This window comes from Salvia miltiorrhiza, chromosome 3 (assembly GCF_028751815.1).
Source record: "Salvia miltiorrhiza cultivar Shanhuang (shh) chromosome 3, IMPLAD_Smil_shh, whole genome shotgun sequence".
NCBI lineage: Eukaryota > Viridiplantae > Streptophyta > Magnoliopsida > Lamiales > Lamiaceae > Salvia > Salvia miltiorrhiza.
The window spans coordinates 46,980,643-47,052,731 of NC_080389.1; the positions used below are offsets into that span (position 1 = coordinate 46,980,643).

The 72,089-nt window shown below is 36.4% G+C and overlaps 4 protein-coding genes and 1 pseudogene across 15 annotated transcripts; 3 read left to right on the forward strand and 2 right to left on the reverse strand.

The window, feature by feature from the left end:
* The first annotated feature begins 32,303 nt into the window (after positions 1-32,303).
* Positions 32,304-37,995, forward strand: LOC131016161 (uncharacterized). Of its 12 annotated transcripts, none has more exons than XM_057944788.1 (7): positions 32,362-32,579; positions 32,738-33,389; positions 34,791-35,906; positions 35,994-36,355; positions 36,427-36,615; positions 36,745-36,922; positions 37,014-37,995. In XM_057944788.1, exons 2-7 carry the CDS (start codon positions 32,786-32,788, stop codon positions 37,787-37,789), a joined length of 3,225 nt encoding a protein of 1,074 aa, XP_057800771.1. In that variant the 5' UTR covers positions 32,362-32,579; positions 32,738-32,785; the 3' UTR covers positions 37,790-37,995. The 12 variants fall into 12 exon arrangements, with proteins under 12 accessions (XP_057800760.1, XP_057800765.1, XP_057800759.1 ...); XM_057944787.1 differs by having other exon boundaries at positions 32,766-33,389; XM_057944785.1 differs by having other exon boundaries at positions 32,364-32,579; positions 32,766-33,389; positions 36,996-37,995.
* Positions 37,996-40,572: 2,577 nt separating this feature from the next.
* On the forward strand, positions 40,573-42,298 carry LOC131016163 (peroxidase 5-like). Its single transcript, XM_057944789.1, has 4 exons — positions 40,573-41,047; positions 41,157-41,348; positions 41,444-41,609; positions 41,763-42,298. The coding sequence occupies exons 1-4, from the start codon at positions 40,835-40,837 to the stop codon at positions 42,167-42,169; spliced, it is 978 nt and encodes a 325-aa protein (XP_057800772.1). The 5' UTR covers positions 40,573-40,834; the 3' UTR covers positions 42,170-42,298.
* A 20-nt stretch (positions 42,299-42,318) lies between these two features.
* On the reverse strand, positions 42,319-44,194 carry LOC131016164 (nascent polypeptide-associated complex subunit alpha-like protein 2). Its single transcript, XM_057944790.1, has 4 exons — positions 43,995-44,194; positions 43,797-43,896; positions 42,898-43,016; positions 42,319-42,818 (listed from the first exon to the last, which is right to left on the reverse strand). The coding sequence occupies exons 1-4, from the start codon at positions 44,040-44,042 to the stop codon at positions 42,468-42,470; spliced, it is 618 nt and encodes a 205-aa protein (XP_057800773.1). The 5' UTR covers positions 44,043-44,194; the 3' UTR covers positions 42,319-42,467.
* Positions 44,195-48,489: 4,295 nt separating this feature from the next.
* LOC131016165 (RPM1 interacting protein 13-like) lies at positions 48,490-50,269 on the reverse strand. Its single transcript, XM_057944791.1, has 3 exons — positions 49,809-50,269; positions 48,953-49,039; positions 48,490-48,859 (listed from the first exon to the last, which is right to left on the reverse strand). The coding sequence occupies exons 1-3, from the start codon at positions 50,088-50,090 to the stop codon at positions 48,725-48,727; spliced, it is 504 nt and encodes a 167-aa protein (XP_057800774.1). The 5' UTR covers positions 50,091-50,269; the 3' UTR covers positions 48,490-48,724.
* A 2,538-nt stretch (positions 50,270-52,807) lies between these two features.
* On the forward strand, positions 52,808-54,820 carry LOC131018892 (geranylgeranyl pyrophosphate synthase, chloroplastic-like; annotated as a pseudogene).
* The last annotated feature ends 17,269 nt before the right edge of the window (positions 54,821-72,089 follow it).

Genomic DNA, 72,089 nt, shown 5'->3' on the forward strand with positions numbered 1-72,089 from the left:
GTTTACAGTTATTTGTTCTATTAGTTTGTTAAGTTTGTGTTATTTTTGTCTTATTTTCATTTCTAATTAATAAATTTTTAATATTGAATTTGAGTCAATCCTCGAGTTAAAGTAAATTATGAACTATTAATAATGAAATTAGTTTTTTTTTTGAAGATAAAACAATTTTTCAAAAAGCGTATTAGAAGTAGGTCTTTATATGCTTTTAATGTACTTGTCATTCAATTAAAATTGCGAACAACAATTTACTACTCCCTCCGTTCCAACGAAAGCGGTGCGTATTCCTTTTTGAGCCGTCCCAACGAAAGTGGTGCATTTCCTTTTTTGATAATAATTTTACACTGCAAACAATGTGGCCCCACACACCTTTATACAGTTTTACACTATAATTTTATTCTCTTTAAATCCCGTGTCAAAAAGAAGTGCACCGTTTTCGTTGGGACGGAGGGAGTATATTAAGTGACTGATTCTAATTCTAAACCCATTAATATTCTAGTTGGATATAAAAATTAATTGACGGAATGCTTAAAAAAAATTTAGCTCGGGAGCTCCCGCCCCCGAACCCCCGTATAGATATTTTCAAACGTCGTATTTCAATAAAATTCGTCCCCCCTAATAACAAATCCTGGATCCGCCACTGATCTCAGGTAAAATTTCTTCCCTTCAGATAAATATCACTATATCAGTCATATGACACATTAAATCAACACTTACAAATCAATTTAAAATTTCATCACATATAGGGATCTCATTTAAACGGTACCCTCTATATATATATATATATATATATTCTATTCCTATAACATAATCAAACCAAATTAGTCAAATTTTAAATCGGTTAAAATTTAATCATCCAATTTTTAAAACCATGAAATTCACGGGCACATTTATAAATATGTAACCTATACATAATATATGCTATCCATCTTATCTCATATAATAGAGACATGGTGTGGGACATTACAATGATAATAAAATGGTCGAATATATTTATTTAATTTTGTTGAAATTTAGAGTAGGCGAAGCCGACATGGTATCATCAACAAAGTTATTTACGTGGAGGTCAAATCGCCATATCATACGAGTGGTTCTTAATCAAATCTACAAACTAGAAAAGCTCATCTTCATACATTTCAAAGATAATAGTTATCTTTTTAGAATTTCAAAGCTAATAGTTGAGGGTTGAGGCAACATTCATCAATTATTTTTAGCATTATCTTCATTTTATATTAATTTATTAAATTTGTAAATTTTCTCATAATTTAGTTAGGTATAACTTATTTTTGATTCATTCGATTATGATATCGACGTTATTTATATAATAATCTGAATATACAACGTAAGTCAATTTTAGCATGCTTTTCAAAACGATGACTAATTAGGTTTATTGAGAAGAGTTTATGATCTTTTGCATCTTATAATTGCAATATTTATCGAGTTGTTATACAACCATTTCCAAAACTTATGAGATGTTAAGTCATATTTTAAAATTTAAAATTTGAAGTGTTAGGATAACTTAATATTTATCGAGTTGTTATAAACCATTTCCAAAACTTATGAGATGTCAAGTCATATTTCAAAATTGAAAATTTGAAGTGTTTGGATAAATTAAGACGAGCTAATTTTTGAGATAGTCATACTGAGTAATGAAATTTAATATTTGGTCATCCATCTTAAAAATATAATCATTTGTTATAATTTCGAATTGTATTGTCATTAATTTGGGCGGACCAGATCGGGTTGGGCGCACGAGTTCGGTTGTTACTTTTGGCACTAATGTTATAATTTGTGCCAAAAATACCAATAGAAAATAAAATAAAAAAATACTAAGTAATTTGGTACTTTTGGCACTAATGTTATAATTTGTGTCAAAAGTACCAAATTACTTCAGAACAAATGAGAATATTAGTGTCAAAAGTACCAATAAAAAAAATCAAGTAATTTGGTACTTTTGGCACAAATGACAATATTAGTGCCAAAAGTACCAAATTACTTGGTATTTTTTTTTTTATTTTATGTAATTTGGTACTTTTGGCACAAATTATAACATTAGTGCCAAAAGTACCACCCGAACCCGCGCCCAACTTGATCCGGTCCACCCAAATTAAGGGTAATACAACCCAAAATAGTAAAAAAAAATGGCCAAAATTTGTATTTATAAAATAGATAACCAAATATTGAGTTTCAATTCCCAATCTCGCTATATGAGTGCATATTCTCCATTGATTTAAGGTACTAAAAATTGATAAACTTGTAGTTAAAATAATTAAAATTAAAAGTGTTTCTGTACATGAGTTCCATTTTGTAGAGAAGCTTTGGGTTGGCTTACTTTTTTAGAAACAACTTATACACTCCTAATATTTTTACATCTTTTTGTTTTGGGTAATTGATGTATAAATACATAAACGTTACTTATTTTTTACTATTTAACTTGAATTTTAAATCCTAATTATAAATATATGAATTTCATTCACTTTTGGTATTTAATACTCTCTCCTTCCCATTATAAATGTCTCACTTTCCATAATGAGATGTCCCATTACAAATGTCTCATTTTTTTTGGCAGTATATTCTCTCTTTATACCTAATATTTAAATAATTTCCACCAACTCATTTTATTTAATTTTCATACATTTTTTAATCTTTGTGCCCAAAAGTAATGAGATATTTGTAATGGGAGAGGGAGTATGAACTTTAAAACATAGTTATAAATACACGAACTTTAAACTTATTCAATTTTGACTCATTTTTCATTTTTTCCAAATTAAACTTAGAATGCTTGAATTTTGACGTGGATAACTTCTCGCTATAAAAAATAATCTTCACCATTCAATTTTTGGCCCATTTTTTTATGTTATGAATTTCGGAATTTGGCTTTCGCTTTCTGAAATTCCCAAATCTTAAAGACAAATTTGACTTTCTGAATTTGTGAAATTTGTAAACAAATTTTTATCATTCACTTTCATATTTTAATTTTGGGTTATTTTCCTCTAACAAAAAACGACGTCGTCGTTTCAGCATCGAATTGTCCATGTCAAGATTCAGGCGTTACGAGTCAGCTTTAATTTGGAAAAAAGTCAGCTTTAATTTGAAAAAAAATGAAAAATGAATCAAAAATTGAATAAGTTTAAAGTTCATGTATATATAACTATGTTTTAAAATTCATGTAAAATACTCAAAGTGAGCCAAGTTCATGTATTTATAACTAGAATTTAAAGTTCATATTAAATACCAAAAATGAGTAAAGTTCATGTATTTACACAATTATCCTTTTTCTAAATATAAAGTTATCTAACAAAATTTAACAACTCATAAGAGTTAAATGCATGTAAATTCACAAACTTTAGTCAGAATTCATTTTTAACACAAACTTTTAAAGTAAATTTTTATACATAAATTTTGAAACTCTGTTCAATTTTAACTACGAAAACATGCATCTCCGATAATTGAAAGCCACGTCAATATCAAGTGTGTTTTTAATTCGTTGGAGATAAATTCATTGTAAGAATTGAACATGATCTCAAAATTATTGTATAAAATGATTCTTCCGTCCACCAATTCATGTCCTAATTTTTTTTTGTCCATCCACCAATTCATGTCCTACTCATTTTTAGTAACTATTTATACATTTTTTAATTGGTGAGTTTCAATAAATAATATTTTTTTTCTCCACTCAACTAATAAACAATACACTTAGCGAGTTTCTTTCTCCACTCAATTAATGTAATACCCCGTTTCCTCGAGCTAAGTTTAGAATAATTTTGAACTTAGATTTAAGATGATTCACGCCGGATTGAGAAAAAAAAGAATTTATTTAATTCCAACAAAGATGATTTACGAAAGCATTTGTAAATTTTCAAGTTATTTAAATTTTTTTGTGCATTGCATATTCTTTTCCCTCTGGCGAGCGAACCCTCTGGCGAGCGAACCCTCTGCCGAGTGATTCCTCTGGCGAGTGAACCCTCTGCCGAGTGATTCCTCTGGCGAGTGATTCCTCTGTCGAGTGATTCCTCTGGCGAGCGAACCCTCTGCTGAGTGATTCCTCAAAGTGAGCCAAGTTCATGTATTTATATCTACGTTTTAAAATTCATGTAAAATACTCAAAGTGAGCCAAGTTCATGTATTTATAACTAGAATTTAAAGTTCATAGTATTAAATACCAAAAATGAGTAAAGTTCATGTATTTACACAATTACCCTTTTTCTAAATATAAAGTTATCTAACAAAATTTAACAACTTATAAGAGTTAAATGCATGTAAATTCACAAACTTTAGTCAGAATTCATTTTTAACACAAACTTTTAAAGTAAATTTTTATACATAAATTTTGAAACTCTGTTCAATTTTAACTACGAAAACATGCATCTCCGATAATTTTAAACACATGTGACATTGATATGTGTATACATGGAGGTTCATATACGCTGTCGTTTTATTTATTTACGGTAATTGAAAGCCACGTCAATATCAAGTGTGTTTTTAATTCGTTGGAGATAAATTCATTGTAAGAATTGAACATGATCTCAAAATTAGTGTATAAAATACTTCTTCCGTCCACCAATTCATGTCCTAATTTTTTTTTGTCCGTCCACCAATTCATGTCCTACTCATTTTTAGTAACTATTTATACATTTTTTAATTGGTGGGTTTCAATAAATAATATTTTTTTTCTCCACTCAACTAATAAACAATACACTTAGCGAGTTTCTTTCTCCACTCAATTAATGTAATACCCCGTTTCCTCGAGCTAAGTTTAGAATAATTTTGAACTTAGATTTAAGATGATTCACGCCGGATTGAGAAAAAAAAGAATTTATTTAATTCCAACAAAGATGATTTACGAAAGCATTTGTAAATTTTCAAGTTATTTAAATTTTTTTGTGCATTGCATATTCTTTTCCCTCTGGCGAGCGAACCCTCTGCCGAGTGATTCCTCTGGCGAGCGAACCCTCTGCCGAGTGATTCCTCTGGCGAGTGAACCCTCTGCCGAGTGATTCCTCTGGCGAGTGATTCCTCTGCCGAGTGATTCCTCTGGCGAGCGAACCCTCTGCCGAGTGATTCCTCTGCGAGCGAACCCTCTGCCGAGTGATTCCTCTGGCGAGTGAACCCTCTGCACTGGCGAGCATTCCTCTGCACTGGCGAGCATTTCTCTGCTCTGGTGAGGAACTAATTTTTTTTTAGAGAGAGAGAAGTCAAAGCAAGTGGATAAACATAGTTAACGGATAAGATATTTTATGCAAGTGGATAATTAAGCATGTGTTATTTATCCAATACTTGATGGCTAAGTAAATAGGGTTAATAAAATAACACCTTTTTCTTTCATCCCTCATAACAGACGTCTCTTTCCTCTCTCTTCTCTCTCTCCTCTCTCGACTGTCATCACCCAACACCATTGATTAGATTACTCCACCCTTCTCGGCACATTCATTATCCCTTCGGTAAGAAGTTAAACCATCAACTCATCATTCAAGCAACAACTAGAACGAATCTCAACCGAAACCTCTTAAGGCTTTGAACGTCAGGAGGATTAGCACTGCTATTCCGATTCAGAGATAACGTTAAACGACTGGCTTTGCCTATACAGGTGGGCTTATTTTTCCAAATGTATGATTTAGCTATTGAGCTTAAATGTTCGTGAAAAATAAACTGTTTATCCAATAAAATGTTTATGTGCACTCTGCTCCGTTTAAGGCTCGCCACAACGAATCAATTGAGGTTCTCTTATGACCTAACACGTTATTTGAGAATTGTGTACACTGTTAGCTGACTCGGTGGGTTGATCTCCATTCGGGCACTAACTAAGAGGCGTTATAAGGGTGCTTGCTGGATGTGTTCCGAAGCATGTAATGTAAGGGCCTGTCTGGGTAGCATCCCGAGGTCAAAAGTAAACTTGTCTGGGTTACGCCCTCAGTTCAAGTAATGGGAGAAATGGATCCGTCGGTGGCTAAAAGGTCCAGGATCATAGCGAGTAACAGAATTGAGTGTGACATCTGCGCGCAAAACTAAGTATATATATATATGAAATGTTTTAACATGCTTAGAAGTTCTTTCACTTTAAAACCTTCTAAGTCATGTCAAGTACGATTGGATAAACTGTTCTTCAGGTTACGAAATGTTTTAAAGTTGCAGCCCACTAAGTACATTAGTACTTAGCCCAAATATTTTTAAATGTTTTTCAGGTTGATGGCTGGTGTTGACGGGAATAGCTGAGGCTAGGATCCAACTCCGTGTTTTGACTTCCGCTGTAGTACTAGCCTTTATTGTCTTTCGTTTCCTTGACTTAAGACATTTTGTTATGACTCTGAATGATATCATTTGATAAGCTTAGACTCTTGACTCTTAAGCATTTTGATTAATGAATGTTGGTTATCCGAAGCATGAAACTAAACTTGTGATCCTGAAGTTGTAATGTTTGTCGATGGATTAGTATCGTTTGGATATCTATCTTTCTTCATCTAAAGGGGCGAAGCCCGATTTATCATCCCATTATTCATATTTTACAAGGTTTTTCCCTTGTTCATTTCAATGATTTAGTTGCACCTCAGCTATACTTATTCCTTCAGAAATTGAGGTGTGACAGAGTGGTATCAGAGCATAAGTTTTCTTTCATGTCTCTGATAACCAAAAGCTTCTAATAATTAAGTCTAGATTAGTACCTCTAGACTTCTAAGAAAGTTGTTGAACCTCAGCTCGCCGTCACACAGCCGCAAGTAAGGTACGTCTTAAAAGTTTCAAAGTTATTAAATATTTTGAGAATTTTCAAGAAGTGCGCGCTTTCAATGAATGATGCTATGTGAATTGCTTAACGCTTTCCATATGCTATAAGTTATCAATTGCAAATCGCTTTCATATTGTTATTTTGAGTCTTCGACTCATATAACCAATGTTATATCGTGTTAGGGACTACCCGAACCCTTAACGATAGTTTCGTGTTTGGGACTACCCGAGCCCTTAACGAATCAATGATAAACGGTCGAGTTTGATTCCTTGAATCTTTCCGGCAAAAGTAAAGTTTTTAAAGAATGAGACATTTACTGTCCACGTGTTTAAAGGTTTCAAAAGAAACAAACAAATGAATGAACGAATGAGAAAGTTTATGTTATCGTTTTAGGTTCACTGCCTATACGATCAGAATGTTAGGTCCTTTTACGAACTGTTTGAGTACCACCCAAGAATGCCTTGGGAATGTTAGTCGTGATAGCTCCGCTTGATCGATTTAAGTAAGGACTGGTAAGATAGAGACGTTAAACATAGATATGTTATAATGTAGAAGCAATGAGATGAGATTAAGAATTCACTTAAGTACTCCACTAAGTTAAGATCAGTTTCCACATAGAGTTAGCCTTCACAGGGTTACACTATAAAAGAAATATACCTTGGGTATATCTATGTATGTATACATGTATGCATGCATGCGGAATGAGACTCACATTTATGTTGATATCGTCCGTTAATCAGAATGGCAGATGCGCCGAGAGGACGCGGTAGGGGACGAGGACGTGGTCGCGGACGCGGCAGGGGATTCATCCCTGAACAGCCTATCCCTCAAGTAGCACCAGAGCGTACTATTGAGGAAAAGTTTCGTAAGGAAAAACCTCCAACGTTTGATGGTCTAGGCGATCCCGCGGACGCCGAGAAATGGGTTAGAGCAGTAGAGCGAATCTTCGGCTACATCCGTTGCGATGACGAAGACAAAGTGACTTGCGCGACTTACCAACTGGTAGACGAAGCCGACTTCTGGTGGGAGTCGGTGAGGCGCACAATGACTGAAGAACAGTGGGAAAATTTCACATGCTGCTTGTAAGAGATTAGAACTGACTCCACAATTGGCTGAGACAACTTTAGAGGTTAGCACCCCTGGTGGTGGAAGTTTGACTGCTAAAGACGTTATCTCGAACTTAGAGCTGAACATAGGTGCTGAAACGTTTAAGGCAGAATTGTATGTCATCGCTATAATAGATTTTGACATGATCCTAGGGATGGACTGGCTCACTCAAGTCGGTGCCACCATACTGTGTAACGAGAGAAAGATCTCTTTCCAATCCGCTGGAAAGGAGAAAGCAAGTTTTCATGGCATAAGAATGGGAGAAAGAGTACCAGTGATTTCAGCAATGAAGGCCACGAAGATGATAAGGAAGGGAAAATGTCAGTCTTTTCTAGTCAGTTTGACAGGAGAACATGAAGTAGAGAAAACGATCAAAGAAGTTCACGTGGTTCGAGAGTTCAAAGATGTATTTCCTGAAGAATTACCCGGTTTGCCACCAGACCGACAATTAGGATTCACGATAGATCTGGAACCTGGAGAAGCACCAGTGTCCAAGGCACCATACAGAATGGCCCCGCCGGAGTTACAAGAATTGAAAGTGCAACTACAAGAATTGTTGGACCTAGGTTTCATACGACCTAGCGTATCACCGTGGGGAGCACCGATCCTATTCGTCAAAAAGAAAGATGGCTCACTAAGGATGTGTATCGATTATAGGGAATTGAACAAGCTCACGATAAAGAATAGATATCCTCTTCCGAGGATAGACGACCTGTTCGATCAGTTGAGAGGAGCCGGTGTGTTTTCCAAAATTGACCTAAGATCTGGTTACCACCAACTAAAAATAAAAAGAGAAGACATCCCAAAGACAACGTTTCGAACGCGTTATGGACATTACGAGTTCACCGTGATGCCTTTTGGTTTAACGAATGCCCCAGCAGTCTTCATGGACCTGATGAACAGAGTTTTCCATCAGTATCTCGATAGTTTTGTCTTAGTGTTCATTGACGACATCCTCATATACTCTAAGACTGAAGAGCAACACAAGGAACACTTGCGCATCGTACTCGAAACCCTGCGTAATGAGAAACTGTTTGCCAAATTCAGCAAGTGCGAGTTTTGGTTGAAGGAAGTGATGTTTCTCGGTCACATAGTGTCAACTGAAGGAATCAAAGTAGGCCCCGCCAAGGTCGAAGCGGTCAAGGAATGGAAGGCACCATCAAATGTCAATGAGATTAGAAGTTTTCTCGGGTTAGCAGGTTACTACAGAAGATTCATCGAAGGATTCTCAAAATTGGCCAGGCCAATGACTCAGCTTTTGAGAAAAAGGACTAAATACGTTTGGTCTGAAGCGTGCGAACAAAGTTTTAAGGAGCTCAAGACTAGGCTGACTACTGCGCCAGTGTTAGAAATACCAAAAGAGAATGAAGAATTCGTGGTGTACACTGACGCCTCGAAACTAGGATTGGGTTGCGTGTTGATGCAAAATCAGAAAGTGATAGCATACGCGTCTCGTCAATTGAAGCCCCATGAGCTTAACTACCCAACTCATGATTTAGAACTAGCAGCCGTCGTGCACGCGCTGAAGATTTGGAGACACTACCTCTATGGAGTTAAGTGTGAGGTCTTTACAGATCATAAGAGTTTGAAGTACTTCTTCGAGCAAAAGGATTTGAACATGAGACAACGAAGATAGCTCGAATTAGTAAAGGATTACGATTGCACCATCAGTTACCATCCAAGAAAAGCGAATGTAGTAGCTAACGCCCTAAGTTGAAAGACGAAGGCTAAGCTAGGGTATTTCATCACCCAGCAGAAGGAACTGATTCGTGATTTCGCCTCCCTCAGTTTAGAGATTGTTCATCCTCCGAACACAGTATCAGGTTGTGTAGCTGCCTTGATAGCTAAACCTGATTTGAGAAAAAGAATTGTGCAAGCACAAAGAGAAGATTGGTTCTTGGAGAAGATGCGTCTCGCTGCAAGAACAAATGAAACGAAAGGATTCTCTGAAGCACATGATAACGCACTTATGGTTGGTGAAAGATTGTGTGTGCCACATAAGGAAGAATTAAAGAACGAGATTATGAGCGAGGCTCATGATACTCCTTACACTGCACATCCAGGCAGGACAAAGATGTACCAGGATTTAAAGAAAATCTTCTGGTGGAAAGGAATGAAAAGAGATGTAGCGTTGTTTGTAGAGCGATGTCTCGCTTGTCAACAAGTAAAGGCCGTGCATCAGAGGCCGTATGGAATGCTGCAACCACTACCAATCCCCGAGTGGAAGTGGGAGCACATCAACATGGACTTTGTAGTGAGCCTACCGAAGTCGGCACGTGGAAACAATGCTATTTGGGTCATAGTGGACCGATTATCAAAGTCAGCGCACTTTCTGCCAATTCAAATGACTTTTGGATTGGAGAAACTTGCAAAGTTATATGTCAAAGAGATAGTACGCCTTCATGGTGTACCTGTATATATCACGTCAGATCGTGACACCAGATTCACATCACGTTTCTGGAAAGGTTTACAAGAAGCCATGGGCACTCAACTAAATTTCAGCACAGCGTACCACCCTCAGACTGACGGGCAGTCAGAAAGAACGATTCAGATTCTAGAAGATATGTTGCGAACGATTGTCGCAGACAAAGGTGGAAGTTGGGAGGACTTGTTACCTCTTGTGGAATTCGCTTATAACAACAGTTATCAAGCAACAATTGGAATGGCTCCATATGAGGCTTTGTATGGTCGAAAATGTCGATCACCACTTTATTGGGATGAAGTGGGTGAAAGAAAACTGTTAGGTCCTGAACTGGTCCAACAGATGGTTGAGAAAGTCGACCACATCAAGCAAAGAATCAAAGAAGCTCAAGATAGACAAAAGTCTTACGCTGATAAACGCCGATCAGAGTTAGAATTCAATGTTGGGGATCGAGTTTTCCTCAAAGTTTCTCCCTCAAAGGGAGTTATACGTTTCGGAAAGAGGGGCAAGTTACGACCCCGTTATATAGGACCTTTTGAGATCCTAGATAAGATAGGCCCCGTAGCCTATAGGTTGGCTTTGCCGCCCAGTATTGGAGACGTGCACAATGTGTTTCATGTCTCTCAGTTAAGAAAGTATGTGTTTGATCCAAAACATGTGATTAAGCACGATGAAGTAGTCCTAGCCCAAGACTTAAGTTATGAAGAGAAACCAGTCCAGATACTTGATCGCAAGGTTCAAGTTTTACGGAACAAGAACACTGTTCTTGTCAAAGTGAAATGGAACCATCACGGGATGGAATAGGCCACATGGGAACTTGAAGATTCAATGAAAGTCAAGTATCCCGAGCTAGATTACCAAGGTATGTAATTTCGGGGACGAAATTTTCTTTAAGGAGGGAGGGATGTAATACCCCGTTTCCTCGAGCTAAGTTTAGAATAATTTTGAACTTAGATTTAAGATGATTCACGCCGGATTGAGAAAAAAAAGAATTTATTTAATTCCAACAAAAATGATTTACGAAAGCATTTGTAAATTTTCAAGTTATTTAATTTTTTTTTGTGCATTGCATATTCTTTTCCCTCTGGCGAGCGAACCCTCTGCCGAGTGATTCCTCTGGCGAGCGAACCCTCTGCCGAGTGATTCCTCTGGCGAGTGATAACACTCATATTTCCATGGTTTTTAATATTCATATGATGTTAATTTTATAGGAAATTGAGTGTTGGATGATTGTTTTGTGCTTAATTTGCTTTATCTTGTGAAACATGATTCTTACTCGAACTTTGAAGGAATTTTCAGATTTATTGAGTTCGAATTTGGAACAATGTTCTGAAATAGAAGTTGTATATCGTCTCGATACGAGTTCGTGAGCGCAAACGGATCATAAATCGGAGTTCGGACGAGAACGTTATGGCCGAAACAAAAACGTCGCGTGCAGCAGTCAAAATTCGGCGACCTAAACGGCGACCGCCGAAAATTGGCATTTAAAGAAGCAATTCGGCGACCGCCGAGTTGGTCGCCGAAATCCCTGTTCAGATATTGGCCTGGTGGAGAAAAAACGGCGATCGCCGAATTTTAGCTGTTTTCAGGCCAAATTCGGCGACCAGTTCGGCGACCGCCGAGCGGGTCGCCGTTTTTAGGCGTGTTTTCGTTTTTTCCACGTTTTTACGATTTTTCAAGTTATTTTCGGTTTAGAACTTGGTTTTTCACCCTAAGACTATAAATAGGTCCTCTTTTGACCTATCTAGGGTTCCCAGCTTTAGTTTTTCAGTTCCCAACATTCATATTTCAGTTTTATAGCTTTAGAATATTTTAGCTTTCCAGTTTTCAAGGCTTGGATCAAGATTGAAGATTCAAGCCGCTACAATCGTTTTAATTCGATTTTTATACAATTTGTTTTTACAATTGCGTTCAATTTAATTATGTTTATGTTTGATTTTATTATGTCTGGCTAGTTCTTTTATTCTGAACCTAGGGTTTGTATATAGCTGATTGATTATGTGTTTTTGATTTATTGATATCAATTTGCCCTCCAACTTGTGATTCATGATTCCTGGTGCTTAATTTCTTGTGAATTATCTGATCAATGATTTACATGTTTAGCTGTTCAGTTTGAGTCTTGAATGCGATAATTGTTCAGCCGATTCATGAATGCATGATATAGTGTTAGCCTTGAGTCTTGAATGCGATAGGTGAAGCTATAGGAAGCTATTCTTTAGGTGCTATTTGGAGTTAATTTATTCCTTGGAGTCTTGAATGCGAAAAGGGATTAATTAATCTACGTTCATAGGTGGTCGTTAGAGACGCTTGTGAATAATATAGTGATCTTTCATCAGGGTTGGATTAAAATTGGTAATTGAATCAATAGGTTGAATACATGTAGTTGATTAGTGAAAGTACATCCCTAGGGTCAGAGCTTTCCTTATATTTGAGTTAATTATCATAGTTTACATGCTCTTTAGTTTTTATTTAGTTAATCTTAGTTCGTAATTCACCTTCAAATTCGTTTTACCTGCATACTGTGAGAGTCTGTTTAGGAAGTAGATAGAGTAATTTCGTTTTACAGTCTCTGTGGATACGATACTTTGCTTGCTGTTTTCGTACTACAATTACACTGTTTAGTTGCAGTTATTGTTGCTAACAAATTAGTGATCAACTTTTTGGCGCCGTTGCCGAGGACTGTTAAGAAGTTGCTTTAATATTTTCGATAGGATTCTACAGTACTATAGGTTTTATTCTTTAGTTGCAGTTTTTTGTTTTTTTATTTTTGTTTTTATTTGAGACAGATACGATGGCTACTCCTGAGCAAATCCAAATTCGAGCTCTGCAAGAGCAGTTGAAGAAGCTGCTTGATGCACAGGAGATGAGAGAGGCTCAGAAACAACCAGCCATCAATGAAGCGTTCATTCCACAGTATGTGTACCAGGAGCCCCCACGAGTGAACGTCAACAACTTTGAGCTGAAAACGGGTTTGATCACGATGGTCCGACAGAGCCAATATGGTGGACAGGCGATCGAGGACCCTAATGCGCACCTGGCGCATTTCCTGGAGCTGTGTAGCACGGTGAAGATGAATGGTGTCCCTGATGACATTATCCGTCTTCGTCTTTTTCCCTTCTCACTGCGGGATAAGGCGAAGTCGTGGTATCATACGCTGCAGCTGGGAGAGAATATCGTGTGGGAGAATTTGGCTCATGCATTCCTACGCAAGTTTCATCCGCCTGGCCTTACGTTGAAGTTGAAGATGGACATCGTGCAGTTTCAACAGTACGATGGAGAAAAGCTAGCGGAGACTTGGGAGCGGTATCAGGAGAAGCTCAGAAAGTGCCCAAGCCATGGATTTGATGAAGGCACGCTCGTGATAATGTTCTACAATGCCTGCGGGGAGCGTACAAGGATGCACATGGATACAGCTGCAGGTGACTCTCTATTGCAGAAAAGCAGTTCTGAAGCATGGAGCATTATTGATAGCATGGCTTCTACAAGCTGCCAATGGCCATCTGAGCGAGTACAATTGAAGAAGGTTGCAGCTGCGTCAAGTTCTGATCCTATGGCAGCAATGGTTACTCAACAGGCAGCGATGGCTACACAGCTGGCAGAGCTGACTACAAAAATTGGTGAGTTGAATGTTGGACGTCATGAGCAAGCTGTGATAGACCCATCAGGCATGGAAAATGTCAATTATGTGACTGGCAGAAATTATGGGAATTTCCAGCAAGGACAGCCAGGAATGTATGGCAGAGGTCAACAATTTCAGCAGGGTCAGCAGCAGTTCCAGCCAGGAGCACGCCCGCATCCTAACCTTTCTTACGGAAATCCGAACAATGCTTTGCAGCCTCCACCTGGATTTTTTGTGTCTAGCGGATGAGTTATAAATGAGCCGAAGAAAGTATCACTGGAAGATATGATGCAGCAGATGTTAACAGAGATGTCTAGCATGAAGACAACTGTTAATTCAAGGATGACTAATTTGGAGTCTCAGGTGGGAAATATTGGGAATAATTTTTCAGCACTGTCCAAGCAAGTGCAGATTTTGGAGACTCAAGTTGGTCAGATGGCCAACCAAGCAGCTGCACAGCACAAGCCAGGCCAATTTCCTAGCAACACTCAGTTCAATCCGAAGAGCCAACATCAACAGCCTCATCAAAATCAGCAATGTCATTCCATCCGGGTGGTTGATAATTTAGTTGAGGATGAAGGTATTTCTGTTTCTCCTCCTCTTCCATTCCCGAGGCCAAGATTAGATGAGCAAAGCTCCAAATTTTTGGAGACATTTAAGAAGCTGGCTGTGAATATTCCTTCCGTGGAGATCTTGAGAAACAAGCCAAATGAGGTACAAATTGTGAAGGCTGTGATGGAAAAGAAGAGTGCATTCAATGAATTTGAGGAGGTGCTCGCAGTGAAGGAGTATCAATTGCCTCCAAAGAGAGAAGATCCGGGCAGCTTCAATATTTCTGTGAAGATTGGAAAGTCATTGTTTGAGAAAGTGATGTGTGACACCGGAGCAAGCATAAATGTCATGCCTCTCAAAGTTTATAGGAAGTTGCAGCTGGGGAATTTGAAGCCAACCAACAAGACAATTCAGCTTATTGATAAGTCTTGCTCTAAACCTCTAGGAGTTGCGGAAGATGTGCTTGTGAAGGTGAGTGATTTTTTCTTCCCAGTCGACTTTGTAGTGTTGGATATTCCGGAGGATCCAAAGATGTCTTTGCTGTTAGGGAGACCTTTCCTTGCCACTTGTGGAGCAAAGCTAGATATGCAAAGGGGGACGATGACATTGGGAGCCTATGGGAAAATTGTGATTTTCAAGAAACCTCCACCAAAGGAAGTTCCCCAGAATGAAGTGATTAATTTGGCTGACAGTTTTCTAGCAAATTTGGAGGATGAAGAGGTTGAGAAGAATGAGCTGCCCAAGTATGAAGCCAAGAAAAAAACTCCAAAGCCAAAAGAAGTTCTGACTTTTGAGATGTGTTTGTTTTTGGAGCATGATGGGGGGTCTTTGAAAACCCATACCCCCAAGAAGAAAAAAGTGAAATTTCGGATTTTTCGGAATAAGAATGAAAAAGGGGCAATGCTTGTGGAGGATGTCCGAGCCAAGAGAAGTGTTTTGGTGGAGAGGGCACCCAAGAGTAGAAAAACCTTCCAATGGTTAGAATGTTGTTTCCGACCTCCATGAGTTTTTAAGGTATCGTCGAGCTCTAGACGTTAAATTAAGCACTTGTTGGGAGGTAACCCAACCTTTTTCTTTGTTTTGTTTTCCTTTCGTTTAGTTTCTTTTTGTTTCTTTGTTTTCTTTGTTTAGTGCAGTGTTGAGCTTGGAAGATGCGGGAACTCGCGCCTTGTTCATACCACCACCATGGAGCATGTGTTTCTGTGAGTAGTGACACACATATCATCATCCCTCCAAACTTATTTTCGAACTTATGTTCTGTAATAAGTTTGGGGGAGGGGGGTGAGAGTAGATATGTGTATCACTTTTATTATTTTTGTTGGCTTTATTGTTTCATCTTGCTTGGTTGGTGGTGTGTGTTTGTGATTGTTTTTTAGATGATTATTGCTCCATTAGATTTTTTGGTGAGATGCCAATGATGATTTCTGTGAAAAAAATATTGAATTTGATTTTCTTTGATGATTTGAGCATAATTGGAACTAATTTGCATAATTCTAGAGTGATTTTAACCTTGACTTTTGGACGTTGAATAAACCTGTGAGATTTTGAGCCATAACTGTTTATAATACACAGTTTATTCTTTGTTGTGAGTTTTGTCATGCATGTGGTGATCTTCTAGAACTTGCCATGGTTTCTGTGTCGAGGTTGCTGTTGTGCCCAGGATTAGGAGATGATTTTAGGCCATCTTTTGTTAGCCACTTTATTATCCCAAACACTGTCTTTAACGAAAAATTATCCTTTGTTATCCACTTTGAGCCTATTTAGCCTTTATTCTTTAGCCGGATGATAGGGGGTGATGAAGTATATGGGGATCTTTGTGTGGTGAATATTCATAGTGGGTTGTGAAAAAAGAAGGGATGATTTTGTGTTACTATTTACTCTTATGAGCTCTAGAAAAGTTGTGGGAAGAAAAGAGAAAAAAAAGTTGTTGAAAAAAAGAGAAAAAAAAGAAGAAAAAAAAAAGTGTAAAGTCGAGTGTTTATTGAGAAATTTGTTAGAAAATCGACTTTGTTTGTTGGAAATAAATGGAGAGCATAAAAGAGTGTTTAGTTTCGTATGGTGATGATTAAATCCCTTGAGTAGTGTTGATTATGGTGATATAGGTGGGTGGAAGATGGAATTTATTCCATACTTGATTAGTGAAGTCATATGGTGTTCTTGATTTATTTGAGTCACTTAGCCTATATTTCCCTACCTTAACCAATGTCCCTACATTATAACCCAAAGAAAAAGACCTTTTTGATCTTAGTCCTGGCACACTTTTAGCGATGGAGATTGTAGACGATTGGCAAGCTAATGGTAAGTGATCTATATTGTGCCCAAAAGTAATGAGATATTTGTGCCCAAAAGTAATGAGATATTTTCATACATTTTTTAATACATTTTTTAATCTTTGTGCCCAAAAGTAATGAGATATTTGTAATGGGAGAGAGAGTATGAACTTTAAAACATAGTTATAAATACACGAACTTTAAACTTATTCAATTTTGACTCATTTTTCATTTTTTTTCCAAATTAAACTTAGAATGCTTGAATTTTGACGTGGATAACTTCTCGCTATAAAAAATAATCTTCACCATTCAATTTTTGGCCCATTTTTTTATGTTATGAATTTCGGAATTTGGCTTTCGCTTTCTGAAATCCCCAAATCTTAAAGACGAATTTGACTTTCTGAATTTGTGAAATTTGTAAACAAATTTTTATCGTTCACTTTCATATTTTAATTTTGGGTTATTTTCCTCTAACAAAAAACGACGTCGTCGTTTCAGCGTCGAATTGTCCATGTCAAGATTCAGGCGTTACGAGTCAGCTTTAATTTGGAAAAAAGTCAGCTTTAATTTGAAAAAAAAAATGAAAAATGAATCAAAAATTGAATAAGTTTAAAGTTCATGTATATATAACTATGTTTTAAAATTCATGTAAAATACTCAAAGTGAGCCAAGTTCATGTATTTATAACTAGAATTTAAAGTTCATATTAAATACCAAAAATGAGTAAAGTTCATGTATTTACACAATTATCCCTTTTCTAAATATAAAGTTATCTAACAAAATTTAACAACTTATAAGAGTTAAATGCATGTAAATTCACAAACTTTAGTCAGAATTCATTTTTAACACAAACTTTTAAAGTAAATTTTTATACATAAATTTTGAAACCCTGTTCAATTTTAACTACGAAAACATGCATCTCCGATAATTGAAAGCCACGTCAATATCAAGTGTGTTTTTAATTCGTTGGAGATAAATTCATTGTAAGAATTGAACATGATCTCAAAATTAGTGTATAAAATTATTCTTCCGTCCACCAATTCATGTCCTAATTTTTTTTTGTCCGTCCACCAATTCATGTCCAACTCATTTTTAGTAACTATTTATACATTTTTTAATTGGTGGGTTTCAATAAATAATATTTTTTTTCTCCACTCAACTAATAAACAATACACTTAGCGAGTTTCTTTCTCCACTCAATTAATGTAATACCCCGTTTCCTCGAGCTAAGTTTAGAATAATTTTGAACTTAGATTTAAGATGATTCACGCCGGATTGAGAAAAAAAAGAATTTATTTAATTCCAACAAAGATGATTTACGAAAGCATTTGTAAATTTTCAAGTTATTTAAATTTTTTTGTGCATTGCATATTCTTTTCCCTCTGGCGAGCGAACCCTCTGCCGAGTGATTCCTCTGGCGAGCGAACCCTCTGCCGAGTGATTCCTCTGGCGAGCGAACCCTCTGCCGAGTGATTCCTCTGGCGAGTGATTCCTCTGGCGAGTGATTCCTCTGCCGAGTGATTCCTCTGGCGAGCGAACCCTCTGCCGAGTGATTTCTCTGCGAGCGAACCTCTGCCGAGTGATTCCTCTGGCGAGTGAACCCTCTGCACTGGCGAGCATTCCTCTGCACTGGCGAGCATTTCTCTGCTCCGGTGCGGAACTAATTTTTTTTTAGAGAGAGAGAAGTCAAAGCAAGTGGATAAACATAGTTAACGGATAAGATATTTTATGCAAGTGGATAATTAAGCATGTGTTATTTATCCAATACTTGATGGCTAAATAAATAGGGTTAATAAAACAACACATTTTTCTTTCATCCCTCATAACAGACGTCTCTTTCCTCTCTCTTCTCTCTCTCCTCTCTCGACTGTCATCACCCAACACCATTGATGAGATTACTACACCCTTCTCGGCACATTCATTATCCCTTCGGTAAGAAGTTAAACCATCAACTCCTCATTCAAGCAACAACTAGAACGAATCTCAACCGAAACCTCTTAAGGCTTTGAACGTCAGGATGATTAGCACTGCTATTCCGATTCAGAGATAACGTTAAACGACTGGCTTTGCCTATACAGGTGGGCTTATTTTTCCAAATGTATGATTTAGCTATTGAGCTTAAATATTCGTGAAAAATAAACTGTTTATCCAATAAAATGTTTATGTGCACTCTGCTCTGTTTAAGGCTCGCCACAACGAATCAATTGAGGTTCTCTTATGACCTAACACGTTATTTGAGAATTGTGTACACTGTTAGCTGACTCGGTGGGTTGATCTCCATTCGGGCACTAACTAAGAGGTGTTATAAGGGTGCTTGCTGGATGTGTTCCGAAGCATGTAATGTAAGGGCCTGTTTGGGTAGCATCCCGAGGTCAAAAGTAAACTTGTCTGGGTTACGCCCTCAGTTCAAGTAATGGGAGAAATGGATCCGTCGGTGGCTAAAAGGTCCGGATCATAGCGAGTAACAGAATTGAGTGTGACATCTGCGCGCAAAACTAAGTATATATATATATATATATATATATATGAAATGTTTTAACATGCTTAGAAGTTCTTTCACTTTAAAACCTTCTAAGTCATGTCAAGTGCGATTGGATAAACTGTTCTTCAGGTTACGAAATGTTTTAAAGTTGCAGCCCACTAAGTACATTAGTACTTAGCCCAAATATTTTTAAATGTTTTTCAGGTTGATGGCTGGTGTTGACGGGAAGAGCTGAGGCTAGGATTCAACTCCGTGTTTTGACTTCCGCTGTAGTACTAGCCTTTATTGTCTTTCGTTTCCTTGACTTAAGACATTTTGTTATGACTCTGAATGATATCATTTGATAAGCTTAAACTCTTGACTCTTAAGCATTTTGATTAATGAATGTTGGTTATCCGAAGCATGAAACTAAACTTGTGATCCTGAAGTTGTAATGTTTGTCGATGGATTAGTATCGTTTGGATATCTATCTTTCTTCATCTAAAGGGGCGAAGCCCGATTTATCATCCCATTATTCATATTTTACAAGGTTTTTCCCTTGTTCATTCAATGATTTAGTTGCACCTCAGTTATACTTATTCCTTCAGAAATTGGGGTGTGACAATTAATAAACAATATACTTTGTGGGTCATTTTCTCCACTCAATTAATAAACAATACATTTTTTCTTAAAACTCGTGTTTCATTCCCTAAGTCACGAATTGATGGATTGAGAGAGTAAATTTTTAAAAATTTATATTAAAAATAAATTTCGACTAAAGTTCGTAAATTTACGTGCATTTAATCCCACTTATAATTGGTTAAATTGACATCTCAAGAAAATAGTAGGTGCAACACGAATTTCACAATTCCTCGAGTTTAATGATTCCCAACTATATTTAGAGATCTTTATAGATAGCTTTTGAGGTTCCATTTTAATTATGGCCCATCAATCATTTATAGGTTTCATATTTCATGAATATATACCTGAAGATAGAGTATTATTTCGGTATGGCATTTATGTTGGATTTGATGTGTGGGATAACATTTGAACATGGCTTGTTGATAGGAATAGGGTTTCACAAATAATTTGCCATCATCAAACAAATGTTAAAAAACTTCAACTAAATATTGCATTTACTTAACGTGATCTGGAGTTTTATGTAAAAATGTTTTAAGGCTCACTTCTAGGTTAGGTTAAGATTCAAATTCAAATACAAATTTTAAAAATTAATATAATGATAAATATGTCATTTAATGTGAGTTTAGAACTAGATATATTAGTCCGTCATATAAATTTTCATTCGCAAAATAGTTTTACACATTTTTTTTGTTAATTATTTTCTTAATCTATACTCCTATTTTAAATTTTGTTGCTAATTCAATGAAATGACGTTGTGGTTTTTTCTATTGTCAAACTTGTGAAGCCCATTAGTTGACTTTGTCTAAAATAATCATTGGTAGTCATTTCACTGAAAAGTCTGAGCCAATTGTAATTATTAATTGGAAATTAAGAAAAATATTTTATAAAGTTCTTCATGGAAAACTTCCCCAAGCGAAAAATGTCTACTTTTTCATTGTTTTATTAACAATTGATTGTAGTTGGAGTTTAAATTGAGATTGCAGTATCAAGAGTCATATGTTTGAATTTGGAGGAATAAAAGCCAAATTGCAGGTACAATATCGTAATTTATTTTTAAAACTTTTTTATACAAGAAAACGCCTTCCATGACTTAGTTTATTTATTGTTTTGTCATAAGTAATATAGTAAAGTAAATACGACAGCTTTAAATATAATTTTCTTATCCAAATTTTGAGCCTATTATGTCTTTGGAATTAATAATGGCTCAATTATGCACATCAATAATTCCGTCAGGAAAATATTCACTTTATAAATGTGCATAACATGAATAAAAAATTGCATATTATCATGTACTATCACACATTAACAAAAAAAGAAAAATAAACACAAGATTTATTTATAAATAAGCAAACCTCTACTACAGCAGTAGAATGAATGAGAGAAAAATATATTACATCCAATAAAAAATAAATAAAATTTACAACAGGTTGAACAGCCTAAAACACCCTAAAATGAACTATTTTTTTTTTTCTCCAAGTATAAATAGTATCAAGAAATGATGAAAGAAATTAAAATATTTGGGTGTAAAGTTAAAAGTACATGAAAAAGGAAGAATCTGCAGAAGTGGAAGTAGAAGCAGAATGCAGAGACCTCAAGAACTGAAATTCGATACGACGTCGCGGCAGAAAATTAATCTGCTCCCTCATTCTTGCCATTATCAAGCTGTATTCTTCCACTAATTCCACCATTTTCCCCACTTTTATCATCTCTCTCTCTCTCTCTCTCTCCAAGATTTGTCGTTGAAAAGCTTAGTATAGGGGTCTCTGTATATATAGGAAAGCAGGGCCCTTTGGGCTTTAGGTTTTGAAAATTTATTTGAATTCGGAAGTTTCTGAGTTTGAACCCAAATTTTTTACTATAGTTTAGTTTATTGTTCGTTTTCATCAATATTGTTTTTGCTTTATTGTTATTTTTCTTCTTGTGGGATGCTACGTTTTATATGTCTGTATATTATTAAAATGCAATTTATTGAAAAGAAAAAGAAAAAAGCAAACCAAGAACCTCTGAAAGCACAAAAAGCACGGTAAGGGCCGGATCTCATTAAAACCTCTTCAAAGAGAAGAGGAAAAAGAGTACCCGTCTAAGAAACCAAAAAAACAAAAACCAAGAACAAAGCGGAAATGGGATAACTTCTAGAATTCCGACCGAACCATTGCCCTAAAGAAATCCCAGCTTTGAACCAGAAACTAAAGACAACAAAAAACCCAACTCAAAAACCAAGGCCAAGTTGCCCCGTCCACAAACCGACACTGCAGCCCGCCTCCAAAGAGCAGCAACAGCAGCGATCGTTGTCTGCCAACCCCCCGAACACAAACCACACCAGCCCCAAGACCCAAGAAAGCTTCTCCAGCCACGCACCTCAGCCCACAGCCAAAAACAACAACAGCAGCTGCTGCCAGCCATCCCGCCAAAACCGAGCCCTCTCCAGCACCCAGAAAAACAGCAGCGCAGCAACAACTGACTCTCCATCCAAAAACCATCCCGACCAAACTCACAAACACAATAGTGTTGGTGAATAACTCATATATATATATATAGAGAGAGAGAGAGAAAGAGAGAGAGAGATAAGGGTTCAACAGAGAAGCTAAATATTGTGGAGAATAGAGAATTCGTAAAATAAAAACGAACAGATCTATAATTTTAATGAACAGATCAATGTACCGCATGAACAACAATTTGCCCCGGGTTCGAATCCTGCTGGTGGCGAGTTTTTCTATATTTTTACTAAATACGTCTGTTCATTACTTATGTTGATCTGTTCGTAAAATATATAGATTTGTTCGTTCTCTCGAAAAAGATAATTCTCTGTTGAACTCAACCCTATATATATATATAGCGTGCGGTTATAGTGAGAACCACGCTTATCGTGAGAACATAAGAACCATTAAAATCAATGCATCTACTATATAAATTAATGCATTCGCTATTAAATTTAATGCATCCGAAAATAATAAATTTTTTGCTCCCTTCAGGATTCGAACCCAGGATCTGCATTCATCCACCAAGATGATGCATCCACCGTAGATCTTGATGATCGAATGGTTTAAAATGGTTCTCTGTTCTAATTTTATTTAGTGGTTCTTATTTGAACCTCTCCCTATATATATATATATATATATATATATATATATATATAAATGTTAAACAGAGAATGATAAATATGTAGAGAAAGGAGAATTAATCTGGAGCATCCAAAATTACAAATCCAAGGGCCGATTTTTTTCTGTTTATTTTCCTTAATTATAGCCGAAAAGGCTATATATGTAATTGTTCAATTTTATGAAGTCCGTTAATTAAGATTTGAAGATCTGTAATTATCTACTTAGTTTTGGTAAGATATTATACATCCAAATCTTTATATTTCTTTTATTTTAAACTTTGTATGTTGTGTACAGAATATATGTTCACGTTAATCTTTTCATAATCTATACAATATATTTAATTTTTTATGTTCGCAATTTTTTTGTACTTATTCAAAATATTTTATATTAAATATGTTCTGACAGCAAGAAATATTCGAATGTTCTATTTAAATGTTCGTAATTTTATTAGGCTTGTTCGAAAAGTTATATGTTAAATATTTTATATCATCAAAAGATTCGAATATTTTAGTATATATGTTCGTAATTTTTTTAAAGCATGTTCGAAACATTTTATGTTTAATATTTTTAAAATTTTCAATCATATATAAATAATATTATTCATAAATATAATACGTAACGAACAATCACAATTTTTCAATGAACAAACCAAAATATTTCAATGAACTGAACACAAGTTTTAATCATAAAATGCGAAAAAAAAATGTTACACTGAATAAAGTAATATTTATCATGAATATAATATAAAACGAACAATCATGACTTTTCAATGAACACAATATAATTTCTAGATGAACATAACAAAATTTTTTAAATGAACAAACACAATTTCTGAACGAACAGAACACAATTCTTCGATGAACAGGAGTCTAGCTGAAAAGTCAATCTAACAGCCACGATGCTTTGGTGGTTCAGCTGCCGTAGACTCCATTGTGCGAAGCAGCATTTGATTCTACGAACACATATATTTTGGAAGCTTTCTTTTTTCAGCAAACTTGAACGAATTGAACGAAGCAGCAACTTTTACACTGAAAAATCTGGAAATCTGAAAATTTTGGTTTTGAACTTTCAACAAACATATGTTGTGTTGTTCTCATTTAACAAAGTTTTAAAAGTAAAATCAATTTAAAGTGGTCGAGGTTGATTTGCCCAGAATCGAAATTATTTGGAGAAGATGATGGAAAATTATCGAAATAATGAGAAAATTAAAACGATGCACTAGATCTGTTCAAAAGATTTCTTAAAGTTGTGAAATAAATCGAAAATCATACCTTTGTTGAACTTCACCGTCGAACAGGAAAAATCGCGATAACAGAGATCCTCACCTTGATCGGCGAGATGGGCTACAAGCGCGGGGGCGCTGCGGCGTCGGGATGCGCCCTTGGACCAGCAGCGGCAATGACCGTTTGCGTCGACGAGCAGATGCCGGCGACCGAAGCAATATTGCACTGTGTTAGCGAGGATGTGACGGGCGTTGCCGTTCGCCGCTGCTACTGATGGCGAAGAGGGATGAGAGAGGCGGCAAGGTGGCTGCACAAGGGAGAGGGGGAGAGACGGAGAGATTGGAGAGAGAATGAGAGATGGTTGAGGGTTGAGGGTTGAGGAACGAGAAAGAGTGAGAGAATGAAAAGTGAAAATAGGATTTTCCGTTTTCACTCATACGAAAGTTACCCATATACCCTTTCAGTAATTTTTGAATATTACAATTCTTAAATAAAATAGGAAAATTCATTCAATATAAGCCGCATGATGCAGCGGTTTTAATGGATGAGATCTCTTCTTTATTCTCTATATATAGAATCATTCTTTGTTTAACTTGACCATATATATATATATATATATATATATATATAGGGAGTGGTTCAATTGAGAAGTTTAAATGTGTTGAGAAGTTGAGAAGCAATCTAATAGATGAACATGACAATTAGACCACAAATCAATAAATTCTTTGAACATACCAAATATAACTGACGAACATACGAATCTATTTAATTTGTTAAAAATACGTCACCGCCAATGATAAAAACTAATTGACATGTTCATTTATTAGATTGTTTCTCAACTTATCAACACATTTGAGCTTCTCAATAAAACCTAACATATAAAATATTTAGAAAATAGAGAATTCGTGAAACAAAAACGAACAGATATATAATTTTGATGAATAAATCAATGTACCGTATGAACAACATTTTGCCATGCGTTCGAATCCTGTTGGTGGCGAGTTTTTCTCTATTTTTACTAACGTCTGTTCATTAGTTATGTTGATTTGCTCGTAAAATGTATAGATTTGTTCATTCTCTCGAAAAAGATAATTCTTTGTTGAATCCAACCATATATATATATATATATATATAGGGGAAGGCTAAAATAAAAATGCTTATTAAAATATAAATTAAGAACTATTTTCAGCCCTTAGATCATCAAGATCTACGGTTGATTCATCACCTTGTTGGATATATTCATGGTCATGAGTTCAAATCCCAAAGGTAGCAAAAAATTATTTTTTCGATATTCATACCTTTATATAGTTTATTCATGCGTGTTATACATAAAATTCATGCATTTTTGCTGGTTCGTAATTCTTAAAATAAGGGTGGTTTATTGAATAACTGCCCCCTATATATATATATATATATATATATATATATATATATAGGGTGTGGTTCTAGAGATAACTACATTATTTGTGAGAACGGGAGAACCATCAAATCTAATGCATCCACTGTAAAAATTAATGCATTTGCTGTTAAAATTAATGCACTAAAAAAAATTTAAAAAATGCTCCCTTCAGGATTCGAACCCAGGATCTGCATTCATCCAACAAGATGATGCATCCACCGTAGATCTTGATGATCGAATGGCTGAAAATAGTTCTCCGTTCTTCTTTTATTTATGGTTCTTTCTTGAACCTCTCCCTATATATATATATATATATATATATATATATATATATATATATATACATATATATATAGGGTGTGGTTCTAGAGAGAACTATATTAATTGTGAGAACGGGAGAACCATCAAATCTAATGCATCCACTGTAAAAATTAATGCATTCGCTGTTAAAATTAATGCACTGAAAAAATTAAAAAAAAAAATGCTCCCTTCAGGATTCGAACCCAGGATCTGCATTCATCCAACAAGATGATGCATCCACCGTAGATCTTGATGATCGAATGGCTGAAAATGGTTCTCCGGTCTTCTTTTATTTATGGTTCTTTCTTGAACCTCTCCCTATATATATATATATATATATATATATATATATATATATATATATTATGGAGAGAAAGAGAGAGAAATAATGATGCAATGAGAATAATAAAATGTGGTGAAAAATAATAATGAATCTGAAACGTGAGATTTTCAAATCCTAAGGCTAATATTTACTTTACTTGGAGGGACGAAAATTTCACTTGGATTCGAATTTGGAAGGGGTGAAAATTATACCACTTTAACTAAATACCACTATTCATGCATTACAAGAAGTTTATTTGTAGATTTATATTGGCATATCCGTCATTCTAATTTTCTCACGAAAAATAACTATTACTCCCTCCGTCCACCAATTTATGTCATACTTTCCTTTTGGGTGAGTGTTAGTGTGTGTTTCACTCTTTTTCATCAAATAGAACAACACACTATAAGAATTTAAGATTATTTTTATTTTTATTTTTATGTTTTGAGGTAAAAATTACTCCATCCGTCCATGAAAAAACCTTTGAAGAGAGAGTAACACGGGTTTTAAGAAAAGATTGTTGAGTCTATTGAGAGTTGAGAAAAAAGTTTTTGAGTATATTGAAAGTGGTGAAAATGTGTTGTAAATTAGTATAGAGAATAGTGAAAAAGTGAAAAAGTGAAACATAAGGGTAAATAGAGTATTATAAATAGTGGGATATAGTCCAAAAATAGATTTAATTTTTTTTATGGACCTTTAGGAAAAGTAGGAAATTCTTTCATAAACAGAAGGAGTATTTTATATAAAAATAATGAGGGACGACACACCTTAACAAGGGATGTCAATCGGGCCAATCCACCGGGTTTTGGGCCAACTTTATCGGGTTATTGGATTATTCAGGCTAATCAGGTTGAAAATTTTTCGGGTTAGAAATTTTCAACCCTAACTCTAAACGTTCGAGTTTCAGGCTAGCCCATCGGGCTAATCGGACTCAAAAATTTATTTTAAAAATAATTAATTAATATATTTCCCTTGACAATATTATATTTGTAATAAACAAATACACGCATAAATAAGTAACATTTGAACATTAACTTACATAATAAATAATATGCAACTATTAGCAATATTTTTGTTAAATAATTGTGATTTTTAAATTTTTACATCTAAAGATTTTAAGCGTTGAATTTTAAAAATACATAGAAGTGAAATGATGAGTATACCTTTCTAATATTGAATTTTTAATATTGAATCAAAATACATTTCACTAACTTTTGGAAAAAAAATATTATTATACTAATTTTCATAAGAAAAGTAATGAAGTTGAAAATCAAATAACGAGAAAAATTTCATGTAATCAAACGAACACATTATTTTCGAGTCAGCCCTATAAAGTTTCGGGTTTTTTTTCGACCCAACCCTAGCGGATTTCGGGTTATTTGGTTACGGGTTATTCGGGCTATAATTTTTATCGGGTTGAAAATTTTCAGCCCTAACCCTCTCAGATTGGTGGGCTAATCGGATCAGTCCACGAGTTTCGGGTTGGATTGACATCCCTAACCTTAACTACGTTCACTTAAAAATGTATCTTAGGACATGCTCATTTTTCTTCAATTTTTCGAATAACTTCATTAATTAAATACGCTACAATTTTATTTTTGTTGGGGTCCCGGAGGGTTGACTGACAGGTGTATGGAAAGTGGAACTTCCAAGTGAAGAGAACAAAAGTTCTAACTTCTAAGTATGCAGAAGGTTTGAATTAAGAGGGAAAGCTAAAAAGGTGAATATGCATGTTTTGAAAGCGGCAAAAGTTAAAAGGTAACAATCGATTTGACAGCGGCGGTTCGGATTCCAAAAATAAAGTGAATTGAGATGGTTTTTCGCGTCTGCATTAAATGACCGCCAAAATTATGCCTAAAATGATGCAAATCGAAATAATGTGCATACGTGGGCGTGCAATGAGAGGAAAAATGAAAGAGTTTAAAAGATATGTAAAAGAATGATACTCTGGACACAAAACATATGTAAGATAAATCTTCTCATTTTCAACGAGATAAGTGTAAGCAATCAAGAGTTCGTGGAGAGAGTGATTGAAGACATTTCAGTAGTGAGAAAGAGTAACTTACTGGTCGACCGAATGTCGTAATCAGTCGATACCACGAATGAGGTTTTTAAGAAAGACTTGACTGATTCCCCCATGACTGATGATGGGATAAAACTATTGAAGATTGTTCAGTCAGGGCGAATGTGCTTTATTAAACTGAAGCGTTGTCCTCCACAAATCTAAAATAATGACAGGACAAGCAACTTCAGTTTTTCCTTCTTCATTTTATGAGCTTCCTGTCTTTGGAACAGAGGTTTTCGTGTTGATCAAGATGCTTCATCCGTTTGCATCTTCAGTCGGCGTCTGTTTCTAGGAAAGGGCTCTAATCATTGATCATCCATAAAGGTGTAACTGATTTTTCTTCTTGGGATGATTAATGATCACGAGACCCAGGTGCTCTATCCTTTTAGAGCGAGGGTAACAGATTCAGTCAAATAACTGAATCTACCTCCTTCTTAACTTCAGATGATTTCCCCATCAATTTCTCTTGACACAAGTTTGACGAGAATTGTCCTTTCAGGAGGAGTTTTTCATCCGAAGTTTCACACCCATCTTGGTTCAGGATGTCGATCAGTGAGAAAGATTCCTGTGATGGTTAGTCAGCAAAGATAAATAGATAATCAAGGACAAAAAGGTACATCTTTGCACGTAGAGAGAAATCGAGTAAAATTTTGAAAACACAGACAACCTTCGTGTAGGATCTAGTTCAGTAAGAACTAGGTCAGAACAAATTGTTCTTGCGAACAACCTGCTCTGATACCAATTGTTGGGGTCCCGGAGGGTTGACTGATAGGTGTATAGGAGGGGAATACACCTGTGGGCTATTTTTTGCAAGTCAAACCAACTTAACCAGTTTTAGTTATAAATAGGTTGTAGACTGATACTGAAGATACTTCAGTGAGTTGACAACAGTCGAGCACTGGGCTTAGCTGATATCCAAGTAAGGCTTCAGTCTAGTTTGTAAAACAGAGTAGAGTTATTAATCTCTCTGACTATCAGTCGTCAGTGGGATTAATAACTCAGCAGCGGAACTTAAACTTAGTGCGAATAGCCTTTAGAAAATGTTTGTCACTTGTAAAATCCTTAGTTACATTTTTTAGTTAATCCAGTTCAGTTGAAACAGTTAAGCACAGATAAAGGAAATAACCAAAAGCAAGTAAAGAACACAAGAATTTTTAACGTGGTTCGGAGACATCTCTCCTACATCCACAGTTAGATTATTTGTCTCACAAACATTCTGGGCTTATGCTTTAGAGGTGCACAGCAAACCTACCAATCCACCATGAATTGGATTTAACACTTAGCACGCCCTGACACTATCGTGCCCACTCAACTAATGCTAAGGTAATTGGAGCCAGCACCTTTAAGCTGAACTCGCTCTTGGCTTTCTGGGTGCCAAGGAAACCGAACGGTTTAGTTTTGAACTGGTACTAAACCACAACCAATAACAGTTTAGTTTTCTGGTACTAAACAACAACCACTTGGCTTGACTGGTGCCAAGGAACCATCTGTTTAGTTTGACGATACCAAACAACCGTTGAATTCTGTCTTAGTCTCGAACTCTATTACAAACGCTCTTCTCTCAGAAAGAAAAAAGTTATGTAATAACCAACTAGGATTACTGAGAACATGCTCTCGAGTAATCATCAATATAGGCTGAAGATATGTCTATTGATTGCCTATAGATTCTAAAAGAGTTCTTGTAATCATACATTTTGATTGTATGATCTCTGATTGCTCTCTTCTTCGATTAAATTCCTATGACGGTTGAGCTCAAATTGATCTTTCGATGTAGTTTTACATTGATGATTGAATTGAATTTTCTCTTTCTCTTATATTTCTCCAATTTCTTGAGGTGTCCTCCTTAGCTATATATAGACAGTTCTAAAGAATAGATTCGTTGGTGGAGATTTTTTCTTCGAATCCTGTCGTTATGTGATAATGTCTTAATCTGCTCAGGTTCTCTGTCTCCATTTCTCTTTTATGAGTGTAGAAATGGTCTTCTTGTCCTTCGGTACGAATGCTGCAGGCTTTTACACAAAAGAAGGAACTCCGTCCTTTAAAGTCAATGCCTCTGACTTCTTCAAACATTGCAGCATATTTGGAGGTTGTCCACGTGGCCTTTCCTTCTTCAGTTGAGGCGAATTCCATGACTCGTAGATTCCTCAATTGCTTTTGATGCAGTTTCCTTCAGTTGGGAGCTTTAAGTTGAGTCTGCATTTCTTAGTGTTTTCTAGACTTGTGCATAGCCTTCAGTCAAGCAGTCTTCAGTTGAGTTAACATCTTAAGGCATCATTCCAATCAATGTCCAGTCTAGCTAATCAAGAAACTCAACCACTATTAGCTAGAATGTGTCTTTCAGTGGTTTTAGTATCATCAAAACATTTGGGTTGAATATCTTTTTATTTCCAATAATTTTTATTAAATATATCGATGAAATAAATATCAACACATTTATTTAAATAATATTAAAACTCAATGAAATTAAATCTGAGTGTGATAAATCGCTTAAATAAGGAGGAATGGTTGAAGAACTCGCCGAAGAACACAAAGAATTGTTGTTTTGTATTAATAGGTAGCGTAAACTTACAAAGATGAGATTGAAAATTCTACTATATATAGAGGAAGTATTCAAGGGCTAAAAGGTAAAATCTATCTAATTCACATACATAGCATGCAACGTCCGTGTCTCTATCTTTCGCACTGAGCACGCTATTAGTAACTAATTAACAACTTTTATCGGATATATTGTCAGAATCTTCACCAACACTGACTTCATGTTCTTGGCCTTCGATGTTTCATCGCTGATTTCTTATACTCGCCAACAATCCTTTGAATAATTACATCTAAAAGTGTCACTTCAGTTCTAACATTGTCTTCGGTCCTCTCCTAAGCATCTCTAACGTATTACTTGTTCAATTGAATTGACCTTCATCGTAGACTTATTTTATGATTCCGTCATGTGACAACTTTGAATTTTATGTCACATGTTCGCTGATCTTCAATCAGTTCTTCAGCTCTGGTATGTGTTATTTTATTTTCGGCGAATATTTCGCGATTTACTCCACACTATAAATAATTAAACGAATTATTAGTGTTGATATAGGATTTACTCCCCCATATATATATATATATATATGGTATAAACATGATGAGGGGTAGGATCCCCTGTCAGCGCATGCCTTATATATTTAACATTATTATGTATATATATGTGAATAAATTAACAGTGCAGGCCTCGAAGGACCAAAGAAAAATCTATTGAGGAGTGACATTGAATTACATGGAGCTAGCCTGCACAGCACTTGACGCATTATCGAAGGGATAACGCCTGCGCAGTCGCGAAGGGACCTTGACCGCATGAATTACTAAGAGCACATTCATGAGGGATCACTCCAACTGGGGTCAGCGCAGACATGTCGCGAAGATTGACTGCGCAGCCCGTGATCATTTTCTGACAACAGGCGAAAAGCTGCTAGTCCGTTATATGAAGGACAATCACCGATGATAACGACACCTACGCGGAGGCCGTGCATGAGGAGTGCGTGTGTAATTGAAAAGACTGATGTACCCTCTTTCCATGTTGTCTATAAATACTACGCTTAACCATTGTAATAGGGATCCAATCTTTACTTCTGATTCTACACTTTCCCCTCTGTAATCTGTTGGTCGAATACTTAAAGAAATATACTTGGAGAAAGTTAAAGTTACCGGTGTTCTTATACTTCAGGTTGATCTCTATTTTAGTAAATGCTTTCATCGTAGAGTTGATGAGTCTGTGTCTCACCAAAACACTTCTTAACATATAAACTATAAACTAATTAAAATGTATGAATTGCGAAAAATAAATTTTTTGCTATCTATGAGATTCGAATTCAGGACCATGAATTCATTCAACAAAGTGATCAATCAATCGTAGATCTTGATGATCTAAAGAGTGCAAATAATTTTTATTTTATATTTTTAAAAATATTTTTATTTTAGCCTCCCCTTTATATATTTAGTTGGGGAATGAGTTAGGAGAATAAAATATGTTGAAGCTTATGACGTTACCATATAAATTAGTCATATAATTAAATACTATTTTTTGTAATAAGTCATAGTATAACTAAATTAATTGGTGAGGTGATAATTTCCAACACCCAAATAGCTTTTTTGGCTTTAGCTCGTTGAAAATCGAGACGTTTTGAGTGTAAGAAACTAAAAACGTGGCTAATTGGAATGCAATTTCGGCGAAAATGGGAAAGCTTTTGAGATTAAGAATCCCACAACAAACCAAACGACACGAAACGAGGCACACGCGATACTTCGCTTTGAAGGGTGGAGATTTTTAGTCAGAGGGAGAAAAGGGGCCGACTTTTTTTTTTGGGGTTTTCTCTATCTCCCGTTTCGCTGTCTGGTATGATTTCCCCCCCTATTTTTTGTTAGAATCTCTTATTTCTCACAAATTATGTACTGGGTTTTGTAAGAATCATGTTATCCTGTGTTGATTGATGCTTTTAACGCTTGATTCGTTATGTTTCTTGCGATCATTGTGCTGTTTGTGACTCAAGTTAGGATTTTCTTGGTGGGCGTTGATTATCAGTGAATTGATTTTGAGCAAAAATGATCGGTTTGAGCTCAATGGGTTGCGGAGGAGGAGGGAATTCATCGACATCAAATCTATCTGCTTCTGCACCTCCCTTTACTGTCGATAGATTAAACCCTAAGCCCAATTCAAACCCTATGTTGCATTACTCCGATTATGGGGTTGAGCCCTTTACCCATTCCTCTCAGTATCCGATTAGAGCTGAGGCTGCAATTGATTCTGGTGAGATGATTAGCGTGCCTACCACGGATGATTATCGATTTTCGGCCTCTGCCTCTGTTAGTGCACCTAGCACCCAGTGGTCTGGTCATAATTCTGGTTATGGTGGTGATGTGAAACCTTATTATTCTCCGTATGTCACGTCGTTGGTTGGAGAGGATAGGGTTTTGGGTGAGGATGAGGGGTCTCGTTACAATGTGGTGCCTACTTGTGGATTGAGTGTGACACCTCAGCATGATTATACTCCAAGCTTGTTTGACTTAGAGTACGGGCCTCGTTGGGTGGATGGTTTGGGCTTCGATGATGGGAAACGGGCTAAAAGATCAGAAGTTGATGGAAAATTCTCATCGGAGAAGCTATTCATTGGTGGCTCACATGGTTATGAAAATCAATTATACCAAGGTATGCCTTACTATCTTTTACGACATAAAAATGTGGTATCTGTGATGAGACACTTTTTCCATTGCTAAAATCTTTTGACTTTTAGCTGTATAGTTAATTTAGAGTCTCTTCTGAAAAAGATCTATGGTTGAAATTGAGAAGCTTTATCTGTTCGAGTCAAGATCCCATTCGTTGATTTTTAGCAACTTCATAAGAACCTAATATCCAGAATAACCCGGCCTTCGTACATACTGTGATATTGATCAAAAAACAGCATGCTTAAATTCAGAGTTTACAAGATCGTAGTCCAGTAACTGTTCATGCAAAACATGCATTTTTGTTTTCTTTTGAATGTGATGCTGTTATATTGATAGATAGCACAGTTAGATTGTTTATGAGTTTGTAGTCCAGTAACTGTTCGTGCAAACCTCGTGTTTCTGTTTTCTTCTGAAATTTGGTGGGAAATGGGAAACTATGGGTGATGAGCAAGTTAGAAACAGCAAAGTGGCAATGAGTTATAGAAACATTTTAGAATGGACAATTAGTAAAATTTTCCTATATATAAATGTACTAAATATTTTCCATCATCAGAAAGGAATATAAATGAACTGTCCCATTAGGGTGTGTTTGCTTTTCATCCCTCTAAATAGAGGGGTAATATACTGAGCCGGTATAAATTTATCACTTAAAGTGGGGATCTCATTTTATATATATTGTTTTTTTGAATGATAATATATTTATTCCACTCTTTATAAAGTGGTATAAAATTATAACACCCTCCCTTTGGTATAAAATTACACCTTGACCAAGGGAAAAGGTGCTGCCCAGAATTTTATATGGTCTGCCTGAATTTTTTTATTACGTCAAAGCAATCGAGGTATAAGGTGGTAAAATGGAGCTTATCCCTTTTTATACCTCAAAGCAAATGCATGGTTTTCATTAGTTTTTTGTGCTAGTCCGTGGTCAAGTGTGATTCTAAAAAATGATGTATGATCGGAATAATTTTAATACAAGTATTTTAGGATGAACCAACACTAAGATTGACATCTTCAATCGGTATTCCAATTTCTTTTGAGGTTTTTATATGATCTCATTTCATCGGAGTTCCAGGAGCAATATTACTTTTGAGAGAAATACGATAACTTTTCTTATTTGAAATAGTGATAGCCAACGGTGCACTGTGGTACATCTTCAATATGTAGGTAAGATTTGTGCAACAAGAAGTTAACTCACCACCCCTGAGCATCAGTTTAGAATTACGTAATTATTTATCTTCTCTTCAAAGTATGAAACTTAACAGTGTCCATTCCGTGTGCGTGCGTGGACACTGATGTGTCGATAGCTTGTCTGTTGTGCATTTTAGCGAAGTAGTTGCTATATGAAATATCATATTGCCTCTTGAATTGTTTTTCTGTAATTCAGGTGGGTGCGGCAGTGAAAACAGGAACCAATTCAAGGAAGACTCTGGTGTTTTATATAAAAATCTCCATCAGGTTTCCGACCGTGAAGTCTATACTGGGTCCTCGAGTACTGGATACATGGAAGACAAGTCGTGCCTTGAGCAGCAATTTGGCTTCTTTCACTATGATTCAAGTAAAACACTTCTCACAGCATCGAGTCCTCCCTACCCAGAATCTTATCCTCCTCTAGTGTCCTGTGCAACAGAAAAGAATTTCCCAAACTATAAAAACTCGTGCAGTCCATATAAAAAATGCATCAGGCCTGTCGATACGCCCTATCAGGGTCGTGTTTCAGTCGGAAGATCGTCGCCCACAGTGGTCATTAGACCACCGCCAGCTTCCAGTTGGAATTTGGGACAAGGTAATGCTTCTCGTAAATCTGCTGGAAGCGAGAATGCTGCTGGCGTGCACATCGTGGATTCTGATTATACATATCCCTCAAAGCCGAAGGATTCTGGCCTAAAAGCCAACTCCAAACCTAAAGAAGGCTCCTTTGAGACGAGTCCTTTCAAGTTCTTCAAGCAAGGGAATGCTCCTGTTTCATCAGCTTCCGTTAAAGAACTAAGGCCACTGAATACTAATGATACTTCTGATTCCAAGGTTAAACCGACGTTAGGATCTCAAATGCCTGACGTGAATGTCTCAAGTAGTTTTCTAATGACTGGTGATAACATTCAAATGGTTAATTCCACTGAGGAGTCTTCAGATTTTATAGATAATCATAGCACTGCGGTAGATTCACCCTGTTGGAAAGGAGCACCATCTTCTCCGTTTTCAGTGTTTGATATTGAATCGGGAAACTGTGATCGTGTCAAGGTAAATTTGGTTGAACAATATGGATTTGGTCATGGAGATCATCCGAGTCTCCACTCAATTGATTCTAACCGAGTTTTCTCTGAGAAAGTTGAGTGCAACATGGTAAATCAAAATGAATGTGGAAGAAATGGCATGAAGCTTGGTTTTGAGAAGACTCTTGATGCAATCTGCTCAACATCAGAGCAGAGTTTACTGGATGGTATAACTGACAGAGTTTGGATCCCGCCTGCAACAAGGAGCAAGGGAGTCGAGTTGAGTGGTGGTATTACAAAGGATTCCAATCTTTTGAACAACTTAACGAGTGTTTTTGATATGAATGTTTCTGACACCAACCATTTATTCGGTGAAGGATGTGTTGGGATGACGGTAAATGACGTCTCTGAAGGTGCTGCTGTGGCAGTCCTCGCAGCAGAGAAGGTTCTCGCGTCGCCTGCTTCTCAAGAAGATGCCATCGAGCATACTACGGTACCAGATCCGAGACTGGATGTGTCATCAATTGTTAAATCGATGCATAGCCTCTCAGAGTTGCTTCGGTTTCACATTCCAAGCAATGTATGCCCTTTAGGGGAAGAAAATACAGAGATTCTTAAACATGTAATAAGCAACCTTAGTACTTGTTTGAGTAAAAACGGCATACAGGCCCAAGCATCGAATAAGTCAGAGCCCAAAGTTCTTTCTGGAGAAACTTCCCTTGGGGAGTTGTGCTGTGCGGTATGCAAAAACAAGCTATTCCTTTTGTATCTTTCCTTAGTAAATATTTGAATATTTTACTTTTCTGTCAGGATGTTATTTCAAGAGGTCCTCGTACGAAATGTGAAGCTTCGAATTCTTGCACCAATGCCGAGTCTCTGCATTTGCTTAAGGGGGAGAGAAACGACACTTTTCCTGGTAAGAGAGATGAGATATCACAGATAGTTTCACCACCCTTGACGGATGATTTTCACATAACAGGAGACGATGATATGGCGAAGGTGCGTGCTGCACTTTTAATATTCCCATCGTTTGGCAAGTATTGTGGTTAATGATTAAGAGTACAGAAGTTGTTGCAGTGTGTTAGTTTGTGGATGCAGTCTGTCTGTTTTAATTGGCCACGCTTGCAGGCTATAAAGAAGGTCCTTGAGCAGAATTTCGAGATAGACGAGGATATGCACTCACAAGCACTTCTGTTCAAGAATTTGTGGCTTGAGGCGGAGGCTAAACTGTGTTCCATCAGTTATAAAGCTCGTTTCGAAAGAATGAAGGTTCAGATGGAAGATGTCAAACTCAAGGCTCCGAAAGGTTAGATTTGCATCGTGATAGAACGAGCTTTTTCATTTGCTATAATCCTGATAACTGCTCAAAATGTTCTCAGAGGATGAGGATATTGCAGAGATGAAATCTGAGCTTTGCGTTTCGCCCAATTCTGTCATCATGTCTGTGCTGGCTCCCAAGGCTTGTGTCGACACATCCCCTAAACCCACCTCACCAAATGTATCTGCTTCTGGCGTGGGCGGGCGTGCTGATTGTATCGAGTCTTCTGTCCTAGCCAGGTTCAGTATCTTGAAATCTCGAGAGGAGAACCTGAAAACCATAAATGCGGAAGAGCAGCAACGGTCCGAGATAGTTGATGCAAATTCCATCATAACCAGATTCAATATCTTGAAATCGCGAGAGGAGAACCTGAATCCCATACATACGCAAGAGCAGCAATGGTCTGAGATAGTCGATGGTAAGCATGCAGATTCCATCATGGCTAGATTCAACATCTTGAAATCGCGAGAGGAGAGCTTAAAACTAGTCGGTGCAGACGAGGAAAAACCACCACAGGCGATCAGTGATGAGTTTGCAGGTGAGAAATATTTCCAGCCACTCGTCAGAGGTCAGTCAGAAGACGAAGCCTTAGACGTGGAGGTGGGACTGCAGCCTGATTTTCAGTATCAGGCCGGCAGCCTCGCTCGGGGTGGCAAGTTCGACTCATATTTTGAGCGTGCTGGGTATGAGCCTCCGGCTGAGTACAGTAGCGGCTCCATCATGAACGATGCAGCAATCCATGTGGTGAAGAGCGGGAGCAGGATGGTCGGTGAGAACAGGTCGGGGTGGCAAGACAGTTCGTCGTCGTCAGAGTGGGAGCATGTGCTGAAAGAGGATTTTTCATGGAAAAACTAATGAATTGTTGGGTTTTATTGTGTGCTAACTGCTATATACTAAAAGGGAGAAATACTAGTATGACTTCATCTCCCTCTTTGAGATTGTCACAGCATTTTGTAAATTGGAAAAGAAAAATGTGATGATCAATCGAATTTGACTTTGAATGTAAAAAGTGTTGCTTGCTATCAACCTTATTGGTTTTATCTGAATATTTTTATGGTCTCTATGTTTCTACGATCTTTTTTTTTTTTTTTTGTAAATATGTGTATTGCGTGATATGTTTCTTCTTGCTTGCACGCACAAGTGTGTTTTTGTCCTTCAAATGGCTCTGTAATCGTTTGCTTAATAAAACCATGCTAAAGTAAACAATATCAAAATGTAGAAATAATAATGATTACTTCAAATAAAAGAAATAAATTGCTTACATGTTAGGAGGATTTAATAAGCAAAGCCAAGCCTATTAATACGTGAACAATAATTAAAAAAATGTCAACTTTAGTATTTGAAATGATCCCCTAACAGAATATTTCATCATCTCCTAAATGGTATCTGAAAAAAAGAAAAATTCATCTCAATGCAAGTATAATGGTTAAAAAGTATTCAACATTATTTTATTATTTTGAATATTTAAGATTATCGCCAAAAATACTGCTATTTTTTTTAATGCAGTTATTTCTTTAAAATTTCTTAATTTAATCTTGGCCTTAGTCTATATAAAAAATGGATATAATAAGAACTTATGGCGTTTTACCTTGGGCTTACAGTTGAGATAATCATATAGATTGAATCATGTTGTGTAAGAAACTGAGATTCCTACTTGTACAACTTGCTGCATGCATTTCACACCAACATTTCCACTTCCAAACATCATCTCCAAGTCTTCAAGCTTACTTCTTAACACTCACATTGTTTCAACGGGAAAAAAAAAAAAGCATTAGAATGTTGGCCATATCACCAGTGTTGGTATCGTGTCTCAGCTCAGTTTCGAGTCGATTTCTATGATAGTTCATGTCCTAATTTCTCCCAAGAGCAAGTAATAAACACTGAGGGATGTGAGTTCGTGAAATTTCTTCCATTATGAAGATGCATACTTTTTGTAGTTATTGACTTATTGAGGGCTGTGATGCTTCTGCTATCATAGAATGGATAACGGGAGACGATGGGCCGCCTAACGACAGCAGCCTTGGATACACTTTGGAGCGACTGACAGTGCAAAAGCTAGAGTTGAGCAAGAATGTGCAGAAAAGGATTGATTGGTTTCTTGTGCTAATGTTTTGGCTTATGCAGCTAGAGAGTCTATACTAGTAGTTAGTATTTTCTTTAACTATATTTGTGTTGTTTTAAGAAGCAACATGTAACATGAGATTCTGCTAAAGTTCAAGATTCATGACACAGATTTTGTAGCTAGTCTACCATGATCTTGATCAAAAGGGTTGGTTTATTTTTCACATTTGTACTGGTAGGTAATATACTTCTTGGCTATTTCAAACTTCAATGTTTGCATTTTGATTCCTATATTTGGTTATGTATGTTGTTTCAAGAAAAACATGTAACATGAGCTTTTTTGCTAAACTTGAAGCTTCAAGATTCATGAAGTGTTACTGATTTTCTCAATAGTTTAGGCTATTTTTAGTTCAGCCATAGCTTTGCCACCTTTTTTCACTTCAAACTCAAATCTTGATTGTGTGTGATTTTTCTCACACATAATTGGCCTCTCTCACTACACATCATTCAGCAACCGGCTGTACAAATTCAGCTCAACGAGCAGCCAGTATCCGACTCAAGACACACCGTATGCAGCTGTGCTAAAGAAACAATGGCCTAAAGGGCCTCAAGAGACCGTAGATCCTAACAACGCTGTTCAGATGAACTTGAGTCCATCTCTCCTCGACAACACCGACGTTTTAAAGAATCGGGGTCCACAATTATGCAAGAAATAACACAAAATGTCTGCTAGATTTTGCTCAGGTTGATGTCCTTGCAGGCTCTGCTAGGGAGATTAGGTTCAACTGATTAACGCGTAATCAAACATTAACTCCACCGTTAGAGCAAGATGGAAGCAGTTTGAAAGATCAAGATTTATGAACTGTACTAAATTACCTGCTACATTTCCACATTTAGTGGTATAACATAGAAAGTGACCTGTGATGTCATGTGTTTCGGAGAAAGTAAAAGCAATCTTTTTAGATCTGGTTGCAAGTGAGCAAGAAATAGTAGTTCCTCAAATCAGTCTTGATTCTGTTATCAATGTCAAAACCTTGCACTAGATTAGCTAATAAAGCAATAAAATAGCTAACAAAACCAGTATTAATATTTAATATAGGCTTTTCTTGACCCCCATTTTGAGAAATGAAATCAAAGATTAGTCCCACTTGCCTCCTCTGATAAAGATCCGCCAAGAGGGATTAAAGTTTATTATCATAGATATTTACTTTTCGGGCCTTATGTTTATGGGCCTTAGTAGGAAGTATTTTGGGCTTTGGGAAGTAGAGTATTTATATTGGCCTCTACGTAAATTAGGGATCATCTTTTGGGATCTTTTAGCTTGCAGTGTACGCTGTGGACGGAAACTCAGTTTCTGTGGATTTGTTCTTTTGTTCTTGAATCTCTATTTCATAATCGAGTTCTTTAGTTTTCCTATCGTCTTCACTCTATCATCCTCACTACAGCACAGAAAACCAATCATCTTCCGAAAAATATGGCACTGATTTATCTAATCCAACCACTAACTTTGGATTTTCATGCACCTAAGTCAACTTAAATGGATTCAATTTGATCACTTGTTGCATGAAATCTATGTCACAACGTCTACAAAATAAAATATTAGCAGCAAACTACGCGTCGACAATACTTAATCCATTTGTCGTATCTTCCTCATATATTTACTTCTTTTCATCTGCTGCACAAGTTAAACGACATTCACAGCGAGTTTCCTACTCATTCGCCACTAAATGTGATAGAAAATTCGGACAATGCACCGATTTTTTTGTCTATATATCTTGTTGCCTTTTCTTGTAATGGAAGAAGCCATAGACTAAAGCAAACCTCAAAAAGCAAGGCATAATGAGTTCTAAACTGCTTCAAACCCTCACTACAGCACTCCTATGTTTCTGCATTGTCAAGACAGCAACAGCTCAGCTTCAAGTGGGGTTCTATCAACGTTCGTGTGGCTTTGCTGAGTTCTTTGTGAAGCAACAAGTTCGAGCTGCATTCATCAATGACAACGGAGTTGCTGCAGGCCTTGTTAGGCTTCATTTTCATGACTGTTTTGTGATGGTGAGAAATTGTGTTTCATGATTCTGTTTTTCTTCATGCATACAAGCCTTCAATAAATAATATTTTAGTCCAAGAAAATCCTTCCCTGATCAAGCATTGTTGTGAGCAGGGCTGTGATGGCTCTGTGCTGCTAGACTCCACCAAATCAAACACGGCAGAGAAGGATTCGCCTCCGAATAATCCAAGCCTTCGAGGATTTGAAGCTGTTGACAGCATCAAGACTATCCTCGAGGCCATGTGCCCGGGCGTAGTCTCTTGTGCTGATATACTCGCATTTGCAGCAAGGGATAGCATTGAGATCGTAAGAAATAGCTTTCTTTACTTTCTGCATTCAGTCATAATTCAATGCACGGATCAATTTGTTTCCCGTCTGATTTGCTTTGCTCTGCATCTCAGACCGGAGGGCTAGGGTACGACGTCCCTGCTGGGAGGAGAGATGGTAGAGTTTCTTTAGCTTCTGAGGCATTGAAAAACCTACCACCACCAACACTCGATGTGAATCAACTCACAAACGCATTTGCAAACAAGGGCTTAACACAAGAGGAAATGGTCACCCTTTCTGGTAAAATTTCTATCACCCTTTCTGGTAAAATTTCTATCACAAGTAACTTCTTTCAAAAGCATGTTTGTATTATTGAGGCCCATATATGTGTATGTGCACATATATTGATGATAGTGAAGTGAAACACGAGATGAAGCTTTGTGACGCGTGCAGGGGCGCACACGTTGGGGCGGTCCCACTGCACGTCTTTCACGAACCGGCTCTACAATTTCAACTCGAACTCGAGCATAGACCCAACTCTGGATGCTATGTATGCAAGCCAGCTCAGGCGACAGTGCCCGCAGGGCGGTGATGCAAGCCTGGTGGTGCCGATGGAGGCCACCCCCGCCACAGCTGACGTGGCATACTACAGAGGTGTGGCAACAAATAGAGGGTTGTTCACGTCGGATCAAACGTTGTTGACGGATGGAAAAACAAAAGCCCAAGTATTCCAAAATGCTCAGAACCCATTCCTTTGGAGAAGCAAGTTTGCTTCTGCAATGGTGAATATGGGAAAGATTGGAGTTTTAACTGGTAATACTGGTGAGATTCGAAAGAACTGTAGAGTGATTAACAGCTAAAAGAAAAGTTGCTTATAAGTTGTTTTCATGCAATATCAAATCTTGATCATTTGCCCCATTATGCTTAGAACTTCAATATCATTCAAAATAAATCCAAGAAATAAAGATTTGGATGTTTATTGTTTCAAATATTCAAAGATCAAACTTAGTTGAACAGAAAAATGGGGGGGTACATCTTCATTACTTCAACCAAAGTGTCAAGTGAATCAGGACAATGAAACTAAGTTTGTAGTACCATTGATTCAAAAAAATCATAACAAGATGCAAGAATAGTAGGCTAAGATAGTAATAATAATGTCTAGGTTGTAAGCTCCATGATAGCACTCACAATGTCCCCATTGTGAGTTTTGAGGGCCTTGACTGCCTTGGTCCTCGACACCCCCGCTTGCGTCATGACCAGATCAATGTCACGGGGCTCGACACCTGTCTCATCGACCTCTTCCTCTTCCTCATCCGCTTGGGCAGATGCAGCCGAGGCAGTTAGCTCTGACTTAGCCATCACAGAGCCCATATCTGGCATCCTGAACTGTTGAGCAGCCTGGGTCTGGAGCTGAGAGCTCAAGTCCTCAATCTTGGCCTCTCCGAAGATGACATAGGTCTCGGAGTTCGGGCTCTTGAAGACATCAGGTTTTGAGATGAAAAACAATATCTGTAGAAATGTTAAAATGATTAGAACCAGCACTTCCAAAGGCAGAAAGTGGCCAACAAAGAGTTGAACATAAGATTACGTTTTTGGTTCTCTTAATTGTGACTCTGCTAACACCAAGAACGGGCTTCATGCCAAGCTTCAACATGGCCTTACGGCTCTTTTTCTCACTTCTGCTTTGCTTGGAACCTTCAGTTCCACCTGTTCAGGTTTATCATAGAACAACGGAACCATTTAAACAAGGCAGCTAATAAGTTTCCAAGAAAAAGGTAAAGGATTACTGTAAAGAACTCAATAAAACAGTGCAACATCCACAAATACTCAGTAAGTTTCCAAGAAAAAGGTAAAGAACAATGGAACCATTTAAAGGACTAAGGTAAACTCAAATAACACCTGAAGCAAGATCTTATAAACTAGGCTACTAGCTTAAGAACAGTCGAGGCAGATATCTAGCAGCCTTATGAATGTGGCCAAAAATGACTACAAGGTGATTAAAAACATTTCATATGATGTAATAATATATGGCTTCTAAAATCACAGCGTAAAACGTTGAATAATGAGAACTCCTTATGAAAAATTTATATTCAGAACAATAAACAATTATGTCTAATCACATTTAGAGAAGTTACAATTCATGAATTAACAGCAGAGCAGAGCCACCACCTTCACATACAAATGGAGTAAAAAAAATTCCACTGATCTTACACATTACAGCTTCTAGCTATATGATGAATGCTTTCAGAAACGGAATATTTTTCTAATTGAATCAACTACAATTTCCAGCAATAAAATCAACATTTCGCATCAAAAAGTAAAAATATTCCGCAAATCTCAACGAAGTTCCAACACCAAAATTAACAACAACGAACTGTAAAAAAAATCCACCAAAGATATAATGAACACGCAATTCAAACACAAAAAGGACACACAATTTTGAAAACTAAACCACACGCACACACAAAGATATATCTAGATAGAGACCTAGAGTTCCGTCGTCCTTGTCATCATCTTCATCGTCGGAATCATCCATATCATCATCATGGTCCTCATCTTCCTTCACGTCCTCCACCACTGGCTCATCCTTCACCAAACATTAATAATTTATTTATTTTCACCGAAATAAATCTATGAAAAATAAAATGAAAAATAGAGTACTGAAAGTTCAGTGAGAATTTATACCAAAAGCTTTTTCTCGGCTTCAGTCTCTTCGACGACGGGACCAGGCATGGCGTCGGAGCTGAGAGAGAGAGTGAGAGAGAAGTGATAGAGTGAAATGAGTGATTCCGTTGGTTTACGTACCAGGAGATAACGAATGGGTTTTTATTTCTAGGGTTCGTTTTCGGGCTCCGGCCCAACATTTTCTTCACCTAAACAATTTCTGTTTGCATATCTCTTGGGCCCATTGGAATATTATTTCCTCATTCATGTACAGAGTGCCTCCGTCCCAACTAGGGATGTCAATCTGGCCAGTCCACCGGGTTTTCGGGCTAGCCCTATCGGGTTCCGGGTTAGTCGGGTGCGGGCTAATCGGGTTGAAGATTTTTTCGGGTTGTAAATCTTCAACCCTAACCCTAAACTTTCGGGTTTCGGGCTAGCCCATCGGGCTAATCAGGTTAAAGGCGTAAAAATAAAATTATCATTTGTATTTTATTATTTCTAATGATCTAATGTATAATGTATAAAATATACATAGATATTAAAGATATAAATTATATAGCAAAGCATGAAATGCAAAAAATATAAGATATTTAAGATTACATAAACAAAATAAAATGAGATAGTAAAATTTAACATGTATCAATGCACTAGAATCAATTTGGATTATTACTGAATAATTAGTGGATTTTCCATGCACGTCTCATTGACAGAAAAAAAAATTGGTATCACTTTAAAATGAGATACTAATAATTAATTTCTAACTAATGAGATACTAACAATCAATTTCTACAAAAAATTCGTAATTAATTTCACTTTTTTTAATGAGATTGCACACACACACATATATATTCTAACTAATTAATTTCACTTTTTTTAATGAGGCTACATATATATATTTAAGCAAATACCATAGATCTAAACATAGCAGAAGTTGTAACTGGATGCATCAGTCACAATTCCGTCAGCCCACCGGGCTAGCCCATCGGATTTTCGGGCTAGCCCTATCGGGTTCAGGGTTAGTCAGGTGCAGGCTAATCGGGCTGGAGGTTTTTTCGGGTTGCGATTTTACAACCCTAACCCTTTAATTTTGTCGGGTTATTCGGGTCGGCCCACGGGTTTCGGGCTGCATTGACATCCCTAGTCCCAACGAAAGCGGCGCGTATTTTTTTTAACTGTCCCAACGAAAGTGGTACATTTTCTTTTTTGGTAATAATTTTACACTACAAATAATGTGACCCCATACACTTATTCTCCTTAAATCATGTGCCGAAAATAAGCGCACCGCTTTCAGAGGGAATAATATAAATTGCTTGTAAAACCTCTATTTTTGTTTATTATTGTAATATATTATATTGATTCCTTTGAAATATAAATATCATATAAATAAATAAATAAAAATTTGTTCGTCATATATTAGAGAATCTTTTTGATTTATATACTAAATTAAAATTACATATTACTATAAAAAAGGGAACAAATTAACTAAAATCAAATCAAAAGATAAAAGATAAAATACGAAAAGAATAAGGGAGAAAATAATAAGAGAGAGGATTGACAAAAAAAAATTGTTTAGAATTTAAACTTAGTGTGTTTGCTTTGAGGTATAAGGGAGTGATAAGCAGCATTTACCACCTATACTTCGTTTGTTTTGATGTATAAAAATATTCGGGCAGATTGTATAATTTTTCGGGCAACCCATTATCCCTGGGAAAATGGATAATTTTATACTTACCTAAAAGAGGGTGATATAATTTTATATCACGAGTGGAACAAATCTAATAAGATATGATAAATGTGGTCACTTTAAGTAATAAGTTTATACCTCATTATATTATCCCTTTATTTAGAGGGATAAAAAGCAAACATACCCTTAAATTATATATATATATATATATATATATATTAAATTAGTGGTGATATTTTAATCTGACATGTATAGTCGAATACATTATTTTGAAAAGAAAGAAACAAAGAATGAGAAGAAAAAGAAAAGAGGAGAAAAGATTTGATACGTGGACTAAAATTTTGATTATTTTATTTTATTTTATTTATTTAAAAACCACGATAAAAAAAGTAACGCTAAAACTAGGGGTGTAATCGAGTCGAGCCGAGCCGAATAGTATCTTGTTCAAGCTTGGCTCGTTTAGCTAATCGAGCTGTTTGATTAATTATCGATCGAGCTTTAATCGAGTCAAATACAATGCCGAGCCTAATCGAGCTTTTTAAATTTAAACTTTTATTTAAAATTTTAGTTATAAGTTAATTTTCAAATATATAAGTTATTTTATTCACAAAAATATACTATTTTCTTGTAAATAAATGATGTTAATTTGATACTTAATCCAAATATTACTACATATAGTATAAAATATAGTAAGACATTTAATTAATAATTTTATGTTTTTAAGATAAATCACTTCACGATCTTGTTCACGAGCTAACGAGCCGAGCATCGTCATGCTCAAGCTTGGCTTGTTTAGCTAAACGAGCTGTTCATTAAATTACCGAACGAGCTTTTATCGAGTCGAACGTCGAATAGCTCACGAGTAACTTGGCTCGTTTACAGCCCTAGCTAAAACAGTATTTTTTATATAGATTATAAATTTCCTATAATTTGAATATTTATGCAGTAGCTATATATTGTTAAGAATGAAGGCCTTGTGGAGCTCAAGTCCCTTTCCCTTGATCTGATTTGCAGACGGATTCTTGAGCTTACAGGTGATGACAGCTTTGTTTTATTTTGCATTGGGCTGTGGAGTAGGTGGAAATGGTGGCGCGCGATATCTATCTTGCTGCCTTCCAGGAAGCGCGAGCTCGGTGGTGTCCCATTACAGGCTGCTGCCCAAGGAGATTGATCGACGCTGGATCCCTCCGCAGCAGCGGGTTTTTCGTTTGGATGTCGACATATCGGTCCATGATATTAGCGGTGCTGCAGGAGTCGGTTACTTGGTCAGGGACTGGAAGGGCCGGATAGTGGCTGCGGCGGCTTACCGCATGGGCCTAATCGGAGACTATTTTGATAGGTGAGTTACATGCGATGCTCTTAGGCATTGGGTTTTGTTTGGAGAATGGTGTTGGTCCGATCGTGGTTTACTCAGATTCCATCCTGGCTGTGCACGTTGTTCATGAAGATTACAAAGGAATGGATTCGCTTAGTGACGATGATCTATTCGAGGCTTTCATGCTTGCTAAGGAACGTATTGTTATTGATTTTCGGCATGTACGTTATGAGACGAATAAGGCCACCCATTGTTTAGTTAATGTAGCTGCTTGGTCTTATGGTGTAATGATCTAGAAGCAAGATTTTCCTCCTTAGCTTATAGATATTATTCGCTCTAATTTAATACTGTAAGTGTTCGAGTATTTCCTCAAAAAAAGAAATGAAGGCCTTGTCTCAGACTCTCAGGTGCCAGAGGCCCGTCCCCGAGCACCCCATATTACATTATTATTTAATGCATTGTAGTCTATAATTGTGAAATTAATTACTCCATGAAATAAGTTTAATAGTTTTTGATATACTACATATATCGAAATTGTAGTTATTTACTTACATAGTTCTATTTTTCAAAATCAATTTTCTTATATTCTTATTTTTAATATGAACTGATATGTCCACCCGTGCAAATGCACGGGAGCATCGAAATTGAACGACATAATTAATTAAATAAATATAAATATTATTATTGATTAACTAAAAATTATTTGAATATTATTATAATTAAATATTATAATTAAAAATACAAATATTGATATCTAAGAAAAATATAAAAAATAAAATAAGATTAATATAAAAAAGAAAACCAAGAGAAAAAAAAAATCATACGTTCAACATTAATAGGAAGGGGAGAAAAAAATTAATTAAGGTAGAGAAAATTAAATTTTTCATTACTTATTCGTTTTAGATTTATTTTTAATGTTTTTTATATTATATTAAAGATCTTATCACAAACATAATATGCATATTGAATAGGAGTATTTTTTTTTTTAATCAAATTTGACAATGTGAATTACTATAAAAAAGAAGAATAAAAGAGAGAAAATTAATGGAAGAAAGAGAAAAATGGAGAGAAAAACTCCTCTTTATATAGATTTCCATATATTATCATACCGGAGATTGCGCTATATTAATTACTATATGGTATGAAATAAATTTATAATAAAATGCTTTTTTGTTGAAATTAATATATTTAATAAGCACACACATCATATACGATTTTTTCCCGAAAAATCTGAATTTCAGTAAGCAGATTCGATCAGAATCCCTGTGATCTTTCTTCATGATTTTTGTCTCTTTTCCGATAAAATCCTTTAATAATTCCTTAACTTAGTCGAAAAGATTTTAATCATATCTGAGTTCCGTGCTGGAAAAAAAAAAAACTCTTTAGTTTCCCTCCCAAATGTAGTATATTACAATTGTGTGAAAAGAAAATATAATCAGAAAAAAAAAATGACGTAGAAAATTTGAAAATCATAGGTATGAAAAAAAAAAGAAAAAAAAAGACAATAATACCTTAGGTTCACTCAATTTTCACATTTATATACATAAGATTGGTCTCAATTTGTTTGGTATGAAACGAAGACCAATACATAAAGTAATGGATTGGATTGTAAGCATGATTCAACAAAACCTTCAAGTAACAAAAATCGCCTTCAAACGACTCCATTTCATCGATTAGCATCAAACTAAACGAAACAAAAGCATTAAAAAACTGCATCTTTTTCAGCAGCTGCTCCTATTCACAATCCAAATTCTATACAGTCTTGGTTACTTGTCTCCTTACTCTCTTCTCGTCGTCCCAAGCCTCGTTTTTGAAAGCATGGCAATGACCAGATGATCCAGTCCACTTCAGACAAGGAGCAGATAGATCACAGACATAACAGTAGCACTACATGTAAGACAAAGAAAGAAAACAAGTGAGCTTTGATTTTGATTTAAAAATGGAGCAACAAATGCAACTCAAAATATATTGTGAATTTACCATTTTGCAGTGTTTGTCGTGAGGCGTCTGGTTGAAGGGAAATTTTGCACAAGTGTTCCTCGGATGTGGGTAATCTCTACATGCCACCTATTTGAAATCATACAAGAATTGAAACAAGTGAAACAAATTGTTTAAGTTATCAATTATCTCAACCTCATAGCCTAAGAGAAGTATGAATGAATTATACAAACTACAAGTTCCCTCTACTGTTGGCATTTTCCAATTGCCAAAACCAATTTCAAGAAGTTTGATCAAATACATTAGCTCCTCCACTAATTCATGCTACAAACAGAATAATCAGTAGAAGCACAACATAATCATCACAAAGAAAAAGCCTATAAACTCTAACAAAATGCTTAAAAGAGGAACTAATTCTCCTCGCTCCAAAAAGAAAAATGACATTAGTTAGAGCTTATTTTTACATCTTATGAGTTGTGTATGATTTTGTTTTACCAAACACTTCTCAAGAGATTATAAGCTATTTTAATAATTCCTACTAATGGCTGCAGGTGTCTCCTCGTCTCAAAAATGAAAAAATTGCACCAAAATACTTGAAGGAGGAGCTAATTCTCCACCCAAAACAAACTAAAACATCAGATTATAAGAAAATGCCACAGATTTCTCCTCGTCTCCAAAAAGAAGAGAAAATGGCAAGGCCTTTTACCTTTATACCATGAATATATAGGAAAATTAGAGATTATAAGAAAAATGCCAAGGCCAACACAAAAACATCAGCATCCCACCAAATACCTAGAATCCAAATACTATACAGTGCAACCATGAACAGAACTAACTAAAAAAAATATCAAAATCAAAAACTAAAAATGAAAAAAGCTTTAAGAAAATAGAAGATCACCTGCCCCGTCTCAGCAACAATGCTGAACTCGGCCTCAGCATTGCTAGGCAACTTCGCCACATCCAAGTTATGGTAGGGATCGAATTCAAGAATGAAGCACTCTTCTTCCTGCTCGAATTTCTTGATTTCTTCTCTATTTTTCAGACAAAACATAGGTCTTAGAGGAGTGCCGTTTTGAACGGGAGAAGGGCACGAATCGTCGATTTCGATCACTTCCTGTTTTACGGCCATCTTCGGATCCCTCTGAACTCTCCGTTTCTTCACAGCGTATTTACTGCCCATTTGAGGGATTAAATTTTTGGGAAATTGTTCCTGGAAATTTCAAAGGTTGCTTCTTTTTTAATGTATTCTTCTTTTCGGTTGTATCAGAGTAAAAACTGAATCTTGGAGAATTTCAAATTCGTGAATATGAGCGACGGTGGGAAAAGGTTATGGATTGCAGCTTATATGGGCCGGGCTTTCCGCTGCCACTTGGCAACGGATTGTTTTTAAATTCAAATTATAATCCCGTTTCTGATTGTGGATATGGGCTCTATAAGGTAAGTTGGAAGATGGGCCGAATGGCCACTCCATAATTTGGCAAATTAGTTTTTCGTCAGGAGTCTTGTATGGCAACATCTCGATACGAAAAAATTGATATTTCTTCACTTGGTCTAATTCTATTCTTTAAAATTATATATAAAAATTAAATTATAATATAAAGGTGTATGAATTCATATTTATTTTATTAAAAATTAATTACCTAAAAAGGAAACAAGTTAAGTCAAACATGACAACTTAAAAAGGAAAGCAGACCAAGTCAAGTGGACGGAGTGAATATTAATTAAAAAAGCATAAAATAATACTTCTCAATAAAAACTAAATTATAAATGTAGATTTTGATCTGAATACGACTGTTGTTTGTTAGATTTTGACGAGTTAACCATTATGTTTTGGGTTAATAACGTTTTATGTCCCGAACTTTCAACGTTTTTCATAAAATGTCTCAAACTTTCATGTTCTCCTAAAAAATTCCGAACTTTCATTTTTTTCCATAAATATCCCGCTATACAAAATTATGTGATAAAAAGATGAATTATCTCGCCGAAAGAAATATTTTATGGACCGTCATTGTTGGAAAACCATATTAGGAACCACCATTGTTGGAAAACGCCGAAAGTTCGGAGTTTTTTTATCATCTTTTACTCATCGAATTATGGAAAAAATTAAAAGTTCGAGGTCTTTTAGGAAGAAATGAAAGTTCGGAACATAAAACACTATTAACCCTTATGTTTTTTCTTACTCCTATTTAATTTGAACTAGTACGTCCAATCGTGCAATGCACGATAAAATCGAAATTAAATGACATTTTAAATAAATAAATATAAATATTAAACAGAATCAAAATATAAATAAATGCAAAATATGATTTAAAAATAAAATATCAATTACTCAATAAAATCCCGAATTTAAAAATATAATTTTCAACTATGTATAAAGTGTAATGATAATTATAGTTATTAAATAATTTTAAATTAATTGATTATCAAAATTAATATACACATCATTATTATATAGTATTCCACATAATAATAAAATAAATATTTTCATACACGGACATAAATAAAAAATTTGTAAATTTTTAACAAAGGAAAAGAAAATAACATATTTTAAAATTTTAATAATATTCGTTTTGAATTCATTTTTGATGATTTTTATACAATATTAACTATCTTGTTACGAATTTAAACTTAAAATACATATTGAATATTTCTTCATAAATAAAATTTGACGATATTTAGAAAATAATTAAAATTATAAAAAAAATAGTGAAAAAATTGATGGGAGAAGAGAGAAAAAAATGGAGGGATAAAAACTCCTCTTTTATATATATTATATAGATTATATAGATTTTTATAACTGAGTTGTTATATCCGTATAAGTATAAGGAATAAGGATGCATCAGAGCAAACATTGCGATTCTTTTTTATGATAACAATATTGCAAATAGTATTAATCGTATATATACTAAGAAAAATAAACATGTTTTTTTGGCTTAGTAGTAATAAATTTCACCTAAGAGGGAGTAATCAGGTTCTATCTCAAATACCCATTTCTCAATTTAAACAAGAAACAGATACTCGTCAACTATCGATTAGTCTAATTCATTTTCCAAAATTTTCCAAACAAATATTGAACGATCAATATAGAAAACCCAATAGTGAAGAAAAAAAATGTAGAAAACCCAAATGATTCTTTTATTTCATCATCTAGCTGAAGATCGAGTTTGAACCTTGGATATCTGCTAATGACATACATTTCGGCATATTATATTTTAACTGATTTTTTTTTAATACATCAGCCAATTTGAGTACTATCATCAAAATTTTATTATTATTGGGTTTTTACATCTTTGAAATCTGGAATTTTATCAAGACATTAGGTTGGCCCAATTTATATCTCTACCTATAGTCTTTTTAGTTTGACGTAGGAACAAATTCACGTATGTAAAAGTAAAACATAATAAATAAATAAATTATATAAAATAAAACAAACATTAAAATGTTACAGGATCCTTCCAAGAAGTGTGAACATTATCATCGCCCTTTCAGTAGGGGTTGGGGTTTGGTAAGTCGTCCTTGCCGACCCAAAAATATTTTTCAGATAACGAAGAATTAATATATTATTAAGGGTGTGTTTGCTTTTTATCCCTCTAAATGGAGGGATAACAAAAAATTATGTCTAATGTTTGCTTTTTTATCCCACATTTTACACAAACATCATTTTTTTCTTCCTTATTTTCACTTCAAGTAGAGATAATATTATCCTTCCATTTTAGTGTGATAATATTATCCATCCTTGAAGTGAAAATAAGGAAAGAAAAATGGTGTTTGTGTAAAATGTGAGATAAGAAAGAAAACGTCTAAAGTTATACTATAACTTTAGATTAAATTGATACATCTTATACCATATATGAACATGAAACTGATGCTCCTTGATCATTTCCACATAAAGACGCAATGGTAATGAAAATGGCATGTATATATATATATAGCCTACAAATGAGGATTTCGTTTCGAAGATATGTAATTCAAATTGATATGACGACGTTGAGCCTCAAATTTTTAATGTGGAATTAATTACCACTAAATTAATTGTGAACACATATATAAAAGGTTCATTTAAGTTTGAAATTAGCTAGATGGAGTCTGGACACATCTATAATCCATGTTCATCGAAGACAAAATACTACTAATACTATTCTTTAGATAATAACATCTATCAAATTTAATCTATAATAACTAATAAGAAGAGACGTATGATTACCTGATGACGTTTGTGGCCCATCTACCCTTATACAAAAACTGATATATATGAGGAGGGCTAAAATAAAAACACTTCTTAAAATATAAAATATAAACAATTTTCAGCTCTTAGATCATCAAGATCTACGGTTGATTCGTAACCTTGTTGGATGAATTCGTGGTCCTGGGTTCGAATCTCAAAGGTAGCAAAAATTTATTTTTCATAATTCGTAACCATGTTGGATGAATTCGTAACCCTGTTGGATAAAATTCGTACATTAAAAAACGTTTATATTTATATTTTAAGAAAGTGTTTTCACTGTAGCCCACCCCTATATATATATATAGGGGCCGCTCCAATGAGGCCCACTAATTTTAGTGAGATCTAGGGCACGATCTGATGCGTTTATTTTATCAAGGGTTAAGGTGCACATCCACCCCTGAACTAGACCCCCCTAGAGCGTTTAGCCCCCCATTCTCGACCTAGGTGCAAAAACCTCCCTCATAGTCTAGAATAAGGGTGCATTTAAACCCATGAAGAAAACGGCTGTTTAACGTCGTTTTCTTTATATTTTTTTTGACGTGGGTCCCACCATTTATTGTCCATCCACTGAAGCCACTGAGAATACCTGTGAGCTGGTCGGCGGCGAGGAGTTGACGGCGATGCCGGCTGCTTGTGCGATGGCGATGATCCACACGATATCGCTGACGCACGACGACCTCCCCTGCAAGGACAACGACGACCTCTGCCACGGAAAGCCAACGAACCACAAGCTCCTGGCCGGCGTTGCGCTCTTGTTGTTGGCGTTCGAGCACGTGGCGGTGGCGACGAGGGGATCATCGCCAGAGAGGATCTTAAGGGCTTTGGGGGAGCTGGCGAAGTCGATCGGGGCGGAGGGGCTGGTGCGGGGGCAGGTGGTGGATATCTACTCGGAGAGGATGGCGGATGTAGGTAGGGGTGAGCAAAAAATCCGAAACCGAATAACCGAACCGATCCAAACCGAAATTTTAAAATATGGTTCGGTTTTTTCGGTTTTTCGGTTCGGTTCGGTTTTTTTTTCATAAAATTTCGGTTTTTCGGTTCGGTTCGGTTCGAATTTTTTAAAACCGAACAAAACCGAAAAACTGAATTATATTTATAATACATATATTTTTTTAATTTTATAATATCTAACTTCTAATTTTTTTTAATTTTATAGTTTTTTTTTGGAATTTTTGGTTTTTTTTTGAAAATTTCGGTTTTCTTCGGATTAATTCGGTTTTTCGGTTCGGTTCGGTTTTAATTATAAAAAATTCGGTTAATTCGGTTCGGTTTGTTTGGTTAATTCGGTTCGGTTTGTTCGGTTAATTCGGTTCGGTTCGGTTTTTTTTAAGAACCGAACTAAAATATGGTTTGGTTTGGTTTGGTTTTATCAAAAACCGAACCATATAACCGAATGCTCACCCCTAGATGTAGGGCTGGATCACCTGGAGTTCGTCCACCTCCACAAGACGGCGGCTTTGTTGTAGGGGTCGGTGGTTAAGGGAGCGAATTCCACCAATAAGACCACATATCCTAAGCTTCTCAGCGTCCAAAAATCCAAGGAATTCGCCCAGGATCTCAATTGCGAAGAGCAGGAGCAGCTGCTTTAATTTGATTCACACAAGGCTGCTCCCGCCGACCGAGTTGGAGGCCGGGGACGGCATGAACTCGCCGCAGCCGTCGACGGCGTGGCCGCTGATCACTAATTTATTAGCAACAAAATACCGCAACTAACACGGTGCAATTGTAGCAAAAATTGCTAACCGAGTATCGTATCCACAGGGACTGTAAAACAAAATTGCTATAACTATTTCCTAAACAGACTCTAACAGTATGCAGGTAAAACAATTATGAAGGTGACTTACGAACTAAGATTAACTAAATAAAAACTAAAGAGCATGTAAACTATGATAATTAACTCAAATATAAGGAAAGCTCTGACCCTAGGGATGTACTTTCACAAATCAACTACATGTATTCAACCTATTGATTCAATTACCAATTTTAATCCAACCCTGATGAAAGATCACTATATTATTCACAAGCGTCTCTAACGACCACCTATGAACGTAGATTAATTAATCCCTTTTCGCATTCAAGACTCCAAGGAATAAATTAACTCCCAAGCGTACACAAAGAATAGCTCCCTATAGTTTCACCTATCCCATTCAAGTGTCAAGGCTACTACTATAACATGCATTCCTGAATCGGCTGAACAATTATCGCATTCAAGACTCAAACTGAACAGCTAGACATGTAAATTATTGGCCAAATAATTCACAAGAAATTAAGCACCAGGAATCATGAATCACAAGTTGGAGGGCAAATTGATATCAATAAATCATACACACATAATTAATCAGCTATGTACAAACCCTAGGTTCAGATAAAAGAACTAGTCAAACATAATAAAAGAAAGCAAAAACATAATTAATGAGAACTCAATTGAAAGAACTGAATTAAATAAAACTCTGAATAAAATAATTGTAGCTGCTTGAATCTTCAATCTTGTGGAAATCCAATCCAAGCTGTAAAAACTGGAAAGCAATAATAATCTAAAGCTATGAAACTGAAATATGAATGTTGGGAACTGAAAAACTAAAGCTGGGAACCCTAGATAGGTCAAAAGAGGACCTATTTATAGTCTTAGGGTGAAAAACCAAGTTCTAAACCGAAAATAACTTGAAAAATCGTAAAAACGCGGAAAAAACGAAAACACGCCTAAAAACGGCGACCCGTTCGGCGGTCGCCGAACTGGTCGCCGAATTTGGCCTGAAAACAGCTAAAATTCGGCGATCGCCGTTTTTTCTCCACCAGGCCAATATCTGAACAGGGATTTCGGCGACCAACTCGGCGGTCGCCGTTTAGGTCGCCGAATTTCTTCTTTAAAATGCCAATTTTCGGCGGTCGCCGTTTAGGTTGCCGAATTTTGACTGCTGCGCGCGACGTTTTTGTTTCGGCCATAACTTTCTCGTCCGAACTCCGATTTATGATCCGTTTGAGCTCACGAACTCATATCGAGACGATCTACAACTTCTATTTCAGAACATTGTTCCAAATTCGAACTCAATAAATCTGAAAATTCCTTCAAAGTTCGAGTAAGAATCATGTTTCACAAGATAAAGCAAATTAAGCACAAAACAATCATCCAACACTCAATTTCCTATAAAATTAACATCATATGAATATTAAAAACCATGGAAATATGAGTGTTATCAGCCGCCGAGTGAGGCAGCATGGTTCTTCAGGTAGAGGACAGACAAGAAAATGGTGGGACCCACTTCAAAATTAAAAATATAAAAAATTTAAAGGTAACTGCGTTAAACAACCGTTTTCTTCATGGGTTTAAATGCACCCTTATTCTAGACTATGGGGGAGGTTTTTGCACCAAGGTCGAGAATGGGGGGCTAAACGCTCTAGGGGGTCTAGTTCAGGGGTGGATGTGCACCTTAACCTTTTTATCAATCCTATGACTGATATTGTATCTGGAGGGAGATTTTTTTTTTCGCAGGGTTCGAATCCTGGAGAGAGTAGAATATTTTAAATTTTGTTATTCATCAGTATATACTGCACTGTTCATCAGTATATACTGCCTTGTTCATCAGTATATATGTCTTATTTATTACCAATTTTTTAAATTTTATTTTTCATCAGTATATACATCGTGTTCATTAGTATTATATGTCTTATTCATTATCCTCATGTTATATATATATATATATATATATATATATATATATATGGAGTGGATCATGTAGATCCACTCCCTTATACTAGTATATAGTTCTTAGCGCTTCTCCACACATTGCTGACATGTGGCGCATTAGGAGCGCGCCACGTGGCAGCAACCTTCCAAGGCCTTTCAGGCAAAAAACGCGGAGGGGTAAAATGGTCATTTCGAATTTTTTTTCTTTCGAAAATCCATTTTTTTCCCTGGGTCGTCGTCAAAATTATGCATATAATTGAACACCAATATGCATAAAGGTAAACACAAATATGCATAACGCTGGATAGAAATATGCATGGGAAAGTATCAATGTGTGACCCGCCAAGTGACCAACGACGAGAGCTATCTGACGGTGTCGCATAGTATTATGCATATAGTTCAACATGAATATGCATAAAGAAAAACATAAATATGTATAACATTACACACAAATATGCATAATATTTTTCAACAGCGAGAGACACCAGATGGTTTGCATACTGATACTTTCCCATGCATATTTCTATCCAGCGTCATGCATATCTGGGTTTATCTTTATGCATATTGGTGTACAATCATATGCATAATTTTGACGACGGCCGCGGGAAAAAAAAATGGATTTTCAATTTAAAAAAAAAAATTGAAATGACCATTTTACCCATCCGTGTTTTTGGCCTTGGAAAGCTGCTGCCATGTGGCGCGCTTCATACCCCCACTGTGTGGTCCAAAATTTGGACCTATGTACTATGGGGAGAGTAGATACTAATGTGACCCCCTATTTTTAATGAGACCCGAGGCATGATCTCGTGCATTTATTTCATCAATCCTATGACTGATATTGTATTTAGAGGGAGAATTTTTTTTCTCAGGTTTTGAATTCTGGAGGGAGCAAAATATTTTAAATTTCGTAATTCATCAGTATATACTGCATTGTTCATCGGTATTTACTTTCTTGTTCATCAGTTTATATGTCTTATTCATTACCAATTTTTAAAATTTCGTTATTTATCAGTATATACTGCCTTGTGGCCCTTGTTCATCAGTATATACGTCTTATTCATTATATACTCAGTGTCTCACAAAAAATAGGGGGTCTCACTGATATATATATATATATATATATATATATATATATATATATGTATATGTATATATTAGGAGCGGACCATGTAGATCCACCAATGATGAATTCAAGATTTTTAAATTGAGGGTGCAAAAATAATTTCATCAGCATAAAAGTAAAATATATTTAATGTTACAAATAGTACATCCCAAAATATTGTTAAAAATACAAAAGAAAATTACATAACTATTTAATTTATCTTTCGACGAGTATTCATTTCTTCAAAGCGTTTCACAACCTCATCATCGAATACTTGTAAAAATATATCTTTCTTAATGAAAGTAACAAAACTATCATTTAGAACTTGATCTCTCATGCTATTTCGCAACTTATTCTTGACATAAGTCATTTCAGAAAACACTCTCTCAACACTTGCAGTAGCAACAGGAAGAAGTAACAGCAATTTGATAAGTGGCATGTCTCTTTGTTTTAACAAGCTTCGTCAAAAGAGAACTACCCATAATCTTTTTTCATATCTTCTATAAATATATCAAGTTGACATTCAAGAGTTATCAAATCAACGCTTGAAAATTCGAAAGAATAAAACGTTGCAAGTTTGATCTCTTTTCATATCTTCTATAAATATATCAAGTTGACATTCAAGAGTTATCAAATCAATGCTTGAAAATTCGAAAGAATAAAAAGTTGCAAGTTTGAGTACATTTTCCTCATCAAAAGAAGAGAAACCATCTTTAGGATTTAAGCGAGTCGGGCATGTAAGCAACTTCATATTGACCTCATCAAATCGATTGTCAAGTTCTTGAAGTAGTAAATCAATTACTTCTACAAACACATCAACTCAGAAATGGTGAAGATATGAAACTTGTTGAGCAAAACGCTTTGATCTTCCTTAAGGGACATAACGAGCCTCCATATCTGGAACCCTAATGTCATTCTAAATGAGTTTTCCATCAATTCTCCCTCATTTTATGTATACAACTTTTGTCAAAGTGACAAGTCTCACAGCACCAACAATATCTTGATCCTTTCTTTGCAAAGCAAGACGTACACAGATCATTAGTGTATCCAAATATGTTGTTGCGCCTATGTTTTTGTTCTTTTTTAAATGTTGTTGCATTAATCTCAATTCAACTTGTGCAGCGTTTTGTATTTAATTAAGATTTGTTTTGATGGGATGATGTACTAACCGTGTAAAAGAAAGAAATAGTGGATGATGGACTTTTCAAAAAATTGGGCCATCAGAAATACATAATTTACTATTTCAATTCGGGTAATTACACTTTGAATAGGGGATGCATATTTTAAATTTAAAATAATATATATATATATATATATATATATATATATATATTAATACTATTAAAACTGTTTTTGGGGGGATGCAGTTGTACCCCCTTGTTCTACATTGGATCCGCCACTGAAATTCACCCTTTTATCATAGTAGTATATAGATCCAAATATAGACCATACAATGTGTGTATGTGGCCCACTAGGTTCGTGACACGTGGTAGATGCTTTATAAGAGCTTTCAAGGCGAAATACATGCAGGAGTAGAATAAGAATATAATTCATAAAAATTAATATATATATATATATATATTATTTTATTTATTTTATCGATTTTTTTTTACTTTTTTGGCATGACTGCCATCAAAATCATGCATATAATTGAACACAAATATGCATAACGTTGGATAAAAATATGCATGGTGAGGGGTCGCATAGTGATATATTCACACGTATAATTTTATTTAACGTTATGCATATTTGTGTTAATGTTTATGCATATTGTATTCAATTATATACATAATTTTGACAGCGGGCGTGCCAAAAAAAATAAATTTTCGACAAAAAAAAGTCTTTAAAAAATTATTCCCTCCGTCACATTACAATTGTCTCATTACTTTTGGGCACGAAGATTAAGAAATATGTAGAAAGTAAATAAAGTGGATTGTGGAAATTATTTAAATATTAGGTATAGAGAGAGATTATATTGCCAAAAAAGGAATGAGACATTTGTAATGGGGCATCAAATTATGGAAAGGGGGACATTTGTAAAGGGACAGAAGGAGTAATTTTTTCCAAAAATTTTATTCTTACTATACCCCTGCATGTATTTTGCCTTGAAAATGCATCTACCAAAAATTTTATTCTTACTATACCCCTGCATGTGGCCCATATTTAGACCTATATACTATGAGGAGAGTGAATATTACAGGATCTCATCTCTCAGCCATTGATCATGATCTATCGAACGGTAAATAATTAAGTTTAAATTTCACATCCAAATTTTTGATGAACGTATCGATAATTAGGGGTGGGAAGATAGGGTTCGGGTATAGGGTACCCAATTACCCGACCCGAAAAAATCGGGTATCGGGTACCCTATACCCGAAAAATTAGGGATCGGGTTCGGGATCGGGTATTTAAGGTGGGGAAAAATCGGGTATCGGGTATACCCGAAATACCCGGTTTTTTATTAAATATATATTAAATTATTTAATTAGGGGTTACATTTTCGATTTTTTTTTAAAAAAATCGGGTATTAGGGTCCTAATACCCGATTAAGGAAAATCGGGTAACCTAATACCCGAAATACCCGATTTTCACAGTTTGACCTAAAACATGCAATTTTGACCGGGTAATTTAGAGTACCCGAATACCCGACTCGGGTACCCGAGTCGGGTATTAGGGTACCCGATTTTTTTTTCGGGTTCGGGACCGGGTATCGGTTTTCCACCTTAATCGGGACCGGGTACCCGATTTTTTTGGGTAGGGTACCCGATCCCGACCCGATTCCCAGCCCTATCGATAATTGTGTTGAACGTATCCAGTTTCGAACCCCAAAAACCCCAAACGTTCAATAAAATTATTGGTATGTTCAACCGTGTTACTGACATGTTCAATGTTTCTCCTTTTCTTGTATAAGCTCATTTTCTTGTAGAACCCAACCATATATATATATATATATATATATATATATATATATATATATATATAGGGTCAAGTTAAACAAAGAATGACCCTATCTATAGAGAATAGAGATTAAATCTAGTCCCTAGAAAATGCTGGATCATGCGGTTCCAATTAAATCTGCCAGCATTTTTTAATTAGCATTTTCCATGTTTGAAAATACATTTTAATTAGAATTAGGGCATTTTGGGTAACTTTACAAGCTAGTAAAAACGGAAGGTCCAGAATTTACTCCTATTAACCACGTCGTCTCCCACAATTTCTGAACAGAACCACGATCAGTAGGGGTTTCTGCCTTTTCGACGACAGGTAGGGTTTCATTTGAAGTTTCGATTTTTCAACAAACAAATCGATTCATACTCCGGCTGTTCGATAATTTTTTTTGTTATTTTTGAAGAATCGCCGGCGACTTGTTCGAAAAGGGGCAGGGTTTGAAGATCTGCTGAAATCAAACGGGTATGTTGATGTTTTTCTATTTTTTTGGCCTCTTCATGTAATTGAACAACCGATTGAACAAAAAGTATTTAGATTTTTGCTTCGAATACTTTGATTTTCTGTTTCGAACAACTGATTGTTGTTGACGATGAAGAAATTGTTGGGAAAATTGAAAGTCTTTCGAGATTATGAGATTTCATATATTGGGATTTCAGTTTTTGAATATGATTTTCTGTTTCGCTTGTTTTTGCATACTGTGTTCGCCGATTTGAATCACGCTTGGTGGATCTCAATAATCAAGGTATTGTGTTTCGAATTTTTTTTGGATTTTCTATCTCATTTTTCAAATAGGGTTTATGATTGTGGTTATATTGTTTAATATATGCATTTGTATTGACTGGATGATGGAACTTTTTTATGCTAAATTTTGAACTATTCTTGAACAGATTTGGTCCACCTTGTTTAATTATCAGGTTGTTTTATAGTTTTGGTGAATTTGTGTGTTTGGCGTTAGTTTTTACATGGAAATCACTTCAAAATCATTGTTGCCACAGCCGGCGATGTACCCCTCAAGGCCTGCAGGAAGATGTGCAAGAATAGGGCCTACGCGCTTGGATGTGGCGTCTCGCCGCGGAGCAACCACAGATCAAGACGGAGGCTAGATTATGACGAGAGGGAGATTGCTGCAGGAGACGAAATATTGGCCAAGTCGATGTACCGAATCCTCCTCCAATGGCAGCAGCAATCAGCCTCCACAAAGGGGACACCCTAAATTGCAAGCCTGCTATTGGAAGTGAAGGTGCTGGAAAAGGTGCTGGAAACAACTAGGAGTAGTTATAAGAATAATTTGTTCATTGAAAAAATATGTGTTGTTCATTTAAAATTTGTGATCTGTTTATTTACAAAAGTATGTTCTGTTCATTTAGAAATTGTAATCTGTTCATTTACAAATTGTGATTCTTCGTTACCACACGTTCGAAATATTTATCTGAGTGTTCAATTTATTCTTTATATTTGTTCAAAATGTTTATTGCATTATTTGATAAACATCTTATTTTTTTCCAGTCACATGTTCGCAATTTTTCCTTGATTGTTCAATTTATTCTCTATATTTGTTCAAAATATTATATCTTAGGCCAACTTTAAGCAATGGAGAGAGTTAATAGTTGGAGTTAATATAACATATTAATTAAGACTACATGTTAAACTTCAAACTCTAATTGAAATTCATGTTTGGATGTGTCCTCGGTTTGAAACATCATCATTTTCGCTAGTGAGCTAGTGTTGTTCGAATTTTTATTCTAGCTCATAATTTTGTGGATTTCGTGAATTGCAATTAACTATGGTGTGGGATCTTGAAAGTTACACTTGTTGAAGATGTTTATTTAATTGCTATATGAAATGATGCTACAACCTCAGAATCCTTTGAGATATTATGGATTAAAAGATGGTGACTTCATTTATAGAAAATAAAAGAATTGGGAATTTTGAACATAAAACATTTCGAACAGGCGTCAAAAAGTTACGAACATCTAAAATATAATTTTTGAATTTTACTTGCTGACATAAAATATTTAACATAAAGCATTTTGAACAAACGTAAAAAAATTACGAACACCTTGATAAAATATTCGAATTTTTTCTTGCTAACATAAAATATTTCAATAAGCATACAAGAAAGGACAATTTTTCTGAATTCTACATAATTTGATACTTATATTTTACTTAAAATATAAAAAATAATCTGATAAATCAGTGAAAATGTGAAAGTAATTTTTTTCGTGTTCAACTCGATCCAAAATAACATACATAATAATAAATCTTTAGCAAAAAGTCATCCAAGAAATAAAAAAAAAATTCATTGGCACATTAACCAAATAATTAAAAAGAAAACAAATTATTGAATTCACCATATAAACAAACGAAGACATAGCAGTACTATATAATTTATTTCGTGACTATGGAACAGAAGATAAAGATTTTTAATGAGAATATATGTGATGATAACAAAAGAAACGGTTGCATAACAGATTTTACGTGAAGATTGGGATATTTAATATCTTACCAAATATAAATGAATCAATAGAATCTTCAATGTATTAATTATCGATTTTCATGAATATGTATATTACTAGTTTGACCTTATCGATTAAAAATATGGCAATAAGTCCGAAAATAATATAACCGTTAGATTGGTAAATTTTAATGATCAAGATTAATTCTCCTTTCTCTATATATTTGTCATTCTCTGTTTAACCTTTCTATATATATATATATATATATATATATATATATATATATATATAGGGGAGGGCTACAGTAAAAACACTTCTTAAAATATAAATATAAATGTTTTTTAATGTACGAATTTTATCCAACAGGGTTACGAATTCATCCAACATGGTTACGAATTATGAAAACTAAATTTTTGCTACCTTTGGGATTCGAACCCAGGACCACGAATTCATCCAAAAGGGTTACGAATCAACCGTAGATCTTGATGATCTAAGGGCTGAAAATCATTTATATTTTATACACTTAAGAGTGTTTTTATTCTAGCCCTCCCCTATATATATATATATATATATATATATATATATATATATATATATATATATATATATATATATATATAGGGTGCGGTTATAGTGAGAACCACAATTATCGTGAGATCATAAGAACCAATAAAATTACTGCATCTGCTATACAAATTAATGCATCCGCTATTAAATTTAATGCATCCGAAAAAAATAATTTTTTTGCTCCCTTCAGGATTCGAACCCAGCACCTGCATCCATCCACCAAGATGATGCATCCACCGTAGATCTTGATGATCGAATGGCTTAAAATGGTTCTCCGTTCTTATTTTATTAGTGGTTCTTATTTGAACCTCTCCCTATATATATATATATATATATATATATATATATATAGGGTGCGGTTATAGTGAGAACCACAATTATCGTGAGAACATAAGAACCAATAAAATTACTGCATCTGCTATACAAATTAATGCATCCGCTATTAAATTTAATGCATCCAAAAAAATAATTTTTTTGCTCCCTTCAGGATTCGAACCCAGCACCTGCATCCATCCACCAAGATGATGCATCCACCGTAGATCTTGATGATCGAATGGCTTAAAATGGTTCTCCGTTCTTATTTTATTAGTGGTTCTTATTTGAACCTCTCCCTATATATATATATATAAGGGTTATACTGAGAATGCTATCTTTCGTGAGAAATGAGAATTACTCCCTCCGTCTCACAAAAACATGAACAAAGAGAAATGCACGGGTTTTAAGAAATGTTAGTTCAGAGTTAAAGTAAGTGAAAAATGGGTCCCACTTTAAAAGGTGTTGTGAGAGTAATGAATTAATTAAGGAAAAGTAGTGGTGGGCCATGATGTACTAAAATGGAAAGGTTCATGTTTTTGTGAGACACCCCAAAATGGAAAAACGTTCATGTTTTTGTTAGACGGAGGGAGTATTACATAAGTCAATACATAGTGTTGCATAAGCTCAGTATAATACTGCACAAATTTTTTACCTGGGTTCGAATCCTGGAAGGGGTGAATTTTTTTTCTAATTAATTGAATTTTGTTATCCTATCATTACAAGCAGCTTATGCAACATATATACTGGCCGATGCAATCATTCTCCATTCTCACCACATTTGTCCATTATCATTTGATAAATAAAAGATATTTTGATAAATAAAATGTAATGAGAATGAATTTAGAACGTTAGATTTTCAAATTCTATGGTTGATATTTACTTGGAGTGGGTGAAATTTAATCTGAGTTCGGATCCTGCAGGGTGCGAAAATTTTATTAATTAACATAATATCATTATTCAACACTTTATATTGTCTTAAAGCATCTCCAATGGGAGGTGCTATAAGAGGGCTCTATAAGGTGATCCCCACCTTAGTACCTCCCCTCCACAATGCAAAGGCTCTATCGGAGGCTCTTAAATCCCCATTTTCATTTAATCTCATTTCTACACTTCTATTTTAAAATTTGAAATTTTCATTGAAATTAAATCGCATTAACTTAAATGACACCAATTTCAATAACACATTTCTTTAAATTAAAATTACATTAAATTGAATTATGAAAATTAAAGTGATTAGAAAAATTGAAATTTTAAACAATTAAAAGATTAAATGGATCATTTTTAAAGTTAGCAAAAGCCAAAATTAACGTTTAATAGCTCAACCTATTTTTTAAAAGCAAAAACCCAATATTTTTAATTTTTTTGAACTTATTTTTTTGTTTTTGTTTTTCGCAATATCAAATTTATAATTGTGATTTTTTTTTATTTTTCAATATTCAATTAAAATTAATTTTTTATTATATTTATAAATATAATAATTGAATTAATATTAATTTTATATAAATATAAAAATTAAAAATATTTTCCCGTGCAATAGGATGCAAATGCTAGTTTTATTTATTTAGGTATTTGCTAAGTAAGATAATAAGATAATTAATACTATTGTTTGTGAAAAAGAAGAAGATAAAATTATAGATTAAATGAGCAAATTACAATTTCAACCTTACATAAATTTAAATAAATAAATTTAAAAAATATCTATTATTAGCATGCACTTTTCCCCACAAACGACTCCCTCTCCTTAAACTCCATCTTCTTCCACCAATTCTTGCCTCCAACCACTACCCCCTCCCCCAAACTTCATCTTCTTCGACCACTTATTGTCGCTGACCATCGCCTTCTCTATCCCCTCCCCCCAAATTCCATCTTCTTCTACCATCTTGTCGCCGACCATTGCTCTTTCCCTCTCAAACTCATCTACTTCCATCAATTGTTATCGAAGTCTAATATTCAACAAATTACCAGCCGTTTAATCTTCTATCAACTTTTTATAAATTATTCGCCTTCCAATATTAAAGAAAAAATTATTATAGTTGTCCAATCTTTCACCAATTTTCTTATCCACCTAACAACAATCAACACACGTACCTACACACAGAGGTACTCGCACATATATATTGAATCACCTATATTGAATCAGCACACTGGCAGCACCTCTGGCGCTACTGTTACTGGATGAAAAGGGTAATTTTGTTTTATGTCCATCTAATATGTACTCCCTCCGTCCACCAAAAATATGCCACAATTTCCTTTTTCGTCCGTCCACAAAAAATATGCCACTTCTATTTTTAGTAGTAGGGTCCACACAACTCCACTCACATTTAAAGTGGGACCCTTACTCCACTACCAACTTTACTCACATTTTCTTAAAACCCGTGCCGAAAGCAAAGTGGCATGTTTTTCGTGGACGGAGGGAGTACTACTCCCTCCGTCCTCTTGATAATGACTCATTACTTTTGGGTACGATTATTATAAAAAGAAGAGTGACTTAAGAGTAAAAGTGATAGAAAGTGGTGGAGCCCACAACTTTTTGTGATAAAAAGTGGTTTTCTTTTATGAAACAGGCCATTATCAATCTAACAGACTAACAAAGTAAGTGAGTTATTATCAATGGAACGGAGCGAGTACTATTAACAGAGGGTTTAAGTTTCCTATGTGACCTTATCAAAGCTGCCATATACACACTAAGGCCCCGTTTAATATCTAAGTTGAGATAAAATATGATAAATAAAACTTAGATAAAATAATATGAATTGGGTGAGATCATTATTATTTACTCCCTCCGTCCCGTTAATGAAGTCCCCTTTCTTTTGGGCACGAGTATTTAGGAGAATAGTATTAAGAAAAAAGTTGTATGGCCACATATTTATGGGTTTGTTAATTAAATTTTAAGCATGGTTAACAGTCCTCTTCCATTTGTTGTTGCCGGTGGTGGGCGAGCAGCCGGAATAGTGAATGCCGCCGGTGCGAGTCGCCAGAACAGTGAACAGAGAAGAGAGCTTATGAATACCACAACTTCTAAACACCAAAACACCATAATTTCGATACAGTGATACAGTGAGACGAGGAGAGAAATCTTTCAATTATGAACACCAAAACACAAATCAAAAAATGGAAATCTTTCAATTTCTGAAATTAAAACAACAAAAATAAAAAACTAACAATTATGAACACCAAAACACCACCATCTCTCGGCCGACGGCGAGAGGTGGTGGGCGAGAGCCGGAGGCGGAGGGCAGCGACAGTTGCGGCGGCGCAAGGGTGGAGGCGAGCCCTAATTTCTGGAAAAAAAAAAGAGTAGGAGAGAGGAGGCAGCCGAGGGCGAGAGGTGGTGGGCGAGAGCCGGAGGCGGAGGACAGCGGCTGCTGCGGCGGCGCAAGGGTGGAGGCGAGGCTAATTTCCGGCGAGCCCTAATTTCTGGCAAAGAAAAAAAAAAGAGTTGGAGAGAGGAGGTGGGAGGTGGGAGATGCCCCTCAAGCTTCGATTTCCGGCGTCCGCCCCTCAAGCTTCGATTCACGCTCCTCAAGCTTCGATTCACGCTCCTCCGCCCCTCAAGCTTCGATTCACCTCTCTCCCCCGACTGACGCTCACACATCAACACCAACTGCACAAGCCAACACAACAACACCTCTCTCCGCGAACCGCCGCTGCTGTGCTCGATTTCCGGCGAGGCAGCAGGAGCTCCACCTTCGTCGCTCCATCTGGTCGGATTTGAAGGTTTCTGGAATTGGGAAAGGAAAACGGGCGGCGGTCGTAGGGAAAGGAAGGCCGGTGGCGTGAGGGAAGGAAGGCCGGCGGCGAGCCTTGTTTCAGAGAGAAAAGGCGAGGAGAGAGAGAGAGAGGGGAAAGGAGGGAGGCGGTGAAATTGGGGGTTGGGTGGAGACCCTCGCCGCTGCTGAGGGGCCGGCGAGTCGCCGCCCTTATTCCTGCTGAGAGGCGGTGGAGGCGGCGAGGCGGTGGAAGGTGGAGGCGGCGAGGCGGTGAAAGAAGAAGAGGAGAGAGGGGGGAGATTACGATTTGAGAGAAAAGAGAGAAGTGAGGAGAGAGAGAGAGGCATGTGGGTTGGTTTGTGAGAGTAGAGAGAGATATAATTAAACCTATTAATTGTATGCTAATTAATGCCAAAAAAGGAAAGGGGACTTGAATATTGGGACGGCCCAAAAAGGAATACGGGACTTGAATATTGGGACGGAGGGAGTACATGTGTTTGGTAGATACTCCCTCTGTCCCGCTATTCAAGTCTCGTTTCTTTTCGGCACGGAGATTAAGGAGACTAAAATTAAGAGTTAAATTGTGTCTTCAAAAAACTTAATGTTAGTTTAATTAAGCACAGCACCACCGCCGGTAAATCACCACCGCACCACCGCCTGCACCACCGCCGGTAAATCACCACCGCACCACCGCCTGCACCACCGCACCACCACCGGTAAATCACCACAACCCCACCCAAATCGAGCTCATAAATCTGCAACCCACCCAAATCGAACTTAGAAATCAAACGATTTCCCCCAACCAAATCTGCAACCCAAATTAGGGGTTATGGTTTTGCAGAGGGTTAGGGGAGATCAGAGGTGAGAGGCAGAGGCGTAGGCGGAGGAGATCAGAGGGAGGAAAAGGGCGGCGACGAGAATTGTTGTCGCTCAGCCAAGGGACAGATCCGGCAGGCGAAGGAGGAGAAGGTGCTGGTGGAGGCGCAGAGAGAGAGAGCCGAGAGTCTCTTTGCAGATGGAAGCCAGGATAGGGCAGAACCCTGGTCGCCGGAAAACGAGCGGCGAGGTGCTGCGGTCACCGATGAGAGAAGTGACAGATCTGGCGTCCAACAGAGAGAAGGCGACGGAGGAGAAGGTGAGGGCGGAGAAAGGCTTCCTCCGACGACGAGCAGGGAAAAGGCAAGTGGAGGAGAAGACGGCTAGGGCGGTGAAGGTGGAGGAGAAGGCTTCCTCCGGCGACGAGCAGACGACGGCGGTGGAGACTCAGGCGCAGAGAGAGAGAGACGAGAGAAAGAGAGATAGAGAGAGAGATAGAGAATAGAGGGGAAAACAATTAATTAAGGGTTTATTAGTTGAATAATTAGTGATCTCATTTAATGTTAAGCATCCCCTTATTATTTCCTTTTTAGGAAACGAGACATTATCGGTGGGACAACCCAAAAAGAAAAATGGGACTTGAATAGCGGGACGGAGGGAGTAAAATATAATTTTAAGATAGACAATATTCTTGTTCGGTAGATAAAATATAACTCTAGATTAAATTACTAAATTACTATTTTGACCTCCAAAAAAAAGTCAAATATTGCTTAATGTTTCAACCTCACTCCCTCTGCCTCAACATCAAACACGTCACTCCATCTGCCTCAAATTGGAACATGTCTCACCCATTCCTTTCTCTTCAACATCAAACCACTCTCTCTCTCTATTCGACTGAAACAGACCCTTCCGCCGCCGTCCTCCCCCTCCCCCTCCCCACCGGCATCCTCCCCCCCTCTTCCCCACATCAAACACGTACGTCTCACCCACCCATTTCTTCGTCAACATCGAACCCCTTCCCCTTTGTTGGGTATCTTCGCCTAGCCAGGGTTACACCACTTGGTTCCCGAACCTCCTGTCTCCCCCACTCGTGCTCAAACACTTGATCTTCCCTGCTCGGAGCGAATTCTCTGCTCGCCGCGATTCCTCTGGTCAGGAGCGAGACGATCCCTCTGGTGTTGGAAGACTCGGCTCCTCTGGCAGCGGGGACGTGATTCCTCTGGCCTTGATTCCACTGGCCTCGATCCCTCTGGCAACAGGGACGGGACTCCTCTAGCAGCGGGGAAGTGATTCCGCTGGCACTCGATCCCTCTGACCAGGAGCGCCTCGATTCCTCTGGCAGCGGGGACTGGAGTCCTCTGGCAGTGGGGACTTCGCTGGCGCCTCTCTGATTCCTCTGGCGCTGGAGACTCCGCTGGCGCCTCTCTGATTCCTCTGGCGCTGGAGACTCCGCTGGTCACTTGATCCACTTCGCTGCAACTCCTCCTTCTTCTTCACCTCTTAATACCTGCAAAACACAGAGTAGAACCAGCAAGTAAAAAGAACAACAGAAAACATAAAGAAAGGAAGAAAACGAGAAATCAGAGGAATCTCAATGTGGGAAAATGTGTCCTCAGGACACTTTTGGCTCAGATTTTCCCACGATAGACTTGGCTCTTCCAGCAGCTCAATGATCACGGTTCAAAGGGAACAGAAGAAACAGATCAGCACTCAGATCTCTCGATTGCACAGCCACCAGCAGCAGGAATCCGATGGTCAGGATTCCGATGACTTGCTCACCCACACAGTATCACCAAACCAGGAAACCGATGGACAGGAATCCGGTGATACAATCACTCAATCGAAGCGAAGCTCACACCCACAGTCACCAATCAGGAAACCACGAACAGGAATCCGACGACACTTCAAGAAGGAATAGCAGAGCCTTCTATTTCAGACGGTGTGTAAAACTTCCTAACCATTGAGAGACATGCTGTAGGGATAAAAAGGGAGTGGTGGTCATTGGGAAGGAGGGAGAAGCATTGAAGTCGGAGGTGGGAATCGAGGAGACGGGCAGTGGAAAAGATGGAGCGGCGCAGATGGGATAGTGGGCTATAGGGTTTTGGGAAAAGGGCCGGGTAACAGATTTGGGCTGGGGAATTAAAGATCATTGGGCCAACTCTCCACACTTGAATAGCGGGACGGAGGGAGTAAAATATAATTTTAAGATAGACAATATTCTTGTTCGGTAGATAAAATATAACTCTAGATTAAATTACTAAATTACTATTTTGACCTCCAAAAAAAAGTCAAATATTGCTTAATGTTTCAACCTCACTCCCTCTGCCTCAACATCAAACACGTCACTCCATCTGCCTCAAATTGGAACACGTCTCACCCATTCCTTTCTTCTTCAACATCAAACCACTATCTCTCTCTATTCGACTGAAACAGACCCTTCCGCCGCCGTCCTCCCCCTCCCCCTCCCCACCGGCATCCTCCCCTCCTCTTCCCCACATCAAACACGTACGTCTCACCCACCCATTTCTTCGTCAACATCGAACCCCTTCCCCTCTCTTCTTCTTCGACTGAACCAGACCATTTCGTCGTCGTCCTCCCCTTTCCCCTCCCTCGCCGGAATCCTCCCCTCCCCTCGCGCGAAATTGTTGCGCCCTGCTACCTTCAAACACTTTTTCTCAAGAGGGCATATGGGCAGCAGATAGAAAAATAGAAAAACGTCGAATTTGATTTGAGGGGTAGATTCGCGAGAATTTTTTAAACTTAGCACTCCAGCTTAGCTAACCAGGGAGTACCCTGGGCTGTGTTTACTCGCTGGAACAGTGATTTAGGCATGGGCCAGATGTTTAACGTGGGCTTTTTGTTTTATTTTACTCGACTGTTAAACGGAAATATTAGCCCAGATAAGGAGCTAATATAGCCATAACAAGGCTATCAAATTGGGGCTAAGGAGAGAGTGTGAGTTCATATCTTAAAAAACAAACATAGAAATTATAATATACACTTAATAGACTGTGGAAATACTAATTGTCATGCTCTCTATTATAGTTTCTTAAAAAACAAATATAGAAATTATAATATACACTGTTTGATGACCCTAGATAAAGCAAGATAGATAAATAATTATATCTTATCTAAATGTTTGATAGCAATATTGATTAACAAGAAGATCCGTATTAAGCGAGAGACCCGCTCTTATATCATTGTTCCACTGAAAAATTTACTATCTCCTCCCCCGGTATTATTTATCTAAATTTTATTTGTCTAAATTTTATTTATCACTCTTTATCTCAATTTGTATATCACCGTGGAAATACGTACTAATTGGCATGCTCTCTATTATAGTTTTTGATCCAT

Excerpts from the sequence above, each read along its gene's own strand:
- LOC131016164 (XM_057944790.1), bottom strand. The coding sequence starts at position 44,042 with ATGCCTGGTCCCGTCGTCGAAGAGACTGAAGCCGAGAAAAAGCTTTTG. Across the intron at positions 43,897-43,994 it reads AAGCCGAGAAAAAGCTTTTG|GATGAGCCAGTGGTGGAGGA; the intron begins GTATAAATTCTC and ends TGTTTGGTGAAG. Across the intron at positions 43,017-43,796 it reads CAAGGACGACGGAACTCTAG|GTGGAACTGAAGGTTCCAAG; the intron begins GTCTCTATCTAG and ends AAACCTGAACAG.
- LOC131016161 (XM_057944777.1), top strand. The coding sequence starts at position 32,786 with ATGATCGGTTTGAGCTCAATGGGTTGCGGAGGAGGAGGGAATTCATCG. Across the intron at positions 33,390-34,790 it reads TGAAAATCAATTATACCAAG|GTGGGTGCGGCAGTGAAAAC; the intron begins GTATGCCTTACT and ends TCTGTAATTCAG. Across the intron at positions 36,616-36,744 it reads GAGACGATGATATGGCGAAG|GCTATAAAGAAGGTCCTTGA; the intron begins GTGCGTGCTGCA and ends CCACGCTTGCAG.
- LOC131016165 (XM_057944791.1), bottom strand. The coding sequence starts at position 50,090 with ATGGGCAGTAAATACGCTGTGAAGAAACGGAGAGTTCAGAGGGATCCG. Across the intron at positions 49,040-49,808 it reads TTGTTGCTGAGACGGGGCAG|GTGGCATGTAGAGATTACCC; the intron begins GTGATCTTCTAT and ends GATTTCAAATAG. Across the intron at positions 48,860-48,952 it reads ACGACAAACACTGCAAAATG|TGCTACTGTTATGTCTGTGA; the intron begins GTAAATTCACAA and ends TCTTACATGTAG.
- LOC131016163 (XM_057944789.1), top strand. The coding sequence starts at position 40,835 with ATGAGTTCTAAACTGCTTCAAACCCTCACTACAGCACTCCTATGTTTC. Across the intron at positions 41,048-41,156 it reads TTCATGACTGTTTTGTGATG|GGCTGTGATGGCTCTGTGCT; the intron begins GTGAGAAATTGT and ends TGTTGTGAGCAG. Across the intron at positions 41,610-41,762 it reads GGAAATGGTCACCCTTTCTG|GGGCGCACACGTTGGGGCGG; the intron begins GTAAAATTTCTA and ends TGACGCGTGCAG.